The sequence below is a fragment of the Borostomias antarcticus genome, assembly GCF_949987555.1.
Source record: "Borostomias antarcticus genome assembly, chromosome: 7".
Classification (NCBI taxonomy): Eukaryota; Metazoa; Chordata; class Actinopteri; order Stomiiformes; family Stomiidae; genus Borostomias; species Borostomias antarcticus.
The window spans coordinates 2148133-2217244 of record NC_140240.1 but is presented as its reverse complement, the minus strand read 5'-3'; the positions used below and the strand labels follow the sequence as shown (position 1 = coordinate 2217244).

Below are 69112 nucleotides of genomic sequence, written 5' to 3'. Positions count from 1 at the left end.
ACACTTCTCTCCTCAGATCATTAGCTTTGTTAATGAATTAACTGTTACCAGATGTTTTGCACTTTAACTCGTCTTACCGTATACAATACTGTATGTTGGTTTTACATCAGCATTTCTCCACCAAACCTTACATTCATCATCATGCTGTTTACTAAAGGATTTACTATTGTGACATTACAAACCACTATGGTATCATTACTTGTGCAACAGACCAAATGGGTATTATCATGTTAAACAGCTTAATTGCACAGCATCTTAGGTCACTGTAAAGTGTGTTAAAGCCAGCAGTTGTTAAAGCCAGCAGTGAGGATGTTTTTATACTCTATATACAAAGGATTTATACGGCTGATGTAAATATCTATTCAAAATGTGTTATCCTTTTGTATGAGATTTAATAAAACCATGAGCTTTTCTTGCCAGTGTTATTTATGTATTCGAGTCTTAGGATGCAAATTCGAATTGAGGCAATATAACAGACATTCAGTCACACTATATACAATAATCCACATGAAAATTGACACGTTTTAAATATTTACCTTGAGTAAAAAAAAGAAGGAATTTGCCTTTCAATTACAGATACATTTGTCTTGAAACATACTTGATGCAGGTAGATAAGGAAACATTAGCATGAACAGTAGTTTAGTTGTCCATAGAAAAAATCAACTTATTTGTGGGTTCTTCTATGGTTCTTTAAAGGAGAGAAATTCAGTGCCAGAAATGTGACAAAACCTTTAGGCGTTAAGTTTGCCATCCAAAACTGTAAGAGGGCCAGGAAGCTTTGTCAACGACACAGACTAATAAGCTGTTTGAGGAGCCATAAATGAGTGAAACATCATTATAGCAAAGTATATCTTAGGTTTTAGTAATAGGAATTCTATAAATAGCTGTTTGAGGAAACACGGAACAAATCACATCTGACTTGTGACAAGGAGGGCCTGGTTCGTCCCATGAGGATGTATTTGAGTTAAAGTCGCTGTTCGGTGGAAGTCCAGAAATGTATAATTCAGTAAAAGCTGTGTACGTAGTAAGAGGGATCTGTCTTCTTACTCCTCTAGCTAAGACACATTTCTAGCACTGATTTCTCTCATTTGACAGAACTTGACACTAAAATGCATTTTGGATTTCATGTTTAATTAAAATCTGTGTTGAAGTCATAACTATTGTCTGCCTTGTCAGAGCTCAGGTCGATGCATACCGACTGGAACCTCACTTTCGCCGATTCATCTGCAAGAAGGACAAATATTGTATAAAGATGTGTTCAAACACAGACTTTGGTACAAAAAGGATTGAAGTTATTGCGTTGCAACTTACTAGTTACTGGCTTCTTTTTCTGTGATGCCTCCATTTCATCTGTCACTTCCGCTTCTACACACTCCTGATCAGTATCTTCAGGCTGTAATGAAAACATGTTGGTCAAAGATTTTATCTGAATTTAACATCTTTAAAAAGAGCCAATCTAGCTCAGCACTTGGACATTAGAAGTAGGGCTGCACCTAAAAACTATTTTTCTAATGATTAATCTCTTAAATTTTTTCCATTAAATCGATTAATCTAACGACCAATTTAACGATAATTCTAGCAATTTTTTTTAATGCTTGATTAATAGAAAACGTAATTTACCCAAAGAAAGAACACAGTATTTCCAATACTGTTAGATTTGACCAGGTGCAGCTATCTTACTTCTTTGCGACGCACGTTTCACAAATCAAGCTATTTCCGTAGTTGATGTCAAGTCGCCCCAGCACTAATTTATAAGTCTAAACTGCTCTCAAGAGCGTTTTTGTCCTCATTTCCATGGCAGCAAACACCACACACAACCGCCCAACTTGGGACAGATGCAAATGACCTGAGTCACATGTAATGTATAATGACTGAACACCGTACATTACATGTGACAAATAAAAGGAATCCTGAATGTTTAAATGACACAAACCACCATCTTGTCCATAGAAAAGGTCCTCATTGTTAGTTAGCTACCTGTTTATTTCCCTCCATCTTCTCTGCATCTTCCTCATTGAGTTCCGAAGCAGCAGAGCTTTCCTCGGGGACCTCCGTCTCCGTCAGTATGCCTGCCGTGGGGCCTTTAGAGGTCAAACTGATGCTGCTCGCCTTGTTGGGGAACTTCACACCTGGGACAGGAGAACATGTCAGTCACAGCTCCAACACCGCTGACTTGTTCATCTACTAGATGGACAACAAGATGAACCTGCTCTCCCATGTCCAATGTGTCTCAAAGAGAAACCGTATGTATAAGTGTATATACATGGAGAGAATTGTGGAAGTGGAATGAAGCTCAGTGTTGGATTGAATATAGACTCCATGGTCTTGTCAGATTTTCAACTTCATCATGCTTCATATACACTTCCCCCCCCAATACGTAACATAACTGGATAATTAGAAATCCTAGATACAATATGAACTAGAAATGGTGCTCAGAGCACAGACCTCGAACCTTGAATGCATTTCTTGGCTGTGTGTGCCAAAATTGAGTGGATTCTAAATCTGCCGATCAGAAAAAAATACACTGAACGGACATACTCTTCAAAGTGTTTTCGTTGCCCTTCCTCAGCTTGTCCAGGTCCCAACCCTTCTGCATCTGAGCCACGGTGGCGTCACACAGGTACGCAGGGAGGCTGGGGTTCTCTGGGACTTTGCAGTAGTAGCTCAGCTTTGCTCTGAGAAGATTGTGGGGCAAAGAGAAACGATACTCAATACTCAAAACTCTTTGACAACGACAATGTGCTACAGCAACTAACTGATAAATAAAAAGCTAATCCTCTCAAATCTGCCTCGGCGTTTGGATCAGAGTTGGATATGAGGTCTTCATTATGAACTCGAGACTTGCGTTTGTCCTCATCTCCATGCCGACAGATAGAATAACCTGTAAGTCAGGTAGACAGATGGAGTTGATGACACTCACCCGGTCCAATCACTGAGGAAGGCCGTGGCGGCCTGTTCTGTGTTTGGAACTCCGCCCTTCTGCAGAAATCCACGTTTCTTGGCAAAACAAGTTAAAAACTCCAAGGAGTTTCTGAAGTCTGGCACGTTGTACTGGAGCATAACCTTGAAGACAAAAAAATGTCACAGTGGGGTTTTAATGAAAAAGAGTAAATGTGCGCACATCCGATCCCGTTTCAGGCCAGGTGCTGGATCAATAGAACCAGATTGAAACTACCGCTTATGATTAAGCTGATATTATCCCACTGGGATATCCGTGTCCCTCTCACCTGTTGTTTGTCACACTGTTTGAGCAAGGTCCTGACGGCTTCCAGAACAGTCTCCTGCTTCTCCTCCACCTGCAGACTCCTCAGGGCCATGGAAGCAGGCGGGTTGGAGTGACACGCCACGATCCCCGGGCTGTCAATCATCTTCACGCCTTTGGTGATGTGCACGTCTTGCATACATCTGTAGGGAGAATTACAAGACACTTACCAAAAGGGAAGGCGGTTTTCAAAAATAAATTTGAATATGAGGTACACGAAGCTCAGTGTTGGATTGAATATAGACTCCACGGTCTTGTCAGATCTTCAACTTCATCATGCTTCATATACACTTCCCCACCAACACGTAACATAACTGGATAATTAGAAATCCTAGATACAATATGAACTAGAAATGGTGCTCAGAGCACGGTGGCCCATACTGCACCCTTCCACACGTGAAAATTGGTGCGGTAGTTTTTTTCGTTATCCTGCCGACAGCCCAGATATCATGTCACTACAGCCAGGAACCAATTCTAATCCTAGCACACAGAAGACATGTTACTGTACGAGCTGAAGCGTCACTCACTTGGTCATCCCTCTCTGGAAACCTGCGTTGCACGCCCGGATGCCCTTCAGGCTGTTGATCAGGCTGCTCTTGCCAACGTTGGGGAAGCCTGCGCAGGGAAAACAGAGCTGGGGTTAGTGAAGTACTGTAGATTACAGTATCTACAGTATTGAAGAATCACTGGAGTACTGTAGATTAAAGGTACCCAACGCAAACGTGAATCAAAACAAACCGTTCTTTGTTTATTTTCGAAATTCCTCGATTATATGGTTCCTTGTAGTCTAATAAACATGTGGAATCACTTGAATGTCTTTCCTACCTTTTAATTTCTTCGCAAAATGATATTTAACTAATGTTTTGAAAACGACAAAGATGTGAAACCTCACTATTATGTGCTCCGTGTATTGACGCAATGACGTAGTACCCGATTTTCGGGGACCACCTTCTCAAATTTGCTCTAGAGCGCATACTAGTGGTCAAAAACTACATTGGTACCTTTAATTTAGAGTTGGATCGTTCAAGTCTTTACAGAACTGAGAAGACACAGTATTGAGTACACAGACATCCCTACCTACTATGCCCACTTTGAGCATGCCCTCTCCATCTGAGGCACCAGCATAGTCTCCTAGTAACTGGAGAAGACAGCTGCTGCCAAAACAGGCCACTCCCTTGGTTTTGTCCACTACCCCGTTAGCAGTTGCTATTCTGCTTTTCTTCTCTTGCTGAGCAGAGCATAAAAACAATTGGGGAGAAAAAAAACATGGATAACATTTCTTTGTTGCAGGTATAACTACACAGATTATATAGATTTCCCAGTGGATTATCAATGAGGTTTGACTAGATAGGCTATACATTTCCCAGTGGATTATCAATTAGGTTTACCATTCATCATGCTGAATGTGAATGTACTTACCACCGTTTTGTCCTGGAGCTGTGTAGATGCCTTAAACGCCACAGCAGGGAACTCTTGCTGTAGACACTGCAGCCACTTCTCCACATTCTCCTGAGGCACAAGATCTGGGGGAAGGGATGTTACATGAGATTACTGATGGGAGAAAAAAAAGATACCAAAAGCAACTGAACCTTGATGGACTGTAAAGACGAAGTTAAAGTAATCAACCTATTTTGTTCAAAAGCAAGATAAGTTTCTTGTTTCCTTCCCTCCCAAGGACAGCCTCCTCGAGCTGAGGGCATCGACAACCCAGGGGATCTCTGGCATCCAAAACTTCAACTATGACATCAGAGGCATCGATCACCTGCAGAGCCAAATCACATTTCAGAACGTGACACATTAATCCGAAATTAATACCCAGTAAATGAGGCAAGGCCTGGGGTGGTATTCCCAGTTTGCCCCCAATTCCCAACTCATAGGTTGAATGACAGAATGACAGACATTTACCTTATTCAACTCTGAGCACTGGAATTTCTTGGAACTCTTGTCTATTGAGGGAAGACGTTTTACCGACTGCTTCACAGTCTCATCCTGAGTAGATATAAAGAGAATTAACACTGGGTTACAATAAAAATGCATTACATTAATTGACATCATTACAGGTTTCTACCTTCCGAGGTCTTTTGGCTTTGGGGTCAGCGTCACCAGTACCAGCATCTCGTTCCTTCTTCCTCTTTTTGGCTCGTTCCTGTATTTTGACAAGTTTCTTTTTCTCTTTTAACTCTTCAAGCTGGGTATAAAGGAAATCCACAGAAAATATATCACAATCCATCCATCAACAACAAGAATGATCATCCATGGAAGTGTTGGACATGATAATCTAGATCATGAAATGCAACCCTGGGTGATGATGACCTTTAACCTTTGACCTCACCTGTAACCTCCTTTGCGCTGCTTCTCTGAGGACATCCTCTTTGAAAGGGGCGATGCTGGGCACTCCAAGATCCTTTTTCACTCGTTTTCCCACACCTTTCTTTTTAGCTTCTTTCTTTAATTTTCTGTTATGTTCCCGAACCTGGACATAAGTGTCAATTAGTTTTTTAGCTAGCTTGTTAGTGGGCTACTTAGCATCACATGTAGCCAGATGTGTAAAAACCTTCGAATCAGCTGGTTTAGTGCATGAGTGGAGCAAATACACTTAGTATTTTTACTTTCTGAAACTGGCTACACCTAGGCTGCGTTCCAAATTGCATACTTCTTTTTACTACCAGTACTTACTACAGCTGCCTCTAGGAAGTACGTACTTCCTATTGGGACATACTGCCTTGTCATAACTTTACACCTTGACATTTGATCACATCTGTCGCTGTCCATGAAGTGACATTAGTCCACAGCTGAGATTCGTCAAAACGTTAATTTCTGATGAGGACAGGATTGTAAATCAGAATAGCCAGAAAAGTGTGCTGGCTTACATACTGCAAAATACGACCAGATGTAGTAGGACATCCTGGTATTTTTGCCAAACTGCATGTTGAATACTACTGTATGTATTGAGACATACATCATCCATTTTGGAATACTATATAGTATGGAAGTACACGATCCGGAACGCAGCGCTAGTCCTGGTCCAGGTCGGTAACGCAGCATCAGCCCCGAATAGTTATAGTATTATATATTATATATAGGAGTATTTATAGTAGATCGACCTGGACCAGGGCTAGGTTACACCACTCATGTAGCTAACTGCATGTAGCTAACTGCACGTTACTTCAACACTTACGTTAACGTACTTTAAGTATAGCGAACACATGATAGCTGTAGTGTCAAGCCTACATAATAAGGGACTACTTTATGTTATATAGTAACATGCTGTTGCATGCGCAATGAGGCGCGGATTGATCTCTCTCTGCCTGTTCACCCTGACTCTCGACCATTAAACATCGTTAAACTGAGTGCTCTTCTCAAGTGTTTGATTAATGTATAGTTGTGTAGTTAGGCCACATACACAACAATAGCCAACACATCAATGATGGCACATTACTTGTAAAGTCTTTAAAAATGGTGTGACAATCAAAAAATGTTAATCATAACTGACCTTTTTCTGGATTTTGTAACGTTTGGAGCATGACACACGTTTACTTGCTCTCTTCAACTCTGAAATAACACCAAACGGCTCATCAACAACACAGGAATGTCACAAGCAGATTTAGAAAGTAAAAGTTGAGCTATCTGGAATTGCTAACTAGCTAACAGTGAGCTCACGTTTGACATGACGACGTTAATGTTACACGTTTTATGTGGCTAACTAAGAGGTGGGACATAGAGTAATACATTATACAATTGTAGTAGAAAATGCAGTAACGTTAGCCTTTGCAAAATCAGACATCCAAAACATCTTTCACTGTTTAAGCAACTTACTTGGACGTTTCATGGTCGCGCTTCTGTTCTGATGGGGATGTTCAGCACGTGGATCTGCTGCAGGAAGGGAACTCTTACGACCTTTCCTTCTCGTTCTCCAACTTCCGTCAGTCCAATACTCCTACAGCGCCCTCTGCTGCCCGGATGCTGTGGCTACTGGGAGGCCACCAGCTCTCTGCTACCCCGGGGTACCTGGTTGACCCGTCACTCCGAGGCACATGCGGTCGATGGACACGGTCACTGCTCTTCTCTGTCCTGGCCCCACGGTCACGGCTCTTCTCTGTCCTGGCCTCGACACGGTCACGGCTCTTCTCTGTCCTGGCCTCAGCACGGTCACGGCTCTTCTCTGTCCTGGCCCCCACGGTCACGGCTCTTCTCTGTCCTGGCCCCCACGGTCACGGCTCTTCTCTGTCCTGGCCCCCACGGTCACGGCTCTTCTCTGTCCTGGCCCCCACGGTCACGGCTCTTCTCTGTCCTGGCCCCCACGGTCACGGCTCTTCTCTGTCCTGGCCCCACGGTCACGGCTCTTCTCTGTCCTGGCCCCACGGTCACGGCTCTTCTCTGTCCTGGTCCCACGGTCACGGCTCTTCTCTGTCCTGGCCCCCACGGTCACGGCTCTTCTCTGTCCTGGCCCCACGGTCACGGCTCTTCTCTGTCCTGACCCCACGGTCACGGCTCTTCTCTGTCCTGGCCCCACGGTCACGGCTATTCTCTGTCCTGGCCCCACGGACACGGCCCTTCTCTGTCCTGGCCCCGCAGTGGTGGAATGAACTGCCCACTGATGCTGACTGCAGAGTCGCTGCCCATCTTTCGTTGCAGGCGCAAAACTCATCTCTTCAAGAAGTACTACAACAATCCTCCCTCCTAAGCACTTATTGTATTTTATTGTATTGTATTGTATTGTAGGCCTATTGCACTGTAGCCTACTTTAGATTGCTATTCTTGCACTTTGCCTTCAGCACTAGATTATGCTCTTAATCACTTGTTTTAGAAAGAAGATGCACTTGTGAGTTCTGGCAAGTAGTAGGCTAGTACATTGGCTTTTCCTACGTTAAATGCAATTATTAATAAGTTAGTCGCTTTGGATAAAGCGTCTGCTAAATGACTGTAATGTAATGCAATGTAATGTAATGAATATCATCTGATTTTTGTCATTCATCTGAAAGCTATTCCCTATCGATCATTTGCCCACTTTTTTCATTTGCCCATTCAGTTTCGTGATTTCGCCAATTAATGGGTGTTTAAACGTTACGTGTTTGCAACTTGATGGGGAAAAAACAATAGCATCAGTAGGATTTTGTAGGATATATTGTCATAGCATGTAACCTGGTGGGGGAGATGTAGCCTACAATAGGCCGACGACTCGCATGAAGTACCGCCTAAGGGATTATGCAGTAATCCGATGATTAAATGTGCATGCGCTGGACTAGGCGCATGAGTGTCCAGCAGGTCTGGGATGAGAATAAACGAATACAGCCTAGCCTAGTTCCTCCGAGTGAAGCACTAAACGAGGTAAGGTCGTTTACGACTGAGACATTTTTCAAATATCTTTCAGCGTTTATGGTTTATTGTGGCTGTATGTCATAACGAGCCACCATTCAAAACCTATACGCACCGATAGGTTACGCACTAGCCTACCAAAACCTAATCACATTGTTTGAAATTGCGCTTGCTTCAGAACTTTGGTTACAGATAGATTATTAACTTAATCGCCACGTTTTATTCAGCGCAGAAAAGTGTGGGAAAGATGTGAAAACTGCCCTAGCCTACATGGTGACCTACTTTACGCGATGTGAGCTCATTAATACTCAAGTCACTTAAATGGGTTTTGAAGGGACGCAAACAAAGTTGTTTCAGCATGACAGCGTGAGAACTTTTGATCAGTTTTAGCCTATTAAAAACAAAAATACCCTACTGAAGCATTCTGTTAAATGTTGCGTATAGGCTATCAAATGATCACAGCTGGCATGTTATCTACTTTCAGAATCAGAATTTGTTTTAATGGAATGCAGTTTTTCAACGTAGCATACTAGGAATTGGTAGTATCGGTCGTGGTGCATAACGAGACAACTTTGGACAGGGTGCAAGGACGAGACAGGACAGTGCAAGGAGCAAGTACAAAATTATAGTGCAAAAAAGGATAAGCTAAGAAAAAGAACAATATAAAAAAAATAGTGCAGTCAGTGTACAGTATATACAGTGAGTCCGCAGATGAGTGTGTGTGCGCACGCGTTGTGATATGTGAGTGTGGTGTGTCCTATACAGTATATTCAGGTAATGTGCACGTGTGTGTATGTGTATACACTATATGGACAGAAGTATTTGGACACACCTCTTAATCATTGAATTCAGGTGTTTAATTAAGTCCCATTGCCACAGGTGTATAAAATCAAGCACCTAGCCATGCACTCTGCCTCTACAAACTTTTGTGAAAGAATGGGTCGTTCTAAAGAGCTCACTGAATTCCAGTGTGGTACTGTATTAGGATGTACTGCAACAGGTCAGTTCATGAAATGTATTCCCTCTTAGATAGTCCACAATCATCTGGAAGTGGTATTATTGCAAAGTGGAAGCGTTTAGGAACCACAGCAACTCAGACCACGTTAAGTTACAGAACGGGGTCACCGAGTGCTGAAGCGCATAGTGCGTAAAAATCGCCAACGCTCTGCTGACTCAATAACTGCAGAGTTCCAAACCTCCTCTGACATTAACATCAGCACAAAAACTGTGCGCTTGAAGCTTGATGATAACATTTTCCATAGCCAAGCAGCTGCATGCAAGCCTTACATCACCAAGCGTAATGCCAAGCATTGGATGGAGTGGTGTAAAGTGCACGCTGCCACTGAACACTGGAGCAGAGGAAACATGTTATGTGGAGTGCAGCCCTGGGGGGACCCAGTGCTGATGGACCCGGAGTCAGACATGTTTTTGCCCAGCTTCATGTGCCATTTCTTGTCGGACAGAAAGTCGGTGATCCACCTGCAGGTAGAGTCAGGCACGTGCAACTGGGAGAGCTCGTACTCCAGTGTGGGCGGGAGGATGATGTTGAAAGCAGAGCTGAAATCCACAAACAGGATCCTGGCGTAGGTGCCTGCGTGTTCCAGATGCTGTAGAATGTAGTGTAGGGCCATGTTTACTGCGTCGTCCACAGACCTGTTTACTCGGTGGGTGAACTGCAGAGGGTCCAGGAGTGGGTCCATTATGGATTTGAGGTGCAGCAGAACAAGGCGTTCAAAGACCTTCATTACTGCGACGGGCCTGTAGTCATTCAGTAGGCTACCATATCCGTATTGGTACATTTTATAGGCATGAAAATGCATTGGATGCATTCAAATTTTATATGAAATGAATGTAGGCTATGTTTGTCTTGGTTTAGTTAACTTACTGTAAGTTTGAAAAATGTTTAAAATATTAATCATGCGAATCAGTCCCAATGGTTTAGGGGTAACCTCTGTCTTTGCCTTCCATTCTAGGACGTCGTGGTGGTGCCTGAAGACTCCATGACCATCTTTTCCAGACATACAATTGGACATGGACTGAATCAAGACACACTGGGCACAACTGACATCTCATCTGACTTTGTCAATGCTGTAATTTAGGATGTTGAGATGGATTTATTGTTATTCAGTACCTTAGGACTAGCTGGGTAGTGAGGGGGTCATAGGCCATGCCAGTCTGTGTTCTGGACTCAGGATGTCTAAGTGCGAGTTGATCGAGTTGAAGGACCTCAGCCTAAATGATCGCATCGAGCTGGCTGCTCCTGCAGCCCGGCCACCACCAGCATCACCCCTGACCTCACGCCAGGGGAGGGCCCCAGAGAGGCCCGGTCAGTCCTTGGTCGTTCGGCTGGTGGGGGACAGCGTCAGCGTTGAGGGGCCATCGTGGCTTACAGGGGAGGCTGGAAAGGGACACGACTTCCGGCCTTCCAGCCACACCCAACTCACCTGGTGTGACTTATGCGGAGATTTCATCTGGGGTCTTTACAAACAAAGCTTGCGCTGTGCTAGTGAGTACCGTCAGCATGGGCTAGACAGTAGGGCTGGGTATCGAGTCGAATTTCAAGAATCGATTCCGATTCACAAGGTTCTGAATCGATTATCACGATTCAATTCGATTCGATTCAATATCGATTCGGTTAGTGTTACTAAAACTTTTTTTTTTTTTAGCTGTAACCTTAATTACATGACTGCCAAGTTATGCAACACATCAATACTAGGGCTGGATATCGATACTGATTTCCAAAAATGAATGAATGAATCATTGAATGAATGAATGAACTATTCATTCCTTAATTTATTCATTCATTCATTAAATAAAAGATCGATTTTGGGATTCATGAATCGATTCTGAATCATTTGAATCGATTTTTTAAACCCAGCCCTACTAGACAGGGTGGGTCAGGGTTGGAGACAGTAGAGAGGTATTCCAACAAAAAAAAGAGTTCAGATTCTGTAATACGGGCTCGACACAGTAGTGAAGAATCCCGCAGTTTGTCGTCTTCCCCTTCACCACTTGTTATAGGTTTATGCTATAAAGATGTCCCTATTTCATTTAGATTAAGCACTGAAAATAATTGAATGAAAGGATAGCTATATAGATGTGTCATCATCCAGTCAGGTGAAAACTTGTCACAAGAGTTTGTTTTTTTTAAATATTTTTGGGGGGCATTTGTGCTTTATTATAGAGGGAAGTGTAGAGTGACAGGAAAGGTGGGAGAGAGAGAGAGGGGAGGACATGCAGCACAGGGACCAGGTCGGATTCGAACCTGGGCCGCTGGGATCAGGATTAGCCTTAATGTGGTACACGCCGTAACCGATGAGCCACCAGGGCACCCCCTTGTCACAAGAGCTTGAGCCTATCAGCAGGAAGCTCTGGGTAGCCTCATGTTTGTTGACAAAGGGGACAGCCAGGCCACGGGAATGTTTTTGTCTTCTAATTCCCCTGGACTACTGGCATGTCTACACTTTGGCAGCTATTATACTGCAGGTCTAATTAAATCAATGGAGAACCTGGAGCAGAGTTTGCAAGTTTAACAGGGACAGGCTTTATGAGGCTTAATGCACTCTGACCCTGTCCAGAAACTTCCCTCCCTTCAATAGACTAGTTGTTTACTATACTGTATACTAGCCTGTATACTGTACAAGCCTATATTCAATTCATTGAGATCATATGTCTAAGGATTAGGAGTTGATCCTCAATATAGCTTCAGACCTTCGTTAATAGACCTAAATCTACAGTCGAGGACACTGCTCACCCATGCTGACCCTTGACCCCTGAAAACTGTACAAGTGCTCCTCTCACAGACAATAAGCATGATGGATTATTTGTGGCAAATAAATCTTTTGTAATGGAGTGGTAATGCTCGCCTCGTCTCTCTCTCTCTCTCTCTCTCTCTCTCTCTCTCTCCCTCCCTCCACCCAGACTGCAGATATACCTGCCACTACCGCTGCTTACCTCTTATCCAGCTGGACTGCAGCACAGATGATTGTCTCTTGATTGACCAGTCAGATGTTTCTGAAGACACAATAGAGACAGATACAAATGTGGTAAGAAATTCATCTTTTCTTTTTCATCTCATAAACCCCCCCCCCCCCCCCCCCGTCCCTTTGTAGTTCCTACTCTGTGAGAGAGGGGGGAGGATGTGGTTTATGGAGATGGGGACTCTATCTGTGCCATATGCTCAACAATACTAGATTGCAGTACCCTGCTCCTGCAGCTGCCTGTCAGGAGGTCTATAGTCACCACATAAAGAATGACTGCCATGGGAGAGGTTGCCTGGCAATGTTAAGCTACAATAAAACAGCTGTCCAAAATTCAAACTGCAGAATTTGCTTGGGCAACTCAGTTGCATCCGTCTTTCACAATGTCAAAACAAACACGGTGAGACAGTGACCAGGCAACCATGATCCCCCATGATCTATCTGTAGCCTTGTTTTTTTGTGGTTTAATTATATAAGCTAGTGTATGTGCTCAATACAGAAGATATAAGCCTACAGTACAATAGAACGGATGCTCTTTTAGACTAATAAGCATAATAAGCATCATACTTTTTCTTGTCACCAGCTTAAATTACAATTATAGCAGACACCTTTATCCAAAGTGACTCAAAATGTTTTGAGCTAGTGTTGGGAGGTACCTTGCTCAAGGGAAACTGTCAAGTGGTCAGATGCTCTGACCAGTGGACTACCTACCTTCCAATTCCATTTATTTGTATTAATAGATTATGCCATCCCACCCTCATCAATGTGATTCAATTGCATGTTACATGGAATTGATAATAGGTGACATAATAGTGAGGCAAGGGACATTCCTTTTTGTATGATTTTCTTGCCTTATATTATGCCTTAGGCTGACATTATAAAATAGAAAAGTGTATGTGTATGTGTGTGCGTGTGTATGTGAGAGAGGGAGAGAGAGAGAGAGCATGTGAGCATGCATGCATGCATGGACAGTCCTGACTTCTTTGTCCTGTACTGTCTTAACTCCTAGAGTATAGATTGTTCTCTCATAACTCTGTCTTAGCTCCTAGAGTATAGATCATTCTCTCATAACTCTGCTGTAAGAACAGAGAACTACTGACATCTAGAGGTGGAGATGCACTGGGATGAAGAAGCATTGTTGTTAAAAATTGAACCTTATTTCTCCCTTGCAGGATGAACAAATTGATTGGGGTAAACAAGAATTGTCAGTCAGTGAAATTCAGCAGAAAGTGATGGAATACAACGCTCAAATCAACAGTCATCTCTACATGGTGCTTGTGAGTGAAAATCTTTAGTATCTTTCTCCATACTTCCTGTAATTTCCCAGACTAACGCACAAGGTTTTCACTGAATTAGTTACAATGTGCTTCATCATCTCTTCTCTCTCTCTCTCCTCTCTCTCTCTCTCTCTCTCTCCCTCCCTCTCTCTCTCTCACACACACATGCACACACACACAAACCAGTGATTGACATGTTGACAGTGGTCCTAATATGCTTAATCTCTGTGTTCTTTCATCTCATTTTTTAATTCTTTTAGAATAAAGATGGATCATACACTGGTTTTATTAACGTCCAGTTTAAACTGGCCCGGCCCTTGACTATCGCCCCTCCCAAGAAGCTCTCCTTGACTCATGGGGAGCCACAGTATGGTGGACCGAAGCGCCGGACTTCTTTCTACCTCCCTAGAAACACTGCCAAGCATCTGCACGTAAGCTCTCGAACACGGGCACAAGAGGTCATAGTAGCACTGCTCAACAAGTTCACTGTGGCGGACAACCCAGCCAAGTTTGCATTGTTTGAGCGGAGCGAGCAGCAAAACCAGGGTAAGCCCATCTTCACCACAGCATACACACAGCAGAAGTCACACAGATGCAGATGTGAAATAATAACAAGTGATGTGAATTCTCTCTATAGGATCTTCCTCTGGTGCCCTTTTTTTTTCACTACCTTTTCCTCTCTTGTATCTCCTTCCCTTTACTTCCCAGTGTCACTGCGTAGGCTGTCCAATGATGAGTGTCCACTCCACCTGCGTCTCTGCGCTGGCCCCAATGAGAAAGCCCTCAGTCTGGTGCTGAAAGAGAATGAGACAGGAGAGGTCAATGTGAGTGCTCACCTTTCAAACGACCACAAGGCTAACAAAAAAGGCTCAGATTATGCCCTGTGAAGTAATGATTGTTCTCATCCCACAGTGGGATGCATTCAGCCTTCCCGAGCTCTGTAATTTCCTTCGGATCCTTCAGCGTGAGGAAAAGGAGCATGTCCGTCAGATCGTCAGGCGCTACGCTGTTGCCAGGGATAAGATGAAGGCTGTGGCAATGGCAGAGGAAAACAAGAAGCATGAACAAGAAAGGGGAACACTGTAATTTAAGAGAGGGATTTTGTTGTTTGAAGTGCATGTGAATATCATGAATCTACTGTATGCTACTACTGTATTTGAATGGTCACTGTAAGTTATGAGGGTCAAACTTCAACTGGAATCAGTTTTTGTCTGGGAAAACTTAGCGCTGCTGTTTTTAAGGGACATTGAACGAGGTAACTAATGATTCAACTTTATTAAGCCATTTCTAAAAATGTTATTCTTAAATAAAGGGACATGGTGTGCGTGTGTATGTAGGCCTACGTGGATGTGTTTTAGAAGGTGATGGAGGATTGAAGTGTCAACAGCTGCTAGGGGTCACTTTAAAGATTAGTCGGCAGATTTTTCTAATACTTTTCTTCCATATGTTACATGAAGAGAAATTACATAATTAGTCAGATTGTCCAAGGCACGATATGAAAAGTGTAGTAGGTTGCGTGAAATGTGTGCATGCAAAACCAACACCGGAAGTGATGCGCGATAGCGGAAGCGAAGAACATCGTAGTTTGACATCGCTAAAGACTAGGTCCCATAGACACAGAGGTCGTTTAGGGTTAAATTAGGTTTAAATTAAGATTAGGGTTAGGTTTAGTGTTAAGGTTAGGTTTAGTGTTAAGGCTAGGTTTAGGGTTGGGTTAAAGTTGGGATTTGGGGGTTAGGGTTTTACCGTTCTCTGCGTGTATGGGAACTAGCCCCTACCGTTTGACATCCATGGTGAACCCGGTGAAGGGACATCTAGGCGATGTAGCATCGAGCTAACTAGCCAAGTGTTAGCCAGCAAGCAATCTCCTTGATCACTGAGGTTCAGCTCGTGTTACAGCACCAAAAGAAGTCAGCACATCTTGACAATATATACGGTAACTGACGAGGGGTATGTCTACAACAAAGTCTATTTAGTGAACCACGTAACTAGCTGACAAGTGTTTGTTTTGACAGCTAACGCTAGCTAATTAGCTAGAGAGTAGCTAGGCCCATGGATGTCTGGAGCCTTGCTGTACAGACAGTCTGCTTAAAAGGCAAAGTCAGAGTATTGCAGACATGTTCCCTGAAATGGAGCAAGTGTAGTGCTCAGCCTTCAGATCATTTGATAACTAGCCAGCTAATGAGGCGAGGCTGAGCAGGTTAGTTCATGCTGGCTTGGTCAGGATAACGAACACAGCCATTGCAGGTTAGCAAGCATGTTAGTTAATATAGCTCTAATATAGAGAGTATTAGTGACATGTTATGCCTGTCTCTAAATGTCAATTTCACGTTTTCGTTCAATAGCTAGACTAATTATAGCTAATAGGCCTATATTTGATGTTATATATGCCTATATTTGATATGTTATATAGGCCTATATTTGATATGTTATATAGGCCTATATTTGATATGTTATATATGCCTATCACAACCAACTGAATTGGCATCAAAAGAGGCACTGGATAGCTAGGAAACTGGCAAGGCAGATATTGCAATGAGAAGTGAGTTGCTATGGTTGGTTTAATGTCTGTATCTCTCTTTCTTTTGTTTCTCTCTCCCTCTTAGTCCCATACTTAGTCCACACTCCAAGTCCTCTCCTCATCAAGGACGGTCTTTAAGCCACATCACTATTGGGAGCTCTACGGCCAAGAAAATAATGCCCTACAGTTGAAGATGGGAGGTAGTGGCTCCAAAACCAAAGGTTATTGGCCTTTCACTGGCTCGGGAAGTGTTGATGATCCAACCAAAGAGGAAAATGAGCAGTCGTTGGCGAGACTCAGAAGTTTCCGAAATGCGACCCCGTTCGTGTTTACTAGAAGAAGGTAAATATAGCCTTAACGATGTTGACAAGGCAATCTGAAAACTATTTACTGCCCAACAATCGTTTGATAGCAGTTGAGCAAGACTTCTGGTTCCCAAAGGGCGCATGGATGAATATGTTGGATAAGCAGTAATCTTGTATCTGTGTTACTGATACTGACAACACTTCCATAGCATATGGAATGGAATGTTGTTGTTTTTTATGGTACATTAAGTGTAGCGAATTCAACGGCATTGTGCAATTGGGCAAAGTTGCAGTCTGAATCTCAGTGTTACGTATTTTTATTGGTTTTGTCTGCAGCTCTCTCTACTTTGATGAGGACGGTGACTTGGCCCATGAGTTCTATGAAGAGACAGTTGTGACAAAGAACGGGAGGAGAAGGGCAAAGCTCAAGAGGATCCACAAGAACCTCATACCTCAGGTAATAGCCTTATCCCAATTACTCATACCTCAGGTAATAGCCTTATCCCAATTACTTTCACGAAGCGAGAAAAATTAGGACCTAGAATCAGGACTTTGCCAAGGCCTTAAATAGGTACCAATAGCCTGTTTGTAGAATTAGTTTCATTATGTCTTTCTTAATCACTCTTACAGGGAATTATAAAGCTGGACCACCCCTGCATCCATGTGGATTTCCCAGTTGTTCTCTGCGAGGTTTGATTCAGCCTGGGGCAGATCAGACTCAGACTAGTCACTGTGTCAACTCCGTCCATGTTCCCCCTTCAAATCTAGCCTAACCCCGGACACCCCACCCTGCTATGACAAACCACGGTGTCCTCTCGAAGGTATTTGAAGCCCCTTCATGGACAGGATGTCACAACATATGTTGAGCCTCTGCATGTGAACTGTGTATGGTGGTGTGGCTTGTGTACAACTAAGCACGGTAGAAAGAGGCCACTTATTGGGACATATGACCTATTAAACGTGTGAGATTATGAGGACCTACTTCAGTTCCTATCGCCTAAACCTATTCAATACAGTGCAGGTCGTGTGTGTATGATTGTGTTAGTGCAAATGGGATGGTACATGGCAACGTGTCTCCCCTGTGTCTGTCTTTTGGTATGATCCACCAAACTAGAAGTTCAAGGAGAATGTAAGGAGCCAATCTGAGTTGAACTACGGGCTGTAGAATAGTGGGTCTCATAGGCTGGTGTTCTTGTATCTTTAAACCTTGTTCTAGAGAGTGAATTACCATCTGTTCTGAACAGCAAGGGGAACGGCGTAGACTGAAAAAGATTTCTCTGCAAGTCTTCAGACAGAGATTTCAGAATGATGAGGTCTTTGAGGATGTGACTCAAAGATCAGGGCCATGTCCTGGCATTGAAAGCTGGGCGTTGTATGTGTGAAACACCTTCATGGCTGCTTTAACGACCATCATGCATGAATCTGGCTATGCTTATCAATATCCCCATGGAGTAGACAATCGGTGGCTAATGTGAACTGACTGATTTAATGAGATGTTCTGAAGTCTGATAGATTGGCTGTAGTGATCATGATGTAAGCAGCCCTCAGACCCACACACTTGTAGAGTTGCAATGAGTCCCACACGCGGTCCTCTGCTCCTTTGCGGCATTGGTGGAACATTTCACTGTTAATTTATTATACAATGTTACAATGGTATTGTTTTTTGTTTTGTTTTTTAAATTACAGCTCAAAATGTATTACTGTGTCTTGGTGTCTTTATTTATGTAAAACTAATGTTTAGATCCTATAACTGATTTTCCTGCCCTCTCCCTACTAGGGCTGGGTATTGGCAAGGACCTCACGATACATATCACGATACATGGGTCACAATACATTGCAATATGATACAATACATATTGTGATACATTGCGATACTCTACATAATTTACTGAACATTTTAAAATACAGCTGCAAATACAACTACTTCCCTCACTCCCTGGAAGTGATCCTGAGGACGGAGTGAATGTAAGGACATTTTAAATCCATTTAAAACACAAATAATATATCCTTCATTTTCTATATCTATCTATTTCTATATCTATTCCGTGTCTTGTTCTGTATATTTAACTCTTAAAAAAAAAAAAAAAGATCAATACTGTACCGTGGAAAATCGATACAATATCGCGGAAAAAATATTGTAAAAATATTTTATTGCACAGCCCTCTTCCCTACCCAAAAAGGTGGTCCTGTTTGTGTCCCAAAGGGATACATATTGGAGTAGGCTGACTCTAGAACTTATGGTCTATGTCTAATCACGAGTCAGCAGTGATTTGCTCTAGAAGCATACATGTACGTCATGTATCGCTTATCTAGGCTCACTTTTCTTTCTTTGAACATTGTCATCTGAATATCAATATCACCATTTCTCTTACCAACTTACAATGCCATTACTCCAAAGTATGTTTCTTAGTCTCTTAACATTTTGATGATAATATTTCAGTTGGTCAGATGTGGAGGAATTGCTGCGTCTAACAATGGTGTACACCCTAAACCTCTCCGTCAAAGTGGGAAAGGTCAGCATTGGGTCAGAGCTTGTGCATGTTCACAGAAACATTATTTGGTAGCATAAGTATGAAGGGGAAAAAACACAACCTTTTGCCTCAGATTATGTATTTTCAGAGCCAATTGGCCAGTTTTCCACACATGCTCTCCACAGCCTCTCATTTCCTTTATTTGCTGTATTAAGGACAAACATTAATCTCTCTGGAGTCTGTAAAATTATTTTTAATTGGTTGAGGGGTAGGAGTCATCTCATAATCTTGTCCATATGGACCATTGACTGCTGGTTTTGTCTATTAGGGAATTGTTTTTTGTGTAATCAGCCCTACTGTGGATTCCAAGAAAGGCATAGTCTACATTTTGTCACTGTATCTTACACTAACATTAACCATTAAACATGACTCTTTATGGAGTCTATGCACACTTTGTTTTTGGGGTGAATGGCTGATTCTTTATCACAGGAAAAATATGGTATGCAGGTATGCTTCCGCTGTGTTAGTGTATGCATGCCTCATGAATGGACTTGTGTCCGATTGCTAGCAGATGAGCCACAACAACTAGAAATGCCCACCCGTGAATGCATTTCGTGGCTCTGTGTGCGCGCACTTACGTGCAAGTACATGTTTGATAGTGCTGCATTCGTTAGGTCAAGAGGTTAATGCCAGTCCAAACCCCGTGTCTCTGTGACCTTCCCACGTCAGGATATGGCTGTTTCAATTCCCCCCGTTGACAATGAATGGGAAATTTTAGTTCCTGAACTTACTGAAAGTCCAAAGAATTAATGGAGATGCATGGCCGGCCCGGCCATGTTTGGGTGGCTCTGTGGCTCCCCTCTCGAGTCGCAGCTGTGTGTGTGTGTGTGTGTGTGGGGGGGGGTTCGGTGCACTCCGGGCTCTCCCCCTGTACGCCCCAGTCCAAACCCTGTCCCTAGCACCCCCCTCACGGGTTGTGGCTCATAAGTTTTGTTTTGGCGATATTTTGTTTGTTTACAGGTAATTACACTGATTGTATTAAGTTCCAGAGCTGTGGATAGAGTTCACACATTTGCCTAGGCTGAGCTCAAATTGAGACGGTCTTCTAAAAAGCACACTCAGTGTTGGCTTGAAATAAACGTGAGCCTTTTTGTTCTTTAAATTATGAATATTGAGAGTTTTCAAACAAAAGTGTGCAGCCTTTCTACTAGGTCATTCATATTGTTATAATGTAAAAACCTTTAATGCAACACTGACTCTGCACTACGTGTGTGCTGGAGTTTGTCCTTGACAGCAGGCATGCCCAGAGACCCGTGCAGCAGACTGTGGAGCGTCCTTGGCCCCAGTGTTAGAGCAGGTCTGTGCTGACGTATGGTTGTCTGTCACATTGTCACAATCTGCACTGTCAAGCAGTGTTCCTGTGTTTTTGTGAGGCCTCTTCCTCTCCCATTGTCCGGATGCAGGGGAGAGAGTGCAGCTTGTGGACCAACTGCTTCACAGGAAATGGCAAAGGGCAACTGCAGTATTGCTGGTATGTATATGTGTGTGTGTATGTGCGTGTGTGTGTGTTGGTGAGTTGATGAGAGAGGAGAGAGCATTCATTATAAAGGGTATACCCATGCATCCTCCATGGGAAAGGTTTTCCTGTAAAGCTGTCTGTGTTATTGTTCTTCTTCGAGGATAAAAGTATTGGGTTTAGATCCACATCACTTTATTGCTTTTATGTAATGTTTTTATGTGCAGCAGAACAAAAAACTTTGAGGTGAGTGCCTTACTGCGTCACAGCAGAGAGATGAAACAACGCAGAGGGCTTGATTTGATCTGAGAAAACATTTTCACAAAGCCATATGATAGAGATTGGGTGTAGCGAAAGGACATTCAAGGGTGAGGGACTCAGTTTGCCGTAGGTACAAATATGTCTCCTTGGCTTTTTTTTTTTTTACAGTAGTTACACAGTAAATGAAGAAACACCAAGGATACGTTGGCAATAATTTTGTATGCACTTACAACACATAAAGAATTGCATAAACTTTTGGTGAGAGGATTAGTGCTACTTCCCCTTCCTCTTAGCACTTATTGTGAGTTGTTCTTTCACTTTTACTTGAGCACTGGATAGATAGATAGATAGATAGATAGATAGATAGATAGATAGATTGATAAACTTTATTAATCCCCAAAGGGAAATTCATCCATTCATTCATTGGTTAAGCTCATCGATGCTTGTTTCAAAAGGACATGCAGTAGAGTAGTTCTACGTTGAATGCACTTACTGTATTGTAAGTTGCTTTGAATAAAAGTGTCTGCTAAAAGACTGTAATGTAGGACTATGGAAGTTTGTATACCATCAGTTAAAGTACATAGCTGAATGTTAAACTGATTGAATATTAATCTTGTCCCAGTTGTATGAAGTATTGTATATGCCATACTGGGACACTATATTATTGTAGAAATTGGTCCATGTCACCCTTAGTAAACATCAGTTAAAATGTGAATTTCTATCTGACAACCAGCCTATATAATATAATCAAGCATAGTTCAGCAACCAGCTAAAGCACAATTTACTGCTATTCACAGGTCCAGCTGCTCTTGTGACAATTACTGACTGTGACCCTTGACCTATGAACTGTTGCTTGGGCCCTGGGTATAAAAGCAGCTTTTGTTACATTGGACACTGCACACTGAGGGCATGCACTATCGCTCCTCATGTTGGTGTAAAAGGGCTCAATACAATGCAGCACTATTAAGTATAGTTAAGGTTCTTACCACAGAGTCGTTTTTGTGCATTACAGCCATTCAAAGCAGGAAACAGAAAGAACATTAAAATCTACATATATACTTTCTGAACATTTCAGTGTGTGAGTAGATTCAGACTCATGCTATGCCTGTATGTCCTTCCCATACCCAGACTTTCTGGGTGAAGTGAAGGTTGGGGGTACCTTGTGATTTCAGTCCAAGAAAGAGAGCTGGGGATTTTTTTTTCCTGAGTTCATGAGTTGGGCGTCAGTGTCCAGGGGAGGGATAGAGGTGGGATATCACTGAGGTTGAACTCTCACAGAGCTTTTGTAGGTGGATTTCCAGCGGAGAGAGAACAAGCCTGGGTTGCCAGGGGGAGAGAGTAAAACATTCTTCTGAAGAATCTAACAAGCTGAGGCTTTGAGAGAGGTAATAAAGTTGTCTGTCTCTATCTATCTATCTATCTATCTATCTATCTATCTATCTATCTATCTATCTATCTATCTATCTATCTATCTATCAGGGACTACAGATGGAAATTTGTCATGTAGGCTTAAGCTGCTCCATTTACTGTTACAGTCAATTAATGGGGATTGTACGTGACACAAACTAATAAACTAAACTTAAGTTTAATGGTACAGTAATACAGTATTCACATGTAGCTACTACATAAAGGGGAAATTTGATATAATGATAGAGTATAGTTAAACTGCATGTTATCTACAATGTGTGATATATGGCAGAGATATCCACTATGTTACACTGAAATTCATATTTGGTGCAGTAGATGGTAGATCACCGTTGTTATTTTCCATTGCAATCAGCCTCCCTCTCATAAACACTAATGACATCTGATTCTCTAAAGCCAGTGTACTTTTAAACTAGGTCTGCAGTCACTGGATTTGAAATCAAAACTTACATTGTGTTTCATTGTATTAGGGGCAACTGTATCATATCCGTGTTTATACAGTACACACTGTCCATACTTGAAATTGAGTATGAAATAAATGAAAATGAGCTATAATAACATCATATATTCCTATTCTAATGACCCCCCTAGCGTGGCTGCAGGGTTGCTATCAGAAACAATAGATAACCTTTATCACAATGTGCCTCAAATGCTTATCTGCTCATTAGAGCAGAAAAAGTGTCAAAGGTAAATACAGCGTTTAAAGAGCTAACTCTGCTCTGACACTGCTATCTATGGCCTACATCCCATTTATCAAATACTGCTTTTAGCAAAATTGTAAGACTAAACCATTCGAATTTGGTGAATGGGGGTCACAGCTAGAAGCAGCCGTTATTATAATTATCATTATTTTTTACTACATTTAAGAAATGGGTACTTTGTGAATATCCTGGGACATTTAAATACGAGCAGAACTATCAGAACAAAATCAGAACTATGAACAGATTGTAATATTTGATCAAATATATGATTTAGAAGTTTATAACCCCTATCCACTCCGAACAGTATGAGCCGAGTGCACATCTGAGTGAGAGGAGAGCTGGAGCAAACTTGGGGATTTGCGGAAGGATGCCATGAAGTATGAAGTATGCTGAAAGAACATTTCACATCGGATAACCTAAAACCATGCATCGGAATGGTTCCATCATGAGTGGACACGACGGTTTATGTCAAGAAGTGAGCAATGGCTTCCTTCTGGTTGTTTGTTTGAAACCCCACGAGTGGAATAAACCGGTGTCTTGATCGGTCCTCCACACAAGCACAGGTCAGATGAGACTTTTTGTAACTAACCTTAGCTCTATCTGAGGCTTTGGTTGAGCAGATAAAGCTCACTTTAACTCGCACTAGCTACCTTTACTTGGCTTATTTATCTACTGCTAAGAAATACCTATGTAGTTGACAAGGGACTCATAAGAAGGAGCTAGCTGACTTATGCAAACACTATAGCTAAATGAGCTAACTAGTTAGCTAAAGCGTTAGATAACTAACATTAGCCGGCTAGCGTTACCAGAGATCACTAGCTAGCTACTTTAACACCATATATCCTTATTCATAATCATCTCTGGCGTTTCCCGAGTGTTGTTGTGCTATTCTAGCTAGCTCACTAACGTTAGGCTTGCTGTAAGTTAGCATGCTAGCTGGTCCTATCGGTATTGCGCAAGAGCGAGTACAGCCGGGGCTCAACTTTCACGCATGCGCAAGAGCGAGTACAGCCGGGGTTCCACTTTCACGCAGCTTTAGTTGCAGTTGCAAGTGATATTCAACTTAATTTGCAATCAAACTTGCATCGACTACAAATGAAAAATTCTATAATAACTTATTGGAGATTATTAAAAAAGGTTATTTGACTCTGTCAATGGATGTGTAGCAGTGATATTTATCGATGTCACCAAAACAAATGCGACGTTGGGAGACTGGGGAGTCGCGTGAGTGACCGTCGCCATGGTAACCAGCCGATTATTAAAGGAGTAGTAAAGGGAAAAAAAATCATGTTTAGCCCTGTTTTAAAGGAGTAGTAGAGGGTAAAAAACATGTTTAGCCCTGTTTTAAGGTTACTTATGATCATATACAATGGTTCAGATCAAAACGTTGACAAAACTAGCACTTTTGAGAAAGTCTGATAATTGCTCTACCACCGTTTTGGCCATACAATGGATGTGGGTGGGCACCTTGAAAAATCATGTTTAGCCCTGTTTTAAGGTTACGTATGATCATATACAGTGGTTCAGATCAAAACGTTAACAAAACTAGCACTTTTGAGAAAGTCTGATAATTGCTCTACCACCGTTTTGGTCATACAATGGATGTGGGTGGGCACCGTGAAAAATCATTCAAAAAAACATGTTGCAGAGGAAAAGTGCAGCGGTGTGAATTAGGGCTGCTCGATTAATCGGATTTTAATCTAGATTAAGATTTTGGCTGTCAACGATCATTAAAACAAAATAATACATAATATTCAATTAAACTATTCATAGTTCAATTTATTTCATGCATGTCCAAGTATGAAAGCATACACAGTTTAGGGGGTATCAGGCAATACCACTCAGGCGCTCCATCCTATGCTACAAGTCTGCCCTCTTGTGGTGCCAACAGTACATGAGTGGTTAACGAACGCACGCAGAGAGCTGCCAGCCAGCAAATGCAGTGGTGAACAACCACAGAGCTTCCAACCGACTGAGTGAGAATTAAACAATCCCAAGAATTGGTGCTGATGTATAGCCTGGTATGACCATCCTGATCTAGCGAGCTCACTGCTTCGCTCCGCAATATCGGTCTGGCCTTTGCCCCATAGAGAGCGATTATGTGGGCGGGGGTACTTGCCTTGACAGAAAAACACCTTCAGCCAACGAGCGTTCAGCAAACTTTTGCCAAATCCAGTTGGAAGAACGGCAAGAAACTCCGCTAGTGCATACTCTTGTTCTTATTTAAGTGTTGTGATTAAGTGTTTTTCTTTTAATAACTGCACTTATAGCTGCGTTTATTCTTCTAACGTTAACGTTACCACTCGTTGCTTCGGGAGCCGCCATGTTTAGCGAGCGGCAGGGACACGAACAAATCAGGGGCTGCTTTCCACTGTGGGGCGGGACAGCAGTTAAAACGCAGTCCCTGATTGGCCGAGTATGGTCTGGATTTTGGAATAATCGCTCTGGAGGAGGCGAAGGCCAACCGTTCTGCATTAGTGAAACAGAATGTGAGCTCGCGAGAACGGGATGGTCGTACCAGGCTAGCTGATGTACCCACCAGCCAAAAACAATATTAGATTTCATCTTCGAAAAAAGGCACTTCTTCCAAAAATCAAATGTCACGTTTTCAGATGTCTCAACCTCTAATGAATGCGAAATATTGGAAATGTCCTCATTATACAAAGTGGTTCATGATAGTCCATGATAGTCTTCTCGAACTGCTTGGGCTGATACAACGTGTGGTATATCAACCATCACTAATGAAGGGAAGACATCCCGTTTGCACTTGGTGTATAACTCCTTGCGTCCTATATAAACTGTGTTTCTTAGTTATTTTCTTGTTTTCCAGGGCAAAGAAGCTAGCCATGGGGGCAGTAGTATACCCTTTCTTGGCCCTGGCTGGGCAGATGCCCTGTTTGCTTCTGGCTCTACTCACAAGTTGGAATGTCCTCTGTGCTGAAGAGCTAAAGCCGACAAGATGGCCGCTGTATTCCCAAAAGCCCTTACTCCTTGCCTGGAACGCACCGACTGAGGATTGCAGCCCACGGCATGGTGTTCGCTTCCCATTGGAACAGTTCCAAATTGTAGCCTCACCTAACGAGGGCTTTGTCCGTCAGAATCTCACAATCTTCTATAATGATCGTCTGGGCCTGTATCCCTATTATGAGCGCGATGGCACCGCAGTGAACGGAGGCCTACCACAGGCTGCCAGCCTCGCACGGCACCATGATAAGATGCCTGAAGGTGTGCAGAAATATATTCGCGAGCGAGATGCAAAAGGGCTGGCCGTCATCGATTGGGAGGAATGGCGCCCCCTGTGGATTCGTAATTGGGACATAAAAGACGTGTACAGAAACAGATCTCGTCAACTCGTGGCGCAGAAAAACCCGAAATGGCCCCCGGAGCAGGTCGGCAAAGTGGCCCAGCAGGAGTTTGAGCTGGCAGCCCGGAGGTTCATGCTGGAGACCTTGCGGCTCGCCAAGAGTCTACGGCCCAACCAGCTGTGGGGGTTCTACCTCTTCCCCGACTGCTATAACCACGACTACCGCAGTGGTCTGGAGAACTACACTGGCCGCTGCCCTGACGTGGAGATGGTCCGCAATGACCAGCTTACATGGCTGTGGACTGAGAGCACAGCCCTCTTCCCCTCTGTGTATATGGCGACTGTGCTGCGCTCCACCACATTCGGACGCCAGTTTGTACGCAACCGGGTGAAGGAGGGCATGCGCCTGGCGTCTGTCGGGGATGGGCTGGCACGGCCTGTCTTTGTTTACACCCGGCCCACCTACGCCAATGAGCTGACACCACTGACGGAGGTGAGGTAGCACGTGATGATGAAATTGACTGTCTTTAGCTGCTGTGCCTGTAGAGGGGTGATGCGTTTTATGGTTCATATCGCTCACATAGTTTAATTTAGGCCTAATCTTTCTCGCTCATCAGGTAGGCTGTATCTCTATAGAGCATCTCATACACGGTATCTACTCGGTGCAACACATGTATTACTGTCTTCACATCCTCATAGGACTAAATATAGAATATTCTACTCTCTTTCCTGCTCTCTCCCTCTCATGCGTGTGGTCAGCTACACAAGCAACAGAAAGGCCTGTGTTTCGCCCGAAACCCAAATATGGCTGTGGTTTCCACACCAAATATCATTACCCATAGCCTACTTTCCAAATTCACAGTGTGTCCGCGCACACATACAAAATTGCAAGCGGTTTTACATTTGGCCCCATTAGCCCCAAAAGACATGATAGTCCTTAGGCTTACTTATTATTTAGCACTGTTTTCCAAACATGGCTCAAACCTACAGCCCCTAAACAAGCATTGTGGTGTAAAATTTGACCAGAAGGGTCAGAGGTGTTAGTGCAAGCTTTGAGAGGTTGGTGTGGTTTGTCTGAGCGACTGTGGATGAATGGGGTGCTGTAAGTCAACAGGGGCCTCAGTATTGACTTTCCCACTGGGGCACTCTACTTGGCACATTTTGTGTGTGTCTGTGTGTGTGTGTGTGTGCGCGTGCGCATGCATGCATGCTTTTGTGTGTGAACAAGCATTTTTGACTCGAGTGTTATGCACTTCCGCTTTGGATAAAAGTGTCAGCTAAATTACTCAAATGTAAAATGTGAATGCTTATGCTAGTCCATATGATATAGAGGAGAGGGGTGTTTCCAGGGAGAGGTAGGCCTACAGTATGTGTATGATAGTGACTCTTGTGAATAAATCAGGATGTGTAGTAGAGGTATGATATTTTAATTTGTAATGAATTGATGCTTGAGTGATGCTTGACTGAGCCGTGTGTTTTTCTGTGTCTCTGCAGACGGATCTGGTGTCTACCATTGGTGAGAGTGTTGCACTGGGAGCCGCTGGGGTCATCTTCTGGGGAGACTCTGCCTATGCTAGCAGCAGTGTAGGTGTCACACTAGACCTGGTGTCCATACTGAGGGGGACACAGTATGGGCTTTAAAGGAGAATGCTCGTTTTTGACAACCTGGACCTTATTTACGGCATATTATAAGACGTTTCACTCACCGAGATAACTTTGGTGTAATTCGGAGGCCTGTAGAAGAAATTTAAAATCCAGCGCGAGCCAAGTATATCCATGTAATGGCGGCGGACGGGGCACTGAGAATGCAGCTTCTAAAAAAATCTATTTTCTGCCGCGAAACGGTTGTTTTCATCAATCTGTCTTTATGAAACGCTAGTTGTGCTTACATAGAGCATAGGCCTGTTGTGGTTTTTCACATGCCTCTGTAATATGATCTTTAGAAACGTCTTTAGAAACGAAATAGCTTCCTCACTTGCTCCAGCACGAATGCGCACAGCGTGCTGGAGCAACAATTGCGCGCTGTGCGCATGCGTGCTGGAGCAAGTGGGGAAGCTTTTTTGTTTCTAAAGGTTGTCAAAAACGAGCATTCTCCTTTAACGTATTTCTCCCCCAGGATTATGTGTTTACAGCATTACTGAAAGTAGATTTTCACTTCGACAGGTTTCACTTCAAGTTCTACTTTGTCTGCTTGTCTTGTCTTGTCTTGTGATGAATTACTCATGTTTTGTCTCCAGGCCAGCTGCTCCAGCCTGAACGAGTATCTGCGGGGTCCGCTGGGCCAGTACCTCCTTAACATCTCCACGGCAGCAGGTTTGTGTAGTCAGAAACTGTGTGGCTACCGTGGCCGCTGTCTGCGCAGACACCCAGACACAGATGTGTATTTGCACCTCAACCCCCTAACCCACAGCATCAGCAGCCACGGTGGGAGGCTAAGAGTCACAGGCCAACTTGGGCAGGAGGAGCTGGCGGTGTACCAAACACACTTCCAGTGCCAGTGCTACACTGGGTACAGGGGGGAAGGTTGTGCCCAAAAAGAGCCGGGCCAGAATGGAGCTACCCCTAACTGTGTGGTCTGGTCTCTCTCTATTGTGCTCTCACTGGGGCTCCTCATCCTTCTACACTGAGGCAGCCACAGCTCTGAAGCCATACTGCACAATGGTGGAAGCCACCCCTTGGTCCTAGACTACTTTTGGGATGACAGAACACAGGGGAGGACATCAAAGTATCAGTGGCCACTCAGCAGGACTGAAGAGGTTAATGAGATGTACTCTGACTATCTAATATCTGGTCACCCCACCTTACTGCACAAGGAACAGCGTCGGAGGTTGAAAACAAGGCGTCGAATTAATGCGCGAGAAGAAACAAAGGACAATACTGGCCTCTTATACACTGTGGGCTTGAGTAGATCTGCATTGTATCATATTAGAGACATGAGTGGAAAGGTGTGTGTCAGTAGCCAGGTTTCCATCCAGCTGTCGGCAATTAAAAAGTGCATTAAAAATGAGACGTATGCACATCACCAGTTCAACACTTCATCAAATCTGTTCCATGTTTCATCATAATCCCGTTGAGTGATGAACTTTTTTTAATGACTTTTGGAATTATTACCAACATTTGCATGCTTCCATCAGAAGCAAACCAGGTAACAAAATGTATCTAGGGCTGACCTGGCTGGCCCACATCAGACACGTTCTTCTGACCCACATCTGGTTTGGAATTATGGTCCTGAAGTGGCCCAGATATGACTGCCGTAAATCAGACAGATATGACCTACTGAGTAGCCGCATGTCAGCCAGAGATTCAGCAATGGTTCCTTTAATCAAGTTAGAACTATGTGGCATTTCCATTTTTTTTATGACTTTTGTCAACTAAAAACAGTTTAATGGAAATATGACTAATGTATATTCCTGTCACTACCGTACGGTAGTGAGGGTGTGTTGTGTTGTGTGTGTAATGAGGAAATTAAAGATCGATGACGGTATTAATTGTTTAAAATACATCACACAATAATGCTGCATTTCTAAATGTGCCTGTGCCACTGTGAAGCTTTCATCCAAAGAGAACTGTGCTTGGATTGTCCTACCTCCCTTGGCTCCCTGCCGCTCCATTCTAATTTGAAAGAGTCGCAGATTGGATGAGGAAACTGCCTTTAATCTCTAAACCTAGCGTTTTGTAATTAACTCACTGTCATTGGTTATGACTGTTATGTTGCTGTCAAAATAAGAAACTGGAAGGACTCTTGTCTCTGCTTTACTCTTTAATGATGCTTGGCGTAGACCGCTTCACATCTGCATGGCTTTCTGTGTCTCATGGAATGCATTTACATTTTGTGAATTACATTATCAAGAAATGGCTTGAACATTTATTTATAAGACATTACTTTATATATTCTCTGAATTTAAAAAAATCGGATTCCACATGCAGACCTACATGCATACGCCCCAAGATAAATCCTAGTAGCATGTTGGTCTTTTTATTTATGTCACAAATATACCTTTTGCTTGCTCTGCTTATGTGGAACTTTTCACCCCATTTGTAATTTGAAGTAGAATTTACTTTTTATGAAATGTTATGTTTTTATTAAAATGTTGATCATTGCGTTATGGTTCCATTTGTTTTTTCACGGGGCGGCTGTAGCTCAGTTGGTAGAGCGGGTCGTTCAGTGATCGAAGGGTCAGTGGTTCGAATCCCAGCTCCGACTGTCCACATGTCGAAGTGTCCTTGAGCAAGACACCTAACCCCAAATTGCTCCCAATGAGCAGGTTAGCACCTTGCATGGCAGCTACCGCCATTGGTGTGTGAATGTGTGTGTATGGGTGAATGAGAGGCCATTGTAAAGCGCTTTGAGTGCCGCTAAGGTGGAAAAGTGCTATATAAGTGCAGTCCATTTACCATTTTAATAGCCCTATGGTAGAAGATATGTAGAAGTAGAATTAAGTTCTGTATCAGTAGGATTTCAGAAGGTAATTATATAAAATAGCCTGCCAATGCCTTTGTGCACCTTAGTTGCTCCTTGCACTCATGTAATCCATTTTTAGTTTTCCTTTTTTTCATCCTCAGTTTTTGGGATCTTTTCCATTTATAAGAGGGGGCATCACATGGTGCCAAAAGCAATATTATGGTGCTGGGAGCACAGAGGAAGCCTTGTTTTATAACTGAAACCAGACTTTAAGCTTCGGCTACTCAAGATCCCCCTCCAACATTAGTAACTCCCCAGGCCCCTGGAGAACCTGTTCGCTCAATCAACACCCAATGGTATCTCAAGTGTACACTAACAGGAAGAGACGGCCTCCAATCAGTTCAAAGCCCAGGTAAACAGACCAGTAGCTTTCATTCATGACTCCTATTGGCGGATTGATGACTAGGCTAATCTAGGCTGTAGCTTGGGGCCTTGACTCATTAGGGATTGATTGGCCATTAGGGATTCTGATTGGTCAGAACATGTTATATTTATATATTTTTTTAAATAACTTTTTATAGGTCCTGTGTGCCCGGACAATAGAAACCTCTCACACACTCTTGACTCTCACTCACAATCAAATTATTACTCTTGAGTATAATAAGTTTAGTGTGCATTGCATACTTTTCTCCATTTGCAAAATTAACTTAAAGCCAGCCGCCCCCCCCCCAAAAAAAAATCTTGATTGTGTTTCTTGACTTAACTAGACTTAAGTGTGATATGTCAAAATCCTTTCTATTCTCTTCCCAACTTGTGTCAACCCTCAAAAGCTTCCCTCTGTATTATGATGTGTAGCAATGTCCTTACAAAATGAAAGACCTTGTGTGGATTCCTTTGTCAGTTATCCAACGTTATCAAGACCTGCCCTACGTCCTCGACAAACGCCTCGGAACTTCACTAACTGTGTAGCTACAAATAGTGATAGTATTGTGATTTAGGAACGTAAACACTTTATTTATAGTGTTTATATCAAAAATATTATTATTTATTGTTATTTTACTATTTATTGTCACTAGTTATGAATTGAATAATTATTATAGCTACAAATAGTTATAGTATTGTGATTTAGGAACGTAAACACATTCTTTATAGTGTTTATATCAAAAATATTATTATTTATTGTTATTTTACGATTTATTGTCACTAGTTATGAATAATTACTTTCCCACTATACAGTAGTTATGGGCACCCGGAACCTTTGAGCACACGGAACCTTTGAGCGTTGGAACAGTTTCTTCCGGGCAGATACTGCGTTCCTACGTCGCACACATTGCAGCTCGGCTACTGAGCCAAGCTATTAATCCCGTGACGTGATGCCATGGACAAGCAACTAGCAAACATCCCATGGATTAATAACTTCTCATCCCACTTTTAAATTTTCTTGTCGTATGTTTGCCAAACAAGTGATCATAGCTCGCTAGCTCATGCACAGGTTTGTTAGATACATAACTTAACGTTAGCTAGATGGCTTTTATTAGATAGCAAGGTATTAGCAAGCTGAAGCTGGCCTTTCTAGATCACTTGCACATGTATCTCAGTTAAACGTTTTAGGTAGCTCGCTTTTAATGAATTAACTAGTTAGTTAGCTAACACACTATCGTTCTTTGCTTTCCCCAGGCTTAGGTGATCTTACTGAACATGAATTTCCTGCGCAATCGTCTTGTTGTGCTGGGTCTGGTGCTGGTGGCAACCGTGTTGTTGTACCTGTTGCTGCCATCTATCCGACAGGGTAGCATGGAGCCCTCCCTTGAGGTTCAAAGAATGGGGCTTGTGGTCGCTTCTCCCCCTCCTCCACCATCCGTCAATGTGTCTGTCCGCACAGGGCAGCTACCTGGGGACCCCCCACTGTTCTTTCGGGAAGCTTTGCCCATTGATGCAGCTGGTAGGCAGGTATTGCCCAGGTGAGTGAGAGCAGAAGCACAACAAACGTCCTTTTATGCCGTATGTCCACATTTGCACCCTGGCTGTTCTGCGATTGAATGTCTATATCTGGGGTACTTCACCCCTGGCGCTGCCAGTGAGGTTGAATCTCAAAACCCCTTGATTACTTGCAACGTCTCTACTCATCTCAAAATGCATTTGTGTACATCTGAGAGTTTTCAGTGAGAATCCACCTGTGTCCTCTAAAGGTGTTGATATCCCAACAACCCCAAACTGACACAAAGTTTCAGAGCTAGTACTGACAAACCACAGTTCATACCTTGTGACACTGATATGCCTTTCATGGTAACCCTTTACATAGCTTAGCTACAACATTAGTAGATATTGGAGAATTTTGAATCATGTCCTTTGTTTTTATGAATACAGGCTTCAAGTTGTCCTTCTCCATGGTCAGGCCTTCACCTCTCAAACCTGGGAGGAACTGGGCACTCTTGCGTTATTGGCTACCAATGGATACCAGGCTTTGGCTATGGACCTTCCAGGTAGGACTCCCAATCACATTTTAGCCTGGGAACTCAATGGCTTATAATGTATGACTCTGATTGTGATAAATGGCTTCGTAGCCTTGCAATTAGGTGTAAAATAGAGAAAAATAACTTATTACTGCTGCGGTATTACAAATTGTACAATTGTAGTCTAGTGTAGCAATAGGTTCCCATGTACCCGCATTACATTTTTTTGTTACCTGTTTTTTTTTTTTTTACCCTAACTGGTTCAGGAGTTATGAAAATCAATTTTTTTCGCCATTCGCGTGGACATCAATTCAAGAGGGCTGGCAAATGAACCCCTTGGGGCATTAGTTGGCCTGGGCAACAAGGAAAATTATAACTAGACACTATTAGGGTCCAAAAAAACAGGTTTAAAAAAAGAAAAAAGGAATGCAGGTACATGGGAACCTGAGAACCTATCTCTCCTACTAGACTATTGCCTCAAATAACATTTTAGGTTCCTGCTGGTCACTCAATAGCATTGAATTGAACACATTCCTGGCCTAAAGAGGGCTTTATCTGTTTCTATATCTGTTTGTCTGACGGGTAGGATTTGGGAATTCTCCAGACTCGGATGCTGTGAAGACTGATCAGAATCGGGTGGACCTTCTCCAGAAATTCATGGAGGCCCTGGGTGTCAGGACAGCAGTGCTGATCAGTCCCTCCATGAGTGGGCACTACTCCATACCCTTCCTCATGAAGTACAGCTCCCAGCTGCATGGCTTCATATCCATAGCCCCAGTAGGAACCCGGAGTTACACACCTCAACAGTACCAGGCTGTCCGGGTAAAATTTCTAATGTTATTTCAGGTTTCCCTTCTTCTGAGAAGTTCACAAAAACATAAAGCAGGTCCTTGATTGGTTTAAGATTAATTTAAATCCCCAATCCCTAAAAATGCATCAGCCAGTAATAAATCAGTGAACTTTTCATTCAGAGGATATTTGTAACATTGTGCTGTCTCCTCGTTGTGCTGTGAAGAAACTAACAACCACTGGTTTGCAGAATGTAGCAAAGACTACAATTTTACTGATGTAGGCCTGCACTAAACTGACATGATGACAGCCACTGTACCACTATTTTTTAATATGGTAAATCTATGCTTGTTTTTAAGCGTGAATATGTGCAGTTACTATTCTATATGGATGTTGTGGTGTTCCTATATATTTACAGTAGCTAAATCTCAACTGTACCTATTCCATTTGCAGACTCCCACTCTGATTGTATATGGGGCCCTTGACACCAATCTAGGGGCCCAGTCCCACAAGAACCTCATTCAGCTGCCGCATCATTCTGTGCTGCGCATAGAGGGGGCCGGTCATGCATGTTACATGGACAAACCTCGCGAGTTCCACCAAGCACTATTGGACTTCCTCAGCAAATTGGAGTGAGACAAGGTTTAGGGGAAGAGGAAGGAACTGGAAGACAAGAAGACGCACAAGGCATACAGTAACCTACTTACAAATAAAGTGAGGTGTGGAGGGGGATAAATTCACCACCAATGTATAGGGCAAAGGCTGTAAAGGCTGCTTTTGATGTTAAAGTCTTCCCCCTGTTCACACTGGTGGTGAGTAGTCATCGTTGACCATGCTTTTGTACTTCACACTGTTCACAGCAAATGAAAAGCAACTCTTAAGGAAGTATAAACTTGCATAACCGGACTTGGAATCAAGGATGTATCAGCCAGTGTGTACAAGATGGAGGAGTAGTGTGTACAAGAGTGTGTGTGTGTGTGAGAGAGAGAGAGAGAGAGAGCAAGCGAGAGGGAGGAAATGTTTTCTTAAGAGTAGAATTGATCATAGATGTACAGTATATTACCCTACATTACAGTGGTTTCAAAGTGTTGAGATATCTCCAGGTTGGCATGCACATCATTCAGATATTCCTTTGTAAATGGCTTTGCTTAAACTAGACCAAGCTCCCAAAATGTTAAGAGTTCACATCTCAAGAAAATATTGTACAGAATGACAACGCTGTAACACGAACAACAATGTTAATGTTCAATTCTATTGCGATGACCATTATTTATTTTAAATTATGAGGATGAACTTGTATAGCTTTTCCCATGGACATTAAATGAATTCTCAGAAATGTAAATGAATATTTGTTAATGTCTCCTATGCATAAAACTGCAATGCAAATTAGCCTTTTTTTTCTATGGGCGAGGGGGGGGGGCACCCAATGCGTCATCGCCGAGGAATGGATGAGGTGGAGATCGACTACCTTAGTCTAGTACAGGATTGCAGCCGTCTGTGATCGTCTCTGTGATCGTCCCTGGCTGTTGTGCGGTAAATCAGCTTATGTCAGTAGAATTGAGTGAACTTTGACCTGAGAACCCGAGGAAAGGTGAGTAGCTTTGCTCCAGGTCTACAGTCTTTAGGTGGATTAACTAAACCAGTTTTGGACATTTATCAACGAGTGTCTGTGCACTAGTGCTACATTCTATATCCAGCCAGCTAGGCTAACATGTTAGTAACAATATGAACGTTATTCTAAGTTGGCTATCTCATGAGCCAGCAAATCTACCACAGTCACTACCTGTTATTGTAAAGTATTTTATTATTATACCTATTATCATTAGCCTATTATTTCATACGAGAACAGGAAACTTTTAACGTTATTACACATGCCGGGTTTGCTGTCTTCCGACCTCAACATTGGTTTGCTCTGTTCCCAGAAGAAGAGCAATGTTGCCTGATCAGGATGGTGCAGATGGTGGGGGTGGGCAGAGCACTTCTGAGATGGGAGAACACCCTTCTGTGAGTCTGTTTAGAGAGTACCTCCGTCTGAAGACAGTCCACCCAGAGCCTGACTACGGTATGGGAGCGATTTCCCTCAACACCAACTTGTGAATGTTCATGGTGTCCATGGTCCATGGCCATGCTGTCCATGACATTTGCAATCACATCACACATTATCAACTCAAAACATTGACATAGGACTAATAGGCTCTGTGCACCAGCTCCACTACTTCCTGAAAGTCACTTGGCATCTTTATTTCCTGTCCAATATGATTGGATTAAGTGATTAATCAGGTGTGTGCTGGGTCTGCCGCGCACCCGATTAATCACTTAATCCAATCATATAGGACAGGAAATAAAGAAGCCAAGTGACTTTCAGGAAGTAGTGGAGCTGGTGCACAGAGCCTTAAAATGTACCTGACTCTTCGGGGCCAACACATTAGCCTCACATCTCTTATACTATATCAAGGTCCACCGTTTACCATTAAGGCCTTTTAATATGGCGAAAGGTACCTGTTTCAGAGAAGCCAGAAACAGAATTACCACTTTGAATGTAGATCAGCAGTCACTGTAACTCAAGTCAAACACAGAGGATAATGAAGTTTGTTCGTTAAGTGTGTGTAACAATAAGCCAGAAGGTTGATTTTCATAACTAATGTTATGAGGGTGTTTCATGAGGGTGTTTGTTGCAATTGTTGGTCAAATGCTTTCCCATTCTGTTGTGGAAATAGTGTCTTTGAGCAATATTAGCTGGTAAGTTTTCATTAGTCTCAATGGTTGGTATGTTTTCATTTGTTTAGATGCTGCTCTGAGATTCTTGGATCGGATAGCAGAGGAGCTTGAACTGCCCATGAAAAAGATTGAGGTGTGTGTTGATGGGTGCTGGTATCTTTGAAATCTATTATTTTACTTATTTCTCACAAAATAAAAATGGAAGTTATTACAGTTTTGCCTCACTCCTCTTAGGTTTGCCCCAATCGAGTTGTGTCTATCATGACGTGGGAGGGGACGAATCCTGCTCTGAAGTCCATCTTATTGAATTCCCACACAGACGTTGTGCCTGTTTACCAGGTGATAGTCCCTGTTATGAGTTTCACAACCCTATCTCCCATAATCTCTTGAGACCCAGTGAAAATGCAGAGGAATCATTGAGTTATTACTGTATATCACTTTTTTTGTAGGAACACTGGAGGTATGATGCTTTTGCTGCTGTCAAAGATGGCGTGGGCAACATCTATGCTCGGGGAACCCAGGACATGAAATGTGTCACTATACAGTGAGTTTGGTGTCGCTGTCTCATGCCTTGTTGGATGAGTGGAGACAGCCAGTAGGACATTCTTATGTCATAATGTTATTACTGCTATTAGCCTATGTACCAAAGATAATCCATGTACCTCAGTGCACCTGCTCTTATGTGAATATTTGCCTTTCTACACCTGACAACTATTGCACTTTCCACCCACAATGCTTCCGACCTTTACCAATTCAATCTCTTATCCCCGCTCCACCATGTTCCTTCACACCTCCCAGTGTGTGGTCCTCACCATCACCCCCTACCTGTTGCTCTCCTTAGGTATATCCAGGCCATCCGAAGACTGAAAGCAGAGCAAAGGAGGCTGACGCGCACTGTCCACCTAATGTTTGTCCCGGGTAGGATTAGTGATTACTGACAAATACAGGCCTCAAAAATGCTTCAATCATATTTCTTGCCTTGTGTACAATAGCTAGTGTTTTGTATTCTGTGTGATTTACTTTGAATTTACAGTACATATGTGCATCTTGTGTGCTCATAGATGTGGTGTTGGTCCTGTATTTTTCAGATGAGGAGGTTGGAGGTCATAAAGGAATGGAAACGTTTGTGAAGCACCCGGAGTTCCAAAGGTTAAACATTGGCTTTGCTCTTGACGAAGGTAAATTAACAACCTTGCAAACTTTGCCAGAGGACAAACAAAACAAACAGCCCAAAATGTTTTTTAAGCTATTTCACATTTTTTATTGATTTTGGTAGGGTACTTTCAACCTCGAGTTTTTCGTGTTACAAAATAGATTTTTATAAAACTGAATTGAAAGTGCTTTTCAAGAGTTTCTCTTGTTTACGCCTATGCAAAACTGAAAGTAAGGTTGGCATTGTTACAGTATAGCAGCCCTATACAAGCTTACATATGATAAAATAAACCCACACATGATTAAATCATGAGGAAATACTCAGCTAGCAAGCTTAAGTTTACAAGTTGCAGGAGGCAAAAATTGCTCATCTGGACAACAATGGAATATGACTGTCAATATAATATGACAGTTTGCCTCCGCGGGTCTACCCGGGGGTTCGTGTTTACATCGCTGCCGATCGGAGCTGGAGCAGAGAAACACCAGTGCCTACTGCTGAGTCATCAGACAATGGACTAAATGCCGAGTGTACCCTTTCACACTAATGACAAAATTCAGATATTAGTGGGTTGGGATGTCAATGGAAATTGGGCAAAATTGCAAATTTCTTTTTTTTTTTTAAACAATTATGAGTTTTGAATCCCAGGGCAGTCAGATGTTCAGAGATTGTAAAGGGTAGTCCCAGCTTTCAGTTTCTGAATAAATAAATAAAAATCAACAAAATGGAGATATGTACTGTAATAAGATTTTCACCCAACAGCGACAATATGCTTGTTATTACAGGCTTAGCCAACCCCGGGGAAGCTTTCACTGTGTTCTATGGAGAGAGGAACCCTTGGTGTAAGTATTGGCTCTGTCAGAGACTTAGGGATGACAACTCTCACACACGCAGGAGTGAGAGTGGCATCTCCCAGCCTGGCCTTAGTTTGTCTGTGTCCTTCCCTCAGGGATAACTGTCCACTGTCCAGGCAGTCCAGGCCATGGCTCCCGGTTTGTGGAGAACACTGCTGCAGAGAAGCTGGTAAGAATATCTACTGTATATGCATGGCTGGTAAGAGTGTCTGTATGAATGGCTGGGTGGACTCTTAGGCCTGATTCATAGTCGACGTAAACAACGCAAGCTACGTTGTGAACGCAAGCTCCAACATGACTCGAGAGCTTGCGTTCTGTGTTTTGTTTTGTGGAAACGCAAGGAATTGCACTATTGCTTGCGTCAAGCGACAAATTTCGGCTTGACACACGCAAGGACGCAACGAGATCTTGCGTGGCCTTGCGAAGCTTGCGCTTATGTAGTTTGCGTCGACTATGAATCCGGCCTTAGTAGGCAGTACACAATGCACTATACCAGCTCAGTGGCCATGTGGTTAGAGTGTCCGTCCTGAAATTGGAAGGTTTGGGGTTCAATCCCGGCCGAGTTATTCCAAAGACTAAAAATGGTACTCAGCATCAAGGGTTGGATTGGGGGTAATGCCGCGCTCCAGATAGGATTTTGAGCCCGTAAGTTACGACTTCAAGTCACGACTGACTTCATAGCGTTCCAGGCAAACTGTCTGAGTGCGTAGAATTCTGGATAAATGTAAACAAGCCAATATGGCAAAAGCTTGAGATTTGGCTCACTGTCAGAGCTGGCAAGCTAAACATTGTATGCCTAATTTCACTATGCTAAGAAATCGTACGTTACGTAATTTTATTTATTGACATCATCGACTTTTTGGCATTTGCATGGTCAAGTTCAGGTTTCCCTTAACGTTAGCTAGCTAGCACTAGCTATATCTTGTCGTCAACATATTTGGGCATCATTACATACACATAGCAGATTGTAGTGCATAATCGTTTGTATTATTTTGACTACAATGTACAAATTTACTTTACGTTGCCCTAAAGTTAAGCCCTAATCTTTGTCGCCGGACCCATGTGGGCTGCCATCTTGTTTAGAGGGCTGTGTGACGTCAGAGGGCGCAACTGGGAGTACATCGATCTGGTACGAGTTCACGGGTGGGAAGTTACGGTTTGACTGTCATTCCAGTGCATTTTCACATGTAGAAGGTTGGAAAAACACGGGTTACCGGTTGCCTGGAACGCGCAATAAGTCCCATGACTAGCGTCATGTCCAGGGGGTGTACTTGTACATCAAGCTGCCTTATGCTAAGGAATCAGGAGATAGGCTCCTGCTCTATGGGCCACTAGGTTCGAGAACCATCGAAGAAAGATGTTGAGCATGATGAGGCTGATGGTCATTGACCTCACCTGTTTGGATCTTTCCCCTATTTCAGCGCAGCATTATCAATTCCTTCCTGGGCTTCAGAGAGAAGGAGAAAATCAGGTAATTGATTGAAGGAGAGTTGAATTAAGCTACATGTATATCTCATGGAAGTGTGATTTCATGATTGAAATGTTTTGTGGCCTTGCAGGTTGAACACCAGTGAGTGTTTCACTCTTGGTGATGTCACCACTGTCAATATGACCATGGTGAGAGGAGGCGTGGCCTACAACGTCATCCCTGCTGAAATGGATGTCAGCTTTGACCTGAGAATTCCACCCACAGTCAATCTTCAGGTGTGTGTGTGTGTGTGTGTGTGTGTGTGTGTGTGTGTGTGTGTGTGTGTGAGAGAGAGAGAGATATAGGGCTAATATACAGTCCAGTATAGTCCAACCCAATAATGTTTTCACCCGTTCAAATCTATATAATGCCATTGCCAGGAGTTTGAGGAGCAGATAAAGCAGTGGTGTAAGGAGGCTGGAGAAGGCATCACTTATGACTTTGCTCAGGTCAGTCCACTTAAAGAAGCCTGTTTCCTGCACTCAATCAAGTTAATAAAAACAATTACCTTTGCTCCTTTGGTCTCATGAGCTATAACTTCATTCATATCATTTCATCCTTTACAGAAACACATGCACCAGGATGTGACATCCACAGATGAGAGTGACCCCTGGTGGAAAACCTTCAACACAACCTGCAAATCAATGTAATGCCACTCTCAAAGCTTGCAGACATACTGTATGAACACACAGACCTTTCAACATATTTAAAGGGGAAAGGAGGAATTATCTGAATTAGTTAAAATTGTTAACTTCTATTGAACCGACCTCCCTATTCCTTGTGATGTCAAAATTGCATCGATAAATGTCTTGCATCATCATTATCATTCAAAACATAATTGACTGAGGGGCCAAGTGCTGGTTGGCATTGCCCATGTAAAGAACACTAAATGTTGGTCTGTGTGTCTGCTTCAGGGACATGACTTTGGAAAAAGAGATCTTTCCAGCAGCAACAGATAGCCGTTTCATCAGAGCGGTGAGTAGAAGCAAAGGTTGATGTTGGAGACCTCTTGATTTTAATCAAATATACTGCACAAGAGCTCAGTGTCTCGTAATTGGCCATTTTAGAGGAAATCCTTAAATTCCTATTGGAATCTTATGAAACATTGGTTCTATCTACCCCATAATTCCGATGGTTACCTTATGAAAATCCTGGATGTTTCATTGACATGAACTATTTGTCACAGGTGGGTATCCCTGCCATTGGTTTTTCCCCCATGAATCACACTCCAATCCTGCTGCATGATCATAACGAATACCTGAACGAGGAAGTCTTCCTCAGGGGCGTTCAGGTGTACGAGAGACTGGTCCCAGCTCTGGCCAACGTGCCAGCCCAGCCTGGTGAGGTGTAGAGAAACATAGTGGCCATGTCTGGATAACACATTTGATCAATGAACTAATTTTCAATAAACCTGATGAAGCACCAAAGAATGAGAGAAATACATCCAGCTGAACTATTAAAGCACTTACCATGTGGCCATCTGTCTGCATACAACATCTTAACTGATTCCTCTAAGAAACTCAGGATGTATTTTACATTATATTACACATTGTCAGCCTTGAATCAAATGTTGCAAATGTTGAGTGTTTTGTGTGCACTTTAGTCCTTAGAGTATGATCATCTGCTATCAAAATCAATTGTATGACTTTTCTAGAGTTGCAAATGAAATAGGATTTACAATGAATGATGAACATTTCTGTGATATCAGAAGCTCCTTAAAGGAGTAGTTAAGGGAAAATGCATGTTTAGCCCTGTTTTAAGGTTACTTATGATCATATACAATGGTTCAGATCAAAACGTTGACAAAGCTAGCATTTTCAAGAAAGTTGATAATTGCTCTACCACCGTTTTGGTCATACAATGGATGTGGATGGGCATCTTGAAGAAGCTCACCGAGGGTGTAATTGGTGTCCGTTGGTGTTCTGACATCAAATTCGCCACAAAGTATGAATCCTGTAGGGTTTTATTTATCATTTTATGAAATCCATTGACTTGTATTGAAGCGACCATTGTAGATGTGTAAATCAATCCGCAGAGGGGATTCAGGAAGCGGAACTACTTACGGTAGCTATTGTTATTGTTTATGTTGCTAGGCTACCTAGTTTCCGGAAGTTTACACACGTATGTGCTGCGACTAAATAGTTCTATGCTAAATATTTAAAAAAGCCTTTTCCAGATGAACTAGAATTTTACTTTATGGGGAATTATATGTCAGAACGCCAACTAACACCTAGGTGAGTTTCTGGTCTTTGAAATCGAGAGTTTAACATGTTTTTGAATGATTTTTCAAGATGCCCATCCACATCCATTGTATGACCAAAACGGTGGTAGAGCAATTATCAACTTAATCGAAAATGCTAGATTTGTCAACGTTTTGATCTGAACCATTGTATATGATCATAAGTAACCTTAAAACAGGGCTAAACATGCATTTTCCCTTTACTACTCCTCTAAAATGCTCACTGCACAGATTATTAAATTGAAGTCTTATTTTGTAATTTAGTAATGTATATGCTTCCTGATACTTTTATTTGATAGTGCTGATTTGAATAAACATTACTTTATTAATTATTACACTTTGTCATGGCTGAGGTTATCTTGCCTTTTAGACCAGCCAGATATTACAAGTTTACGTTTCTGCTTGACTTCACAAACTGAAATAAAACATGCCTGGTTTACAATTAGTTCACCCTGTAACCCATAGCCTACTACATTCACACACAAAATCATAGTCACAAACACAGCTACAATTAATTTTTTTCCTAAGTAAAACGTGAAAATGCAAATATCTTTTTAGCATGAGCTTTACTTCGTAAAATGGATTGCGGTAATGTGATAAACGTTGGGTGCCTAGTTTTAGGACATCACATCATACTGTATTTAGACCGGTATGGTCCTTTAAGCACTAGATTATACTCTTAGTCACTTTTTCAGAAAGGAGATGAACTTGTGAGTTCTGGTGAATAGTAGTATACACATTCTTATGTTAAATGCAATTATTGAAAGCTAATCACTTTGGATAAAAGCGGCAGCTAAATGACAAATGTAATGCGAATAACCAAAGTCAACATGCCATGCTGTTGCTAACTTGCCAAAAAAAAATGAATTGTAGCTGTGTTGCTCAAAGTTGAAGATTTTCAGTAGCAGCATACAGTACTGTTTACAGTAAAACATTTTGATGTGCTGTGGGCTCAATTAAAAAAGAAAATCTGTGAAGATTGTTTGTGGAGGACAGTCTGAAGATGTAGTGTAGCAATTTGGGTGATTGACCAAAATGTGGGAGGAGTAGGCCTAGGGTTTGATAGGTTTTACAGTTTGAGAAAAACAGAGTGATGGAGTTCATAATTCCTGCATGAACGTTTCTGCTCACTTGGGCCTACATTTTGGTCGTGGTTGAAAAGTTATGGCACATGGCTGATTTGTTATGTTTTTTTAAGTTTTAAACTTGAAACGCTTGCCACCATCTGGACTATTGGCCCACAATGCCAGTTGAGGACTTCTGGCATAGGACTGGACCTATGTGCAAAGTCTGGTGATTTTTGTGCATGGCTGTAAACCAGGATAGCTTTTGTCCGGTTGTCACTCCCTCCCTCCCGTCAATGTTGACCTGCACCGTCAAAATTCCGCTTACAACCGTCACTGGAGGGTAGTCTTGAACAACCTAGTCACTGACGACCAGCTCAACACGACGCCCTGGACAGGTCAGGTAAATTCTGGTTCAAAATGTAAAGCTATATACAAACATCACATAAAACATTTTAAATAATGTCCAGTCTTGTGCCATTAGGCACGGTGTTTAGTCTTTTCAGTTTGAAAAATAAAGACTTGACAAGGCTTTGATAATCATTGTGAATGTTTTTTTCTTACACTTTACTTACAGACAACAAATACTGCTCATAAGACCTCATAATTATGTTATAGTATGATACAACTGCTAATAACCTTAAAGCTCACAAAGTCATGCTATAGCGTATTATTGCTTTTTATAAGACATTCCATTTAAAAATCTATGAATTTATAACATCTATAAAATAAAGCAATACATAGCGTTTTCTCCGGTTTTCTGCGGTTTTCTTTCTCTGCGAGTGCACTGTCGTAACGTTATCAAATTGTCTTTTTCTGGCTTCCTCCGTGATGTTTCACTTCGGTTCTCTCACCTCCGCCATATCTTTGAGCTAAAAAACGCATGATATCCATAGACGCCGGAATAGTTAGCTACTACTGTGTTGTTTAAGCACAACGTTGCGCATGCGCACTTCGACTGAATGCTGCGTCCCGGGGCGTGAGTTTTAAAAGGTAATAAATGTCAATGTATTATCTTTCTGAGTAGACTGTTTGGACGATTCAGCTTACTTTTAGTAAATCTAATTGGAGAATTAGCACCAGACATGTTTGTAAAGGTCCAAATATCACGATGTATTGCTTTAAAAAAAAAGGAAAGAATCAAATTTATAACATGTTATGATACGTTAGAGCAGTTGCTATATGTGTTTATAACTGGCTAAAGTTTGGTAGTTATAATGTGCTGTATAGCCTATCTCTGAAAACTCATTTGTTTGCTTGACCTTGTTGGAGGTTCCATAAGTAGTCATTGGCAAAGTTAACAATCTGAGTCATGGCGGTCATCAGCAGAACATCCATCTCATTGTTCAGTGCACCTTCCTCATGGTAGTTCTTCACAGGCAGGATGCAGGTCATGGGGACACCCAGCTTATTACTGCATGTTTCCATCTGAGAGAAATGTCAGTCAATCTAGATCAAGTTACATGTGATTATTGAATTATTTCCATAAATATTAAAGTGTGTTGTTGATGGTGTGTTATTTGATTAAATCAGAATGTACGGTAAACCAGTAGCCTATTTACTTTCTCTTTGATGATCTTGCTTGTGTAGATTTTCTTCAGATCACTGGACACCAGCTCGCAAGCTTTGTCTGGCATCGTCATGACAACAACTTGTGGGATTTCTAGGATCAAAATAAAAGAGAGATTTGCATAGTGTGATTCAACCAAAGATTATTGATGAACTTACTTTGAAAATATGAAAACCCTTTATTTGAGAGAAAAGCATGCCCCAATATCCTCAATGACTACAGGCCAATGGCACTGACGTCTCATTTCATGAAGGTATTCGATAGACTGGTTCTGCAGTGCCTGAGGCCCATGGTAAGCGACTTCCTGGACCCGCTGCAGTTTGCATACCAGGCCCGAATCAGTGTGGACAATGCCATCATCTAACTATTTCACAGAGCCTACTTACACCTGGAAGGGCCAGGGAGTTCAGTAAGACTTTTCCGGTGCATTCAGCACCATCCATCCCCTCCAGCTCGCAGAGAAGCTCCCAGCGATGCAGGTAAGCCACGACAGGGTACATGCTGTTCCCACAGTAACCTCGCGTCACCAGTCTCTCCTCGGGGAGAAGAGCCTGGTGTCTATTTACTTCACTCTCTCCTCGGGGAGAAGAGCCTGGTGTCTATTTACTTCACTCTCTCCTCGGGGAGAAGAGCCTGGTGTCTATTTACTTCACTCTCTCCTCGGGGAGAAGAGCCTGGTGTCTATTTACTTCACTCTCTCCTCGGGGAGAAGAGCCTGGTGTCTATTTACTTCACTCTCTCCTCGGGGAGAAGAGCCTGGTGTCTATTTACTTCACTGCCTTAAGCCCGCCCCTTCTTCCGGCTTGAGCCTGTAGAGCCCGCCTCCTACTTCCGCTTGCTTTATTTTTCCTTAACCGGTAGTTCTCCTCGAATCTTCTTTTACAATTTTCGTCGGTGTTATGCCTGGTGATGCCATCGCGAATGTTATCTACTCGAAACTTCACCATGTGCAGCCTACAGTAAAAACATTACAACAACTGTTCTTCTTCCAGTCCAGACCGGAAGATTATGCGATGCGTCATCGCGCTTCCGCTCTAGACTAGTACCACAGTGGAAAGCAGCACCTGATTGGTTCGTGTCCCTGCCGCTCGCTAAACAAACATGGCGGATCCCGAAGCAACGAGTGGTAACGTTAGGCCTAACGTTAGAAGAATAAATGCAGCTATAAGTGCAGTTATTGCAGAAATAGACTTAATCACAGCACTTAAACAAGAGCAAGAGTATGAACTAGCGGAGTTTCTCGGTGGAAAATATGTTTTTGCCGTTCTTCCGACTGGATTTGGCAAAAGTTTGCTGAACGCTGATTGGCTGAAGGTGTTTGTCTGTCATCCGTTAAGATGATAGCCTGCAAAGCAGCACTTTCTTGAATTTCTCAACTGCCCTGAACCAGAACATCCTGCTAACCCCACCAACCCCAACACCAGCCCTCCAACTGAAACAGAAGTCAGAAGGGCCATCCAAATAACAAAGGATGGGAAAGCTGCAGGCTTGGACTCCATCCATGCAGAGGTGCTGAAAGCTGACCTCAACACCTCAGTTAAGGTTCTCAAAGACCTGTTCAGAAACATCTGGGACAGAAATGTCATTCCTGTGGATTGGGCCAAAGGTCTGACTGCTAAAATTCCAAAAGCAATATGCAAAACTGCAACAACTGGCGAGGCATCACATTGCTATCTATACCATCCAAAGTCTTCTGCAAAATCCTGCAAGGCAGAATTGACACAGCGATTGACACGAAATTTAGGCAGGAACAGGCAGGCTTCAGGAAAGGAAGAGGGTGCACTGACCAGATCTTCACTTACCCCGGTCACTGGCAGCTTTTCTGACTCTCTTCATTTGGTCTATGACATCTTCATCCATGCGACTGATTGCGTCTGCTGTCACAATACTCACCAGACAGTGAGTTTTGTCACTGAGGGCGGGGTTCGCATTAAACCCTGGCATTGTATCAGTTAATGGTGCTACAGGATTGAACTGGGCAAAAGAAACAGTGAAGACAGTTCAACTGACACCACTTTTTGCATATTCTTCATATTTTATTAAATGAATCTTGGTTCTTTTAGAAAAAAAGATAATGTGGTCAGTGTTACGCTATAATACAATTAAGTCAGATTTTCCATTTAACTAGATTGTACAGTAACAAAAGTTCCTGTTTTTTATGAAAATTGAATTGTGTGGTTTACCGTGTAGTTCTCTGGGATGTGACCTTTCAGAGCATTGATGATGTCATCAACGTGCATCCCTCTCCCTGTCTCCTCTAGACCCATCACATCGTTGAATACAAAGGGCAAACGCCCCTTTGCATTTTTGATGTAGTGGCTTTTGTACTGGAAAAAAAGAGAAAAAACATAATCCTTTAGGTGAACACATACAGCTCAAATTATTTCTTTATTATACCATGGCCTGGGTGAATACTCAAATAAGGGGCGGCTGTAGCTCAGTTGGTAGAGCGGGTCGTTCAATGATCGAAGGGTCAGCATTGTGATCAGGACTATTGGCCCCCTTTGCCAGTTGAGGACTTTTGGCATAGGACTGAACCTATGTGCAAAGTTTGGTGATTTGTCATGCATGGGAAGTCAGACTTACTAGGAATATTGAGATTCAGACTATTGGGAAATACAAGAGAGACTGGCAGCTGAGGCTGCCTGGGCCCTAATGAGGCATTAATGTTTGTGCACAATTAAGTTTGGTTTTAATAGCGACTGGCAGCTTACCTTCAGTGTGAAGCTCATCCCTGCACCACTAGCCACCAGGGCTCCAGCTGCTGAACGCCCCTGGAAGATACTGTTGAGAGAGTTGATGAAGCTGGACTTCCCAGAACCCACCGGCCCATGCAGCAAGATTCTTAGTTCCAAATCTGGATCATTCAGCTCAAAGTTCCTCAATTCTTTCACCATCTTGTCTCGATGGCTCTCACTGTTGGAGGAAGGCACAAATTTGACCTGGCACAAATTTGACCAATAGAATGGAGGTATGAAAATATGTAGTTTAATTACTTACTTCCAGTCTATTGGTCTCCATGGGCTGGAAAAAGCTGTATGACACAAAAATGATAAAAGAATGAGTGTGTGTACTGTATGTGCTCTCAGTTTTAATTGTAATTTCGGCTACCAATTTAGGGTTCCCCACATTTTATTTGTGGAGACTCACTGAGTGAGTTGTACTAGCCTACGGGTAGACAACCCCTAGTATATGCTCTGCCTGCATGGCTTGTGTGTGTATGTGATCAGGAAAAAATTGCATAAACATATGCTTGCTCATTAGTTGAGAATATTTCTGTAATATTAGATAGATATTACAGTAATAAATGCATCTCACTTGGTGATGGTGTCTGTTGTGGTGGTCCTTCAAAATCACGAAGGAATTGAAGAAAAACATTTCTGAGGAGTTGAAAAAAACATGTTAATGTAGTGTACAGTAAGATGCAGATCAACATTGAAATATAAAAAAATTACAGATCCTGTATTTTCAGATGGGATATGAGTGCATCCTGCACCCTGAAGCTGATAAGATATTTTGAAAGATAAATGTAGATAATGTGAAATGTGAAAGATAAATTTGAAAGCAAGTCTTAAATCTGTAGATTATTGAATTGAATAGACAGGCTTTGTAGATATACAAAAAAGTAAAAAGTTAGACTGCGGTCAAAGCAGCCTTCAATTCGGAAATACAAGTCATGTGGTCCACAGCCAATTTCCCTTTGCGCAAATATTAGCGTCATTACGGTCATTGACGACCGCCCATAATGCCACAACAATTCCACTTCAATGTGGTAGTAGACAACCTCAGGGTGTCACCTAGTGATTGACAGGACATTCTGATGTGGCATTTCAAAATAAAATGCCCTTGGGTGGTCTACTAGTACTCTGAAGTGGAAGTGTTGAGGCATTATGGGCGGTCTCTTTTTTAATCCTAATCTGAAATTGCAGGAAACAGTAGGTCGTATAGGACAGTTTAGAGGGCTTTTGTTTTGAAATGCCACATCGGAATGTCCTTAAAATTTCTGGGTGACACCCTGAGGTGGTCTACTAGTACTCAGATATAGAGTTGTTGAGGCATTATGGGCGATCTCCTTTTAATCCTAATCTGAAATGGCAGGAAACTGTAGGTTTTATAAGACAGTTTAGAGGGCCTTTATTTTGAAATGCCACATCAGAATGTACTGAAAATCACTGGGTGACACCGGATACCCTGAGGTGGTCCACTAGTACTCTGAAGTGGAAGTGTTGAGGCATTATGGGCGGTCTCTTTTTAATCCTAATCTGAAATTGGAGTAAAGAGTAGGTTTTATAGGACAGTTTAGATTGCCTTTATTTTGAAATGCCACATCAGAATGTTCTGAAAATCAATGGATGACACCCTGAGGTGGTCCACTAGTACTCAGATGTGGAGGTGTTTTTGGCTGCTCACTCTCGTTTGACACCCTCACGACATGCACATCCCTACGTCTGTGGTAATTGGTAAGGTCCAGGTCCTGGGGCAGGATAGACAGAGGCCTCTATACATTTAACCACAGGTAGGTAACTCTTTGTTAAATACACCAGGTTAGAGGGGTTTGCCACCTTTTGTAAGTTTGTTTAGAGTAGTCTAGATAGTCAGGGACATTCTGCTACTGGGGCGTTGGGGGGGTGTAGTTAGGTAGTTTAGCTTGACCTCCTTCTTAGCTGTTTTATTTGGTTCAATTGTTTGGCATACTTCCGCCAGGCTCCTTGACCTTGTCCTGAGGTATTATGTATTGAGTTTGTCCTGTGTTATCCCCATTTTGTTACTTAAATACACTTTGGTTTATTGCACCGTTACTTTGTGTTGACTCAGTTCTTTGCTCCAGCGCACACAAGATCCTATTTACCGGTTCTGGTTACCACCGTTGCATATCCTTGTTACCCCTAGACCCTGCGGGCTGTAACAGTCTTATAGAACAGTTTAGAGGGCCTTTATTTTGAAATGCCACATCAGAATGTACTGAATCACTGGGTGGCACCCTGAGGTGGTCCACTAGTACTCTGAAGTGGAAGTGTTGAGGCATTATGGGCGGTCTCTCTTTAATCCTAATCTGAAATTGGAGTAAAGAGTAGGTTTTATAGGACAGTTTAGATTGCCTTCATTTTGAAATGCCACATCAGAATGTTCTGAATCAATGGGTGACACCCTGAGGTGGTCCACTAGTACTCTGAAATGGAAGTGTTGAGGCATTATGGGCGGTCTCTTTTAAATCCTAATCTGAATTCGCAGGAAACAGTAGGTCATATACTGTAGGACAGTTTAGAGGGCCTTTAATTTTAAATGCCACATCAAAATGTCGTGAAAATCACTGGGTGACACCCTGAGGTGTCAGGCATTAAGTAAAAGTGTTGAGGCATTAAAAGTGTTGAGGCATTATGGGTGGTAAGTGTTGAGGCATTATCGGCGGTCTCTTTTAAATCCTAATCTGAATTTGCAGGAAACAGTAAGTCATATAGGACAGTTTAGAAGGCCTTTATTTTGAAATGCCACACCAGAATGTCCTGAAAATCACTAGGTGACACCCTGAGGTTGTCTACTACCACACCGAAGTATAATTGTTGTGGCGGCATGGGCGGTTTCTTTTTAATCCTAATCTGAAATTGGAGTAAAGAGTAGGTTTTATAGGACAGTTTAGATTGCCTTTATTTTGAAATGCCACATCAGAATGTCCTGAAAATCACTGGGATATACCCAGAGGTGGTCTGCTAGCTCTCTGGATTGGAGTAGGTGTGGCATTATGGGTGATTTCCTTTTATTTCTAATCTGAATATTAAGGAAATATAGTTATGACAATTTAGAGGTAGGGTTAGGGTTATTTATTTTTGAAATGCCACACCACAACCGCCTTTCACTTCTGTAATCAAACGATGGTTATTTGACTTCACTACGTCGGTGAACGCGGTGGCAAGTCCTTAAAAGAGAAAAAATTATTTACCGTAATGACACTAATGTTTGCGCAAAGGGGAATTGGTTGTGACTGCCCACATGACTTGTATTTCCGAATCGAAGGCTAGCTTGACCGTAGTAAAGTGAGGGGGACAAAAACAGGATTTTATAAAGTGGAGGGTACATGTCCCTCCTCTGCCCAATGAAAATTTTGCCCATGATAAAATCTACAGTAGCTGTTGGGTGGATAAACCCTTTCGATTGGACTACAATGTCACATTGTTAGCAACGGTCACACCTAAAGGCCAGGGCTGCCAAGTCTCACGCATTGAGCGTGAGACACGCATTTCAGCCTCTTCTCACGCTCACACGCCACACTTAACAATTCTCACGCGGAGAAATGACCAACCCCTACATACTAGGCTACAGGCCCATAGCCTGGGGGGGGGGATCGGGTGGATCGAACGAACCCCGCCTCACGACCAAAGGTGCAGAATTCAGGGCAAAAGTCTCCCCCCCGGTCAACAACTCGCACGACAATCACAATAAAAATGATCAATCACCCCCCCCCGTCAACAACTCGCCCAACAATAAAATTAACGGGGAAGCAGTGATGCCAACTTAGCGACTTTGTCGCTAGATTTAGCGACTTTCCAGACTCCCCTGGCGACTTATTTCATGAAAAGCGACTAGCGACAAATCTAGCTACTTTTTCTGGTCATTGGGGGCCAAGCAGCGAAGCTGCGAAGGCCACCATTGTGTTTGTACCTTTTCTTATTATTTATTTATTTATTTACTCCCCTGAGTCTTGTGACCAAGACCCATGTCCACAGCTCCAACCCTCTAGCGCCACCAACGTGTCAAAGTTGGAGGTTCATTTGTGCACGCAACTTTTGACCTGTAAGCCCGATTTTCAAAAACGAGGTACCGCTGGATTCCTTGGCTCAAGCCGAGTTCAACACACTCTATGACATCCTTTTCCGCCATATTGGATTTCCCGCCATTTTGGATTTAGTGAAAAACACTTAAAATGTATCTCCTCCTAGGAATTTCGACCAATCTGCACGAAACTCGGTATGCACATTCTCTAGACCGATGTCCACAAAAATTATCCAGGGATTTTCGATTCTCGAAAGCGTTCGCCCACTACAGCCAATCGAATTTGGCGTCCAAGCCGCCAAACAGGAAGTGTGGTCATATCTCAGCAAATTGTTAATGTATCAAAGCCACATTTGGCACACTCATTGGGAACAATTGAGAACATAGCTCGAACCCATAGCTCGAACATAGCTCGAACCCTCTAGCGCCACCACCATGTCAAATTTGGAAGTGCGTTAAGGCACACAACTTTTGACCTGTGTGACCGATTTTCAAACGTGGTACCATTGGAATCCCTGGCTCATGCCGAGTTCATCGCACCCTATGATGTCATTTTCCACCAATTGGATTTCCCGCCATTTTGTATTTTGTGTAAAACACTTAAAATGTATCTCCACCTAGGGATTTGCACCCATCTACATGAAACTGGCTGTACACATTCTATAGACCAATGTCCACAAAAGTCTTACAGGGATTTTCGATTGTCAAAGGCGTTCGCCCGCTACAGCCAATCGAATTTGGCGTCCAAGCTGCTGAACAGGAAGTGTGGTCATATCTCAGTAACGTTTTGATGTATCATAACCACATTAGGCACACTCATCGGGGACAGTCCCATGACCCCTGTCACCAAGTCTATGTCGACACCTCAAACTCTCTAGTGCCACAAACCTGTCAAAGCTGGAAATGCGTTTATTCTGAACCATATGCCCGATTTTCAAAACTGCAGTAGAGATTCGAACGCGGCTATTGCGTATTTCACTCGTTTTCTTTGATGCGCTGGTCGCGCATCCTGCTTGGCCCCCACATTGATGCTTGCAGCTATATTTTGGAGAATTATTGTGTTGACAAGGAAGCGAGCTCAGCTCACGAATCACGACGAGAGAGAACTTTTTTTGCTGCCTTCACCTCCTGTCGTCCTCTCTCCCTCGCACGCCCACACACACCACGCGCTGGGATCCCTCCCGCAACAACCAATCGTATTACTGTAATTTACCTGACATTTGTAATGGACCTGTTAAAGAATCTGTTGTATATTTAGGTGTCACTGTAAATAAACTTCAACATTCTAGGTGCTCTACAAATTTTTCTCCTATTATAGAAAAAAATAGAAAAAAACTTGAAGGCTGAAGGCATCTCGAGACTTACCTAGTATTAGCCATTGTCACTGCATGTAGACGCCAAAACCTGTAAATCGATTGATCAGTTGCTTTTTAATTTCCTTTGGAAGAACAGAATCCACTATATCAGAAAATCTGTAGTTATGAATACTTATGACCACGGTGGTCTCAACTTCTTAGACTTCAGCACCCTCAACAACACTTTCAAAATTAATTTAATTAGAGTTGTAACTATAATATTGATAAGATTCCAGCAAAACTATCTGCCTTTCATAGGCAAGCTTTATTAGCTTGGTCCATGATCTTCAAACATAATTTCTCACCCCATAAGTATATTATCTGGAACAACAGAGATATCCTTTTTAAGAATATCTTTATTCCTTCAACATTGGTTTGACAACAACATCCTACTCGTTTCCCTAAGAAAGGACATCTTACCTTGACGTTCGTATTGAGACGGGAATGGTGAAGCAGTATTCAGCAGCAGTCAAAGTCTGTTTATCAGGACAGCAGGAAGCTCACCTCATAATTGTCCCATGTGATCATTTCTGGGAAACCACGCCATTTACCAGATCCTTTGGATCAGTTTCACTTTCACTCTCTACCTTACATTGTTGATGTGATTGAGGCCCACATACTGTACATATTTTCTTACTAACTTTGAAGAACTGCTATCACCTGCATTTCCATTTATTTTACTTGTATTTATTTACTTTACTACAGAATGTGACCTTGTCCATCATTTGTCTTTTTGCTACAGTATATGTACCACAAGTAGAAATATTGCCATTGTCAGTAACCCTTTTATTTATGGAATTGTGGAGGATAGCCAGTGTCCTGGGGGGGGATGTGCTCTGTTGTTCTTTGTTATGCTTAAAATCAATTAAAAAAAGGGAATAATAATACTGTACATTTCTTATACAGTTCATATACCTTTACTTTCTTTGTTTTCTTACTTCAATGTATTTGTGTTAGTGATCACTAAAAACCATAACTAGGTTCCAAATTACATTACCAACCAAATAATATACTTTACAACTTCCTACATGCATGTACAATAGAATAAAGGGTGCTCAGAGAGCACAGGGCTCCGCCCATTAATGCATTTTGTTGGTGTAATCAAATTGAAATGGTTAAACTCACTCCTCAGTATAAATATAGCACACTTGCACCATTGAAGAGTAAGCTTTTTGGTGGTGTAACTGATTGTGGTGTTTATGAGAGGTGGTCATGTATGAACACAACTGAACATACTTGTGTACTTTTGTAATGTTTTCAATCAGCCATTATAGACAATAACAGAAGACATAAGTTACAAAACAATATACAGATATTAAGTCCAGTGTTCATTCCTCTGGGGGGTAAAAAGGACAGGCACAAGCCCAGTGTCCATGCCTCTGGGAGGGGTAGGGCACAAGCCCAGTGTCCATGCCTCTGGGAGGGGTAGGGCACAAGCCCAGTGTCCATGCCTCTGGGAGGGGTAGGGCACAAGCCCAGTGTCCATGCCTCTGGGAGGGGTAGGGCACTAGCCCAGTGTCCATGCCTCTGGGAGGGGTAGGGCACTAGCCCAGTGTCCATGCCTCTGGGAGGGGTAGAGGAGCACTAGCCCAGTGTCCATGCCTCTGGGAGGGGTAGAGGGGCACTAGCCCAGTGTCCATGTCTCTGGGATGGATTCTAAGTTGGCTTATGCTACACCACTCCATCGAGTTTCATGAAAATCGTTCTGGTAGTTTTTGTGTAATCCTCAGATATTATTTTGTTTTACATGCATAGAAACATAAGATGATATTGGTTGCTTAAACAGCAAATAAATAAACTTGATATCTAAGATGCTATCTAAAGCTGACTTGATTCCTCATTGCAACAAAGAGCCAACGTTCTCTAAAGAAAAATCAACATCTTCCTCGCGGCTCGAATCCGCGATAGAAATTCATGAGACCAACTGCTTAACCGCTCGGCCACCAGGCAATGCATAAGCCTATCAGAAGAAGTAAAGACTAGAAAGCGTTCTCAGAGCACAGGTTTCCCTGTCTTTTTTCATATGATATCAGAGTGCATTAGAAAATAGTTTGTGGGATGTTCCAATCATTCTGGTAGTTTTTGTATAATCCTGCTATGTGACGGATAATACAGTTTTTTTTCCGTTTGCTTCAACACACACTAAAAAGAACACATAGTTAGTGAAACCTGACACTCAAGGGGCAAAACCTCAGCCCAGATAGGTAGTTTATGATTTATATGTACGCTAATACCACACGATCCAGGCTAAGAAAATGTAACTTTTCCTAATACAGTGGTTATCTGCTTTGTTTTTCATGAGTCAGATATGATTTTGTTTTACATGCATAGAAACATAAGACAATATTGGGCATAAACGGTAAAAAAAAGAGTTGATATCAAAAGCCGAAACCCGGGCCGACGGATTCCCGGGCCGACGCATTGCTAGACTGGTACATTACCGCTCGGCCTCCACCGGCGGAATGGGAAATCTGTCAGGAGAAGTAGGCTAAATATAAATGGAAGGAAGCCGGTCCAAGTATGGCAAAGTTGTTTTCTTTTAATTTGTCTGTCTGCCGAGGGATTCTGATCCGCACCAAAATTGAATGTGTTCTAACTTGGCCCATGCTACACCCCTCCACCGAATTTCATGAAAATCGCTCGGGTAGTTTTTGTATAATCCTGCTATGTGACCGAACGAACAAACAAAATAACACACGACCGAAAATATACCCTCCGCCAGCGGTCGCTGGGCGGAGCCAATCATTTTAGTAGACAGTAACAGCAACTTAACCTTACTGCTGATGGCGTACTCACAGACTGGGACAGTTTTGCGTCACACACTGTCCCAAATCAGCAAGCTACGCCCACCAGCCAATGAGTTGTCTGTGTATATAGAAATGAAACTTAAACATATAATAATATACAGGCAAAGGGAATGCCCTATATTAACCTTGTTACACTAGCTTGTGTAGTCCTTGTTTGAAATGTTGAGGTTGGGTGCATTGTGGGTACAATTATTGTAGTTAAAGACCTTGTATTTCCCAGAATAGAGTACAGTAGCTGGGTTTACTTTTTTTTTTTTTTTTTTTAAACCTGTGTGTTTAAGCTCAGCTTTTAAAGGGCAATGCTCGTTTTTGACAACCTGGACCTTATTTACAACATATTATAAGAAGTTTGACTCACCGAGATCACTTTTGTGTAGTTCGGAGGCCTGTAGAAGAAATTTAAAATCCAGCGCGAGCCAGTATATCCATGTAATGACGGTGATCGGGGCACCGAGAATGCAGTTTCTCAAAATCTATTTTCGGCCGCTAAACGGTTGTTTTCATCAATCAGATTGGATGAATCGACAATTGAGATTCCTCAACGCGAGGCATTGTTGTGGTTTTCAAATACAGGGTCTTTAGCCTCTGTAATATGATTCTCTGCGCTACGATCGTTGTTGGTGCCGAGAATATTGTCGTCGTCATTCGTCAGCAACAATCCGATCGTAGCGCAGAGAATGTGAGCCGGAGAATAGCCAGTCTGCACGCTGGCCTGTGCGCATGCGTGCTGGAGCAAGTGGGGAAAGGCGTGTAAAGATCATATTACAGAGGCTAAAGACCCCGTATTTGAAAACCACAACAATGCCTCGCGTTGAGGAATCTCAACTGTCGATTCATCCAATCTGATTGATGAAAACAACCGTTTAGCGGCCGAAAATAGATTTCGAGAAACTGCATTCTCGGTGCCCCGATCACCGTCATTACATGGATATACTGGCTCGCGCTGGATTTTAAATTTCTTCTACAGGCCTCCGAACTACACAAAAGTGATCTCGGTGAGTCAAACTTCTTATAATATGTCGTAAATAAGGTCCAGGTTGTCAACAACGAGCATTGCCCTTTAAGGTGGGCTCACTAGATCACCTGCTTCATTGATGTCCACTAGTGCACAGTGCCCATGGGCACGGTGTGGTTTGTAGATCGATCCATCAATCCATCGATATGTAATGCTGCTTTTAAGTGCATGTCGGATTGATCAGATGATAGTTTTCTCTGAGTGTGGAAGTCATTTGCGCAACTATCTTTCTATCTATCTATCTATATATCTATATATCTATCAAAATGGTGCTTGGAGAGCACAGACCTCCACCCATGAATGCATTTAGTGCGAGCAGGACATGTTTGGTATTGCTGCATTCATTAGCCCGAGAGCTTTATGTCAGTCCAAACCCTGTGTCTTTGTGACCTCCCCATGTTGAGATATGGCCGTTTCAATCCCCCTCATTGACAATGAATGGGGAGCCCAAGTCCCCAAAATTAATGGAGGTGAATAGGTGGCCATGTTTGGACGGCTCTGTGGCAACCCCTCAGGTTGCAGCTGGTGGGGAGTGGTTCGGTGCACTCCAGGCTCTCACCTCACACCCCCCAGTCCACACCCCGTGTCTCTAGCACCCCCACATGAGCAGCTGGCTTCACTCAAAGTTTTGTTTTGATTTGTGGATCCGCTCCGTGATTCAGATCCGGTCCAAAATTTTATGGACTCTAAGATGTTAAGAAACTTAAATCTTAAAACTCAAATTTGCATTTCCCTCGTCTCCTTCTACTGTAGCTAGCCTACCTGGGCTGATTGTCACAATAATCATTCACAAAGAAATTCCATGCTTCCACTCAATCATTACCAAAGGAACATGCGTCATGGAACCAGCTAAACTCGTTCTTGACAGGACTTTGGAAAAAGAGATGTTTCCAACAGCAATAGAGCCGTTTCATCAGAGCAGTGAGTAGAAGCAAAGGTTGATGTTGGAGACCTCTGGATTTGAATAAAATACAAGAGCTCTGTGTCTCGTAACTGGCCATTTTAGAGGAAATCCTTGAATTCCTATTGGAATCTTATGAAACGTTGGTTCTATATCTACCCCATAATTCCGATGGTTACCTTATGAAAATCGTGGATGTTTCATTGACATGAACTATTTGTCACAGGTGGGTATCCCTGCCATTGGTTTTTCCCCCATGAATCACACTCCAATCCTGCTGCATGATCATAACGAATACCTGAACGAGGAAGTCTTCCTCAGGGGCGTTCAGGTGTACGAGAGACTGGTCCCAGCTCTGGCCAACGTGCCAGCCCAGCCTGGTGAGGTGTAGAGAAACATAGTGGCCGTGTCTGGATAACACATTTGATCAATGAACTAATTTTAAATAAATCTGATGCAGCACCAAAGAATGAGAGAAATACATCCAGCTGAACTATTAAAGCACTTACCATGTGGCCATCTGTCTGCATACAACATCTTAACTGATTCCTCTAAGAAACTCAGGATGTATTTTACATTATATTACACATTGTCAGCCTTGAATCAAATGTTGCAAATGTTGAGTGTTTTGTGTGCACTTTAGTCTTTAGAGTATGATCATCTGCTATCAAAATCAATTGTATGACTTTTCTAGAGTTGCAAATGAAATAGGATTTACAATGAAAGATGAACATTTCTGTGATATCAGAAGCTCCTTAAAGGAATAGTAAAGGGAAAATGCATGTTTAGCGCTGTTTTAAGGTTACTTATGATCATATACAATGGTTCAGATCAAAACATTGACAAAGCTAGCATTTTCAAGAAAGTTGATAATTGCTCTACCACCGTTTTGGTCATACAATGGATGTGGATGGGCATCTTGAAGAAGCTCACCGAGGGTGTAATTGGTGTCCGTTGGTGTTCTGACATCAAATTCGCCGCAAAGTATGAATCCTGTAGGGTTTTATTTATCATTTTATGAAATCTATTGACTTGTATTGAAGCGACCATTGTAGATGTGTAGATCAATCCGCAGAGGGGATTCAGGAAGCGTAACTACTTACGGTAGCTATTGTTATTGTTTATGTTGCTAGGCTACCTAGTTTCCGGAAGTTTACACACGTATGTGCTGCGACTAAATAGTTCTATGCTAAATATTTTAAAAAGCCTTTTCCAGATGAACTCGAATTTTACTTTATGGGGAATTATATGTCAGAACGCCAACTAACACCTAGGTGAGTTTCTGGTCTTTGAAATCGAGAGTTTAACATATTTTTGAATTATTTTTCAAGATGCCCATCGATTGTATGACCAAAACGGTGGTAGAGCAATTATCAACTTAATCGAAAATGCTAGATTTGTCCACGTTTTGATCTGAACCATTGTATATGATCATAAGTAACCTTGAAACAGGGCTAAACATGCATTTTCCCTTTACTACTCCTCTAAAATGCTCACTGCACAGATTATTAAACTGAAGTCTTATTTTGTAATTTAGTAATGTATATGCTTCCTGATACTTTTATTTGATAGTGCTGATTTGAATAAACATTACTTTATTAATTATTACACTTTGTCATGGCTGAGGTTATCTTGCCTTTTAGACCAGCCTGATATTACAAGTTTACATTTCTGCTTGACTTCACAAACTGAAATAAAACATGCCTGGTTTACAATTAGTTCACCCTGTAACCCATAGCCTACTACATTAACACACAAAATCATAGTCACAAACACAGCTACAATTAATTTAATTCCTAAGTAAAACGTGAAAATGCAAATATCTTTTTAGCATGAGCTTTACTTCGTAAAATGGATTGCGGAAATGTGATAAACGTTGGGTGACTAGTTTTAGGACATCACATCATACTGTATTTAGACCGGTATGGTCCTTTAAGCACTAGATTATACTCTTAGTCACTTTTTCAGAAAGGAGATTAACTTGTGAGTTCTGGTGTATATTAGTATACACATTCTTATGTTAAATGCAATTATTGTAAGCTAATCACTTTGGATAAAAGCGTCAGCTAAATGACAAATGTAATGCGAATAACCAAAGTCAACATGCCATGCTGTTGCTAACTTGCCCAAAAATTTTTATTGTAGCTGTGTTGCCCAAAGTTGAGTTCAGTAGCAGCATACAGTACTGTTTACAGTAAAACATTTTGATGTGCTGTGGGCTCAATTAAAACAGAAAATCTGTGAAGATTGTTTGTGGAGGACAGTCTGAAGATGTAGTGTAGCAATTTGGGTGATTGACCAAAAATGTGGGAGGAGTAGGCCTAGGGTTTGATAGGTTTTACAGTTTTTGAGAAAAACAGAGTGATGGAGTTCATAATTCCTGCATGAACGTTTCTGCTCACTTGGGCCTACATTTTGGTTGTGGTTGAAAAGTTATGGCACATGGCTGATTTGTTATGTTTTTTAAGTTTTAAACTTGAAACGCTTGCCACCATCTGGACTATTGGCCCCCAATGCCAGTTGAGGACTTCTGGCATAGGACTTGACCTATGTGCAAAGTCTGGTGATTTTTGTGCATGGCTGTAAACCAGGATAGCTTTTGTCTGGTTGTCACTCCCTCCCTCCCGTCAATGTTGACCTGCACCGTCAAAATTTCGCTTACAACCGTCACTGGAGGGTAGTCTTGAACAACCTAGTCACTGACGACCAGCTCAACACGACGCCCTGGACAGGTCAGGTAAATTCTGGTTCAAAATGTAAAGCTATATACAAACATCACATAAAACATTTTAAATAATGTCCAGTCTTGTGCCATTAGGCACGGTGTTTAGTCTTTTCAGTTTGAAAAATAAAGACTTGACAAGGCTTTGATAATCATTGTGAATGTTTTTTTCTTACACTTTACTTACAGACAACAAATACTGCTCATAAGACCTCATAATTATGTTATAGTATGATACAACTGCTAATAACCTTAAAGCTCACAAAGTCATGCTATAGCGTATTATTGCTTTTTATAAGACATTCCATTTAAAAATCTATGAATTTATAACATCTATAAAATAAAGCAATACATAGCGTTTTCTCCGGTTTTCTGCGGTTTTCTTTCTCTGCGAGTGCACTGTCGTAACGTTATCAAATTGTCTTTTTCTGGCTTCCTCCGTGATGTTTCACTTCGGTTCTCTCACCTCCGTCATATCATTGAGCTAAAAAATGCATGATATCCATAGACGCCGGAATAGTTAGCTACTACTGTGTTGTTTAAGCACAACGTTGCGCATGCGCACTTCGACTGAATGCTGCGTCCCGGGGCGTGAGTTTTAAAAGGTAATAAATGTCAATGTATTATCTTTCTGAGTAGACTGTTTGGACGATTCAGCTTACTTTTAGTAAATCTAATTGGAGAATTAGCACCAGACATGTTTGTAAAGGTCCAAATATCACGATGTATTGCTTTAAAAAAAAGAAAAGAATCAAATTTATAACATGTTATGATACGTTAGAGCAGTTGCTATATGTGTTTATAACTGGCTAAAGTTTGGTAGTTATAATGTGCTGTATAGCCTATCTCTGAAAACTCATTTGTTTGCTTGACCTTGTTGGAGGTTCCATAAGTAGTCATTGGCAAAGTTAACAATCTGAGTCATGGCGGTCATCAGCAGAACATCCATCTCATTGTTCAGTGCACCTTCTTCATGGTAGTTCTTCACAGGCAGGATGCAGGTCATGGGGACACCCAGCTTATTACTGCATGTTTCCATCTGAGAGAAATGTCAGTCAATCTAGATCAAGTTACATGTGATTATTGAATTATTTCCATAAATATTAAAGTGTGTTGTTGATGGTGTGTTATTTGATTAAATCAGAATGTACGGTAAACCAGTAGCCTATTTACTTTATTTTTGATGATCTTGCTTGTGTAGATTTTCTTCAGATCACTGGACACCAGCTCGCAAGCTTTGTCTGGCATCGTCATGACAACAACTTGTGGGATTTCTAGGATCAAAATAAAAGAGATTTGCATAGTGTGATACCATGATTCAACCAAAGATTATTGATGAACTTACTTTGAAAATATGAAAACCCTTTATTTGAGAGAAAAGCATGCCCCAATATCCTCAATGACTACAGGCCAATGGCACTGACGTCTCATTTCATGAAGGTATTCGATAGACTCGTTCTGCAGTGCCTGAGGCCCATGGTAAGCGACTTCCTGGACCCGCTGCAGTTTGCATACCAGGCCCGAATCAGTGTGGACAATGCCATCATCTAACTATTTCACAGAGCCTACTTAAACTCTGATTGTGGGTGACTTTACTGTAAAAGATGTGAGAAGCATGTGCAGTGAAAGCACCAAAATACTCTGCTTTCCCAAGGATACGGTTGCTGACATGACAAAAAAAATCTTGCATATCGGGGTTACACATCCAACTGTGGAAAACATCATTGTGCACGTGGGGACAAATGACGTTGCCCAACAGCAGTCGGAAGTTCTTAAACGAGACTTTATTGATCTGCTGAACACAGTCAGGTCTCTGAAAGCGGAGGTGTTTATCAGCGGCCCTCTACCACCAGTCAGAAGAGGGGTTGAGAGATTCAGCAGACTGTTGGCACTGAACACATGGCTCTCAACTGCCTGTACCACTCACTCAGTGCGCTACATTGACAATTTTCCATATTTTTGGGAACGATACCATCTTTTTCAGAGAAATGGACTCTGCCTTAACAGGTCAGGAGTAAAACTGTTTATCTCCAATCTGTTCTATTCTCTGCGTCATCCATCTGCTCCCTCTGCCATGGTCAAGGACAAGAGACAAGAAATACCAAAACAGAAGGAAGACATATCACAACATGGCAAAAACCTTGAAGAGCTGCTTCAACAAAGCTCTGATTATGGGAGACACCCGCGCCAGGAAGAAGAATCTTCACACCACCCCCCATCGACAACAACCCAACGATGCCCCTCCCCTCCTCCACCCCGCTCACCAATCAAGGGCCTCATCAAAGCTGCCACACTGAAGCTCAGCCAAATTGATGAGCTACTGCAAGAGGGGAAGTCTCTCACTCCCCCCCTCCCACTAGCACTCACCAGCGAGGATCCACCCCCCCAAGAGCGGGAGTCTCTCACTCCCCCCCTCCCACTAGCACTCACCAGTGAGGATCCACCCCCTCCACCCCCCCAAGAGGGGGAGTCTCTCACTCCCCCCCTCCCACTAGCACTCACCAGCGATGATCCACCCCCCCAAGAGGGGGAGTCTCTCACTTGCTTCCTCTCACCGGCATCCAGCAGCAAGCATTTTCACGCGCTGTATTACGCGCTCCCAACCGCCCTTACCCCCTGCCGGGCCAATACAGCAAGCTCTAACTGATATGTACTGGGTCCAGGCTACAAGGCTAATGGCACTCATGACCCCTTCCAGGACAAGCCAGGACCCAACGTGATGGTATCTTCCTCAATTCCTGTCTTGATAGGTAATAGAAAAACAATGGTGAATCTGCTAAGTAACAGGAAACACTCAACCGGCTCTACAAATGTATCAAATTTAGTATCTATTCCTCGTCAGCCACAAACTATCACAGAGAAATGTGCAGATAATACCCTCAGCACACTAAACTTAGCTTTATTAAATGTCAGATCTTTAACAGGAAAGACATTTTTAATCAATGATTTTATCACCAACCACAATCTTGATCTTATGTTTTTAACTGAAACTTGGCTAGACCAAGGTAACAGTGCAGCTGTTCTTATTGAGTCAACTCCTCCCAACTTCAGCTTCATGAGCGAGGCTAGAGTGCATAAGAAAGGAGGTGGAGTAGCCATCTTGTTTAATGACTCCCTCCAATGTAAGCAGATGTGTTATGGAAATTTTGGTTCCTTTGAATATGTGGCTCTTCAGTTGAATTCCTTTTCCCGAGCGTTATTTCTAAACATCTACAGGCCACCTAAATACTGTCCAAACTTCTTTGATGACTTTGCTGAACTGTTGTCTACTGTCTGCATTGACTTTGACTGTGTGGTTATTGTTGGTGATTTTAACATCCATGTTGACAACCCTCAGGGCAGAGGGACTAAAGAGCTAGGTTGTGTCCTTGATAACTATGGACTGACTCAGCATGTGACGGAGCCCACACACAACAAGGGGCACACTCTGGACTTAATCATCACCAAAGGTCTGAATATTTCTAAGGTTCAGGTGTCTGATGTTGCGCTCTCTGATCATTCCTGTGTTTTCTTTGAGAGTACTATCTCCATGCACACAAATTCTCAATCAGAGGTTATCTCAAAACGGCGCATCAATGAAAACACCAGTGAGATATTTACTCAGGTTTTCTCGTCCACACCTGCCCTCTATATGGCCTCAGTCAACGAGCTTGTAGATAATTTCAATGTTAAAATTACAAACATTATTGACGCCGTTGCGCCCACTAAGGTGAAGGTGATCTCTGGTAAGAGAAGATCTCCATGGAGAAAGGCCATGCTGGTCAGAATAGAAAAGAGAGAGTGTCGAAAATCTGAACGCAGATGGCGAAAAACAAATCTCCATGTTCATTATGACATCTATAAAGAGAGACTTCGCATTTATAATCTGGAGCTGAGAAATGCACGGCAGACCTTCTTTTCTGACATCATCACCAAAAACCATAACAATGCGCGTGCTTTGTTTGCCACTGTTGATAGGCTGACAAACCCTCCTGTGTCAGTAGCCTCTGAACTTCTATCCACCAGGGCCTGCAATGAATTTGCCTCATTCTTCACTGACAAAATTCAGAAAATTAGACAAGCAGTTACTGCCTCCATTCCAGGTACAGGACATGTGTCGTCACACTGTCCACTTAAAATCAATAATTGTACCATGACACAATTTAATCCGATCAACCATAAAACCCTGGGGGACACTATACAATATCTGAAATCCTCCACCTGTTGCCTTGATGTTCTACCTACAGACTTCTTCAAAACTGTATCCAACTGCATGGCCTCTGATTTACTACAAATTGTAAACACATCTCTTCTTTCAGGTGTGTTCCCACATACCCTGAAAACTGCAGTCATCAAGCCACTCTTAAAAAAGAATAATCTAGACAGCTCACAAATGAACAATTATAGGCCCATATCAAACCTCCCATTTCTAAGCAAAATAATTGAAAAGGTTGTTTTCCAACAACTGAATAACTTCCTGGCACTAAGTAATGGCTTTGATGTCTTCCAGTCAGGATTTCGACCACATCACAGCACCGAGACTGCTCTAATTAAGGTATTTAATGACATCCATTTAAACACAGATAATGGCAAAATCTCAGTCTTAGTACTACTGGATCTCAGTGCTGCGTTCGACACGGTAGACCACAACATACTACTAGGCCGACTGGAAAATTGGCTGGGAATTTCTGGTACAGTGTTAGATTGGTTTGAATCCTACTTAAAGGACAGGGATTATTTTGTGTCTATAGGCAATTACAAATCTGAGCTGACAAAAATGACCTGTGGAGTTCCCCAAGGCTCCATCCTGGGGCCTCTTCTGTTCAACATTTACATGCTCCCACTAACTCAAATTATGGAAAACAACAAAATATGTTACCATAGCTATGCAGATGACACACAAATTTATATCACTATATCACCAGGAGACTATAATCCCATACAAGCGCTGAGTAAGTGCATTCAACAAATCAATGATTGGATGTGCCAGAACTTTCTCCAACTAAACAAAAATAAAACTGAAGTAATTGTCTTTGGAGCCAAAGAAGAACGATTAAAAGTCAGTGCTCAACTTCAATCAGTAATGCTAAAAACCACAAACGAAGCCAGAAATCTTGGTGTAGTCATGGACTCAGACCTGAATTTCAACAGCCACATTAAGTCAATTACAAAGTCAGCCTACTATCACCTGAAGAATATATCAAGGATCAAAGGATTTATGTCCCAGAAGGATTTGGAAAAACTTGTCCATGCGTTTATCTTCAGTAGACTCGACTACTGTAACGGCATGTATACAGGTCTCTCTAAAAAATCGATCAGACAGCTGCAGCTGATTCAGAACGCTGCTGCTCGAGTCCTCACTAAGACTAAGAAAGTGGAGCATATCACACCAGTACTAAGGTCTTTACACTGGCTTCCTGTCTGTCAAAGAATTGACTTTAAAATACTGCTGTTGGTTTATAAAGCACTGAATGGCCTAGGGCCAAAATATATTTCTGATCTGCTCATATGCTATGAACCATCCAGACCCCTCAGGTCGTCTGGCACAGGTCTACTTTCTGTCCCCAGAGTTCAAAAACAAAACATGGAGAAGCAGCATTCAGTTTTTATGCTCCACATATCTGGAACAAACTTCCAGAAAACTGCAGGTCTGCTGCAACTCTTGGTTCTTTTAAAACAAGCCTGAAGACTTTTCTTTTTGCCACTGCTTTCTAAGAGGAGCTATGTTTATCAGTATACTGCACTGTAACTTTTATTCCTGTATTCTATTTGTCCTGCTTTCTGTTTAAATATCTATAATGACTTGCTTTTTGTTTTAATGCTTTTAATTTGTCCTGCCTTTTGTTTTAAATGTCTATAATGTCTTGCTTTTTGTTTTAATGCTTTTAATGTCTCATGTAAAGCACCTTGAATTGCCCTGTGGCTGAAATGTGCTATATAAATAAACTTGCCTTGCCTTGCCTTACTTACACCTGGAAGGGCCAGGGAGTTCAGTAAGACTTTTCCGGTGCATTCAGCACCATCCATCCCCTCCAGCTCGCAGAGAAGCTCCCAGCGATGCAGGTAAGCCACGACAGGGTACATGCTGTTCCCACAGTAACCTTGCTTCACCAGTCTCTCCTCGGGGAGAAGAGCCTGGTGTCTATTTACTTCACTCTCTCCTCGGGGAGAAGAGCCTGGTGTCTATTTACTTCACTCTCTCCTCGGGGAGAAGAGCCTGGTGTCTATTTACTTCACTGCCTTAAGCCCGCCCCTTCTTCCGGCTCGAGCCTGTAGAGCCCGCCTCCTACTTCCGCTTGCTTTATTTTTCCTTAACCGGTAGTTCTCCTCGCATCTTCTTTTACAATTTTCGTCGGTCTTATGCCTGGTGATGCCATCGCGAATGTTATCTACTCGAAACTTCACCATGTGCAGCCTACAGTAAAAACATTACAACAACTGTTCTTCTTCCAGTCCAGACCGGAAGATTATGCGATGCGTCATCGCGCTTCCGCTCTAGACCGGCGAAACAACTGCGAACGAGACAGGCCCCAGACTAGTACCACAGTGGAAAGCAGCACCTGATTGGTTCGTGTCCCTGCCGCTCGCTAAACAAACATGGCGGATCCCGAAGCAACGAGTGGTAACGTTAGGCCTAACGTTAGAAGAATAAACGCAGCTATAAGTGCAGTTATTGCAGAAATAGACTTAATCACAGCACTTAAACAAGAGCAAGAGTATGAACTAGCGGAGTTTCTCGGTGGAAAATTTGTTTTTGCCGTTCTTCCGACTGGATTTGGCAAATGTTTGCTGAACGCTGATTGGCTGAAGGTGTTTGTCTGTCATCCGTTAAGATGATAGCCTGCAAAGCAGCACTTTCTTGAATTTCTCAACTGCCCTGAACCAGAACATCCTGCTAACCCCACCAACCCCAACACCAGCCCTCCAACTGAAACAGAAGTCAGAAGGGCCATCCAAATAACAAAGGATGGGAAAGCTGCAGGCTTGGACTCCATCCATGCAGAGGTGCTGAAAGCTGACCTCAACACCTCAGTTAAGGTTCTCAAAGACCTGTTCAGAAACATCTGGGACAGAAATGTCATTCCTCTGGATTGGGAAAAGGTCTGACTGCTAAAATTCCAAAAGCAATATGCAAAACTGCAACAACTGGCGAGGCATCACATTGCTATCTATACCATCCAAACCATCCAAAGTCTTCTGCAAAATCCTGCAAGGCAGAATTGACACAGCGATTGACACAAAATTGAGGCAGGAACAGGCAGGCTTCAGGAAAGGAAGAGGGTGCACTGACCAGATCTTCACAAATCATACTCACCTGCAAGGGAAAACAGACAGGCCTAACAGATTTGCCAAACAGATGGGTTTGGACATGAATATCTCAATTCAAGTGATGTGCATAAATTCAACACCACATACACCACATCCACATGCTGTGGATGGCAGCTATATCGATTATGTCGAGGAGTTCACTGGGAAGTCTACTAAGCATGGACAATGCATGCAGGAAAGACATCAGCATAAAGTTTGGGAAAGCTCGCAGTGCATTTGCAATCCTTCATACCTTCTGGAAGTCAAAGCAGTACAGCCTAAAAACCAAGATCAGACTGTATAACTGCAATGTTACGTCAATTCTGCTGTATGGCTCAGAAAGCTGGAGAGTTGTTGAGAGTGACATGAAGAAGATCAATGCATTCCACAATGGATGTCTCTGGAGGATATGTCGCATCTTCTGTCCAGAAAGGATTTCCAATGAGGACCTGTATAAAAACACAAACTGTTGCAATGTGGTGCTGGAAATTAACCGCCGACTCCAATGGCTAGGACATGTCCTCAGAATGGACCAGGACTGTATTTCCAAAGTAGCCTTGAGATGGACTCCCTCACCTGGAAAGCGGAAACAGGGGAGGCCAAAAACAACCTGGCAAAGAACTGTGACCTCAGAACTGAAAACGACTAACCTAAGCAGAGTCGCAGCCTCATGTTCTTCAAGGAACGAAGAGGATGAAATAAGTACTCTGTATCTAGTGCATTTTCCAACCTTGGAAAAGCGCATTTTATTTCCATAACAACATTCTTGACTCTACCCAAGTTCGATATATTGTACCTTACATTTTATCTTGTAACCAACCGTTACATTATTTACTTGCACTTCACAACTTTTTGGCTTTTACTGTCATGTCAGAAAGTAGAAAGATTGCTCTGGCTTTAGCCTATTTAGAGACTGAAGAGGAGAGTTGGTCGGACTCGATTATGGGTTCATGATATCCTCCGTGGCCGACAGCAGTACGGGGTCTATCATATTGTCATGATTGGTCGTCTGATAAAAATATGCTCCACGTCATAGCGGATTTCTCAAAAAGTTGAACAATTTTCAACTTCAGGAATCCGCTCTGGCCAGCGCATTTCAATATCCGCCCGCATTTTGATCTTTTCCCATAGCTTTGAATGGAAAATAGGCTGCCGAAATCCACAGCGTATTTTAAAAATACCAATAGTGTACACACAGCCTTAGGGGGATC

General features: G+C 42.4%; 7 protein-coding genes across 15 annotated transcripts in view; 6 read left to right on the top strand and 1 right to left on the bottom strand.

The window, feature by feature from the left end:
- The window catches only part of glt8d1 (glycosyltransferase 8 domain containing 1), a 4042-nt gene extending 3762 nt beyond the window's left edge, over window positions 1-280 (top strand). For both annotated transcript variants that reach the window (XM_084440460.1, XM_084440459.1), the window contains one exon: window positions 1-280. This exon is cut by the window's left edge. The gene's annotated coding sequence lies outside the window, so the exon portion shown is untranslated.
- A 101-nt stretch (window positions 281-381) lies between these two features.
- Window positions 382-7136, bottom strand: gnl3 (G protein nucleolar 3). The gene is made up of 15 exons (XM_084440458.1): window positions 7079-7136; window positions 6756-6814; window positions 5595-5735; window positions 5331-5450; window positions 5168-5251; window positions 4889-5024; window positions 4682-4785; window positions 4340-4490; window positions 3790-3877; window positions 3228-3405; window positions 2921-3063; window positions 2539-2675; window positions 1978-2129; window positions 1312-1393; window positions 382-1224 (listed from the first exon to the last, which is right to left on the bottom strand). Exons 1-15 carry the CDS (start codon window positions 7089-7091, stop codon window positions 1130-1132), a joined length of 1683 nt encoding a protein of 560 aa, XP_084296584.1. The 5' UTR covers window positions 7092-7136; the 3' UTR covers window positions 382-1129.
- Window positions 7137-8497: 1361 nt separating this feature from the next.
- On the top strand, window positions 8498-15158 carry rassf1 (Ras association domain family member 1). 2 transcript variants are annotated; one of them, XM_084440561.1, is made up of 7 exons: window positions 8498-8590; window positions 10552-11084; window positions 12500-12624; window positions 13731-13835; window positions 14096-14381; window positions 14544-14659; window positions 14748-15158. In XM_084440561.1, the coding sequence occupies exons 2-7, from the start codon at window positions 10772-10774 to the stop codon at window positions 14919-14921; spliced, it is 1119 nt and encodes a 372-aa protein (XP_084296687.1). In that variant the 5' UTR covers window positions 8498-8590; window positions 10552-10771; the 3' UTR covers window positions 14922-15158. The 2 variants fall into 2 exon arrangements, with proteins under 2 accessions (XP_084296687.1, XP_084296688.1); XM_084440562.1 differs by lacking the exon at window positions 8498-8590 and adding an exon at window positions 10356-10464.
- A 457-nt stretch (window positions 15159-15615) lies between these two features.
- On the top strand, window positions 15616-18364 carry LOC311311068 (tumor suppressor candidate 2-like). Of its 2 annotated transcripts, none has more exons than XM_084440696.1 (4): window positions 15616-15771; window positions 16442-16698; window positions 16998-17118; window positions 17292-18364. In XM_084440696.1, exons 2-4 carry the CDS (start codon window positions 16550-16552, stop codon window positions 17355-17357), a joined length of 336 nt encoding a protein of 111 aa, XP_084296822.1. In that variant the 5' UTR covers window positions 15616-15771; window positions 16442-16549; the 3' UTR covers window positions 17358-18364. The 2 variants fall into 2 exon arrangements, with proteins under 2 accessions (XP_084296822.1, XP_084296821.1); XM_084440695.1 differs by having other exon boundaries at window positions 15616-15785.
- Window positions 18365-23383: 5019 nt separating this feature from the next.
- Window positions 23384-30440, top strand: LOC311310939 (hyaluronidase-2-like). 3 transcript variants are annotated; one of them, XM_084440535.1, is made up of 5 exons: window positions 23384-23598; window positions 25866-26832; window positions 27834-27923; window positions 28577-28652; window positions 28972-30440. In XM_084440535.1, exons 2-5 carry the CDS (start codon window positions 25882-25884, stop codon window positions 29022-29024), a joined length of 1170 nt encoding a protein of 389 aa, XP_084296661.1. In that variant the 5' UTR covers window positions 23384-23598; window positions 25866-25881; the 3' UTR covers window positions 29025-30440. The 3 variants fall into 3 exon arrangements, with proteins under 3 accessions (XP_084296661.1, XP_084296659.1, XP_084296660.1); XM_084440533.1 differs by having other exon boundaries at window positions 28577-30440; XM_084440534.1 differs by having other exon boundaries at window positions 23393-23510; window positions 28577-30440.
- Window positions 30441-32094: 1654 nt separating this feature from the next.
- abhd14a (abhydrolase domain containing 14A) lies at window positions 32095-35291 on the top strand. The gene is made up of 5 exons (XM_084440597.1): window positions 32095-32233; window positions 32419-32702; window positions 33109-33224; window positions 33781-34016; window positions 34437-35291. The coding sequence occupies exons 2-5, from the start codon at window positions 32440-32442 to the stop codon at window positions 34617-34619; spliced, it is 798 nt and encodes a 265-aa protein (XP_084296723.1). The 5' UTR covers window positions 32095-32233; window positions 32419-32439; the 3' UTR covers window positions 34620-35291.
- A 197-nt stretch (window positions 35292-35488) lies between these two features.
- Window positions 35489-42741, top strand: LOC311311113 (aminoacylase-1A-like). Of its 4 annotated transcripts, none has more exons than XM_084440755.1 (15): window positions 35489-35574; window positions 35909-36045; window positions 36770-36834; window positions 36936-37040; window positions 37151-37245; window positions 37543-37619; window positions 37790-37879; window positions 38637-38693; window positions 38801-38874; window positions 40127-40176; window positions 40265-40409; window positions 40554-40622; window positions 40740-40819; window positions 41088-41148; window positions 41360-42741. In XM_084440755.1, exons 2-15 carry the CDS (start codon window positions 35916-35918, stop codon window positions 41522-41524), a joined length of 1263 nt encoding a protein of 420 aa, XP_084296881.1. In that variant the 5' UTR covers window positions 35489-35574; window positions 35909-35915; the 3' UTR covers window positions 41525-42741. The 4 variants fall into 4 exon arrangements, with proteins under 4 accessions (XP_084296881.1, XP_084296879.1, XP_084296880.1 ...); XM_084440753.1 differs by having other exon boundaries at window positions 35906-36045; XM_084440754.1 differs by lacking the exon at window positions 35489-35574 and adding an exon at window positions 35627-35696 and having other exon boundaries at window positions 35906-36045.
- The last annotated feature ends 26371 nt before the right edge of the window (window positions 42742-69112 follow it).

Bases quoted from the DNA above. Each gene is read 5' to 3' on its own strand.
- abhd14a (XM_084440597.1), top strand. From the start codon at position 32,440: ATGAATTTCCTGCGCAATCGTCTTGTTGTGCTGGGTCTGGTGCTGGTG. The intron at 33,225-33,780 runs GTAGGACTCCCA...TCTGACGGGTAG, and splicing joins TTTGGCTATGGACCTTCCAG to GATTTGGGAATTCTCCAGAC. The intron at 34,017-34,436 runs GTAAAATTTCTA...TTCCATTTGCAG, and splicing joins AACAGTACCAGGCTGTCCGG to ACTCCCACTCTGATTGTATA.
- LOC311311068 (XM_084440696.1), top strand. From the start codon at position 16,550: ATGGGAGGTAGTGGCTCCAAAACCAAAGGTTATTGGCCTTTCACTGGC. The intron at 16,699-16,997 runs GTAAATATAGCC...TTTTGTCTGCAG, and splicing joins TTCGTGTTTACTAGAAGAAG to CTCTCTCTACTTTGATGAGG. The intron at 17,119-17,291 runs GTAATAGCCTTA...TCACTCTTACAG, and splicing joins ACAAGAACCTCATACCTCAG to GGAATTATAAAGCTGGACCA.
- LOC311310939 (XM_084440533.1), top strand. From the start codon at position 25,882: ATGGGGGCAGTAGTATACCCTTTCTTGGCCCTGGCTGGGCAGATGCCC. The intron at 26,833-27,833 runs GTGAGGTAGCAC...GTGTCTCTGCAG, and splicing joins AGCTGACACCACTGACGGAG to ACGGATCTGGTGTCTACCAT. The intron at 27,924-28,576 runs GTAGGTGTCACA...TTTTGTCTCCAG, and splicing joins CTGCCTATGCTAGCAGCAGT to GCCAGCTGCTCCAGCCTGAA.
- LOC311311113 (XM_084440755.1), top strand. From the start codon at position 35,916: ATGTTGCCTGATCAGGATGGTGCAGATGGTGGGGGTGGGCAGAGCACT. The intron at 37,041-37,150 runs GTGATAGTCCCT...CTTTTTTTGTAG, and splicing joins ACGTTGTGCCTGTTTACCAG to GAACACTGGAGGTATGATGC. The intron at 41,149-41,359 runs GTGAGTAGAAGC...TATTTGTCACAG, and splicing joins ATAGCCGTTTCATCAGAGCG to GTGGGTATCCCTGCCATTGG.
- gnl3 (XM_084440458.1), bottom strand. The intron at 3,878-4,339 runs GTAGGGATGTCT...TTCCCTGCGCAG, and splicing joins GCTCAAAGTGGGCATAGTAG to GCTTCCCCAACGTTGGCAAG. The intron at 3,406-3,789 runs GTGAGTGACGCT...TTCTCCCTACAG, and splicing joins TTCCAGAGAGGGATGACCAA to ATGTATGCAAGACGTGCACA.
- rassf1 (XM_084440561.1), top strand. From the start codon at position 10,772: ATGTCTAAGTGCGAGTTGATCGAGTTGAAGGACCTCAGCCTAAATGAT. The intron at 12,625-13,730 runs GTAAGAAATTCA...TCTCCCTTGCAG, and splicing joins TAGAGACAGATACAAATGTG to GATGAACAAATTGATTGGGG. The intron at 14,382-14,543 runs GTAAGCCCATCT...TTTACTTCCCAG, and splicing joins GAGCGAGCAGCAAAACCAGG to TGTCACTGCGTAGGCTGTCC.